The 56,995-nt window shown below is 46.9% G+C and overlaps 3 protein-coding genes across 4 annotated transcripts; 1 reads left to right on the top strand and 2 right to left on the bottom strand.

The window, feature by feature from the left end:
- Nucleotides 1–20,845: 20,845 nt before the first annotated feature.
- On the bottom strand, nt 20,846–35,911 carry SNX5 (sorting nexin 5). Its single transcript, XM_083857075.1, has 13 exons — nt 35,800–35,911; nt 28,809–28,913; nt 28,213–28,323; nt 27,537–27,658; nt 27,094–27,217; nt 26,383–26,478; nt 25,404–25,509; nt 25,249–25,324; nt 24,382–24,421; nt 24,184–24,270; nt 22,949–23,108; nt 22,123–22,208; nt 20,846–21,398 (listed from the first exon to the last, which is right to left on the bottom strand). Exons 1-13 carry the CDS (start codon nt 35,830–35,832, stop codon nt 21,351–21,353), a joined length of 1,194 nt encoding a protein of 397 aa, XP_083713201.1. The 5' UTR covers nt 35,833–35,911; the 3' UTR covers nt 20,846–21,350.
- Nucleotides 35,912–36,213: 302 nt separating this feature from the next.
- Nucleotides 36,214–43,580, top strand: MGME1 (mitochondrial genome maintenance exonuclease 1). 2 transcript variants are annotated; one of them, XM_083856164.1, is made up of 6 exons: nt 36,216–36,259; nt 38,504–38,572; nt 39,043–39,646; nt 40,321–40,543; nt 40,953–41,085; nt 42,251–43,580. In XM_083856164.1, the coding sequence occupies exons 3-6, from the start codon at nt 39,124–39,126 to the stop codon at nt 42,383–42,385; spliced, it is 1,014 nt and encodes a 337-aa protein (XP_083712290.1). In that variant the 5' UTR covers nt 36,216–36,259; nt 38,504–38,572; nt 39,043–39,123; the 3' UTR covers nt 42,386–43,580. The 2 variants fall into 2 exon arrangements, with proteins under 2 accessions (XP_083712289.1, XP_083712290.1); XM_083856163.1 differs by lacking the exon at nt 38,504–38,572 and having other exon boundaries at nt 36,214–36,259.
- A 1,058-nt stretch (nt 43,581–44,638) lies between these two features.
- OVOL2 (ovo like zinc finger 2) lies at nt 44,639–52,018 on the bottom strand. Its single transcript, XM_083857224.1, has 4 exons — nt 51,910–52,018; nt 51,062–51,252; nt 48,712–48,901; nt 44,639–46,142 (listed from the first exon to the last, which is right to left on the bottom strand). The coding sequence occupies exons 1-4, from the start codon at nt 52,007–52,009 to the stop codon at nt 45,832–45,834; spliced, it is 792 nt and encodes a 263-aa protein (XP_083713350.1). The 5' UTR covers nt 52,010–52,018; the 3' UTR covers nt 44,639–45,831.
- Between the last annotated feature and the right edge of the window lie 4,977 nt (nt 52,019–56,995).

The following is a 56,995-nucleotide window of genomic DNA, read 5'->3' on the forward strand; positions in this document are numbered from 1 at the left end:
TCCTGGGGTTTGTGTTTTCCACCACGAATCGCTCTCAAAGCTCTTTTTGACACAAGGAGAGACACAAAGGTTTCTACCTGTGTCCTTTTACAAGGCAAGAGAGGGAAAGTTGGAGATACTTTTCAGCTTGCAAGAGTCATGGCTCTTGTAGTGTGAGCTTCTTCTTCAAAGGCCAGAGCCAGGATTGCAAAAAATCTCAGATGTTATCTAAAGCAGCACAAGAGATACACAATCTTCTGCCCACAAAGGAAAAAAAAAATGTTAAAAGGTGGATCTCAGCACTCTTTCAAGTGCTTAAAGCATTTTCGTGAATGTCTCATTTTTATGACACTCTGAGGTGCTAGGAAGTCTCACATATCAGGGATTTCACTGGTGCCCAAGGAATCGAGGTGCTGGTTCTTTAGCTCTCTCACAAAGTAAAAATCACAAAGGTTCCTTAAGGGTAGATGGAGACTTCTGTAGAGGTGTGATGCCTATCATGAGCAGACAGGAAGCAGAGCTAGAGATACACACTGTGATTTAAATCTGCTGTTAGAAGTCACAGAAATACGAAAAATAAATAAAAGACAGGATAAAGCTGGGAAAAGGGTCCTGCTCAGGGCCAGCAATTTGAGGTGTGTTGGAGAAATGCACTCCTGACTCCTTTCCCCTCCCATGCCTGCAATTCAGGTACACGCCCCCTTAAAGGCCAGTTAGAAACAGCAGGAAAGTGCAGCAGCCAATTTAAATTGAGGGAAATAAGAGACTTGGAGAGAAAAAAATAAACTCCTTAAGCACCTCAGCTGTCCCCAGCTGTGCAAGCTCAGCAGCTGGGAGCCTTGGGCACTCGCTGTTGCAAAGGCTGAGTCACACTCCCAAGAAAGTTCAAACTGCCTGGTTTGACTGAGTAATTGCCTTTTCAGATCAAAGAATTGAAAGCAGGAGGTGAGAGGGGGGACAAGCAAAGCAGCTTAGAAGTCTGCAAGTTGAGAGAAAGTAACTTCAGCACAGCAAAAAGAGAGACTCAATGCTAGGCAGGAGATTCACCCTCTCCATTTATGTTTTGTCTTCCTGATTCTGCTTTTCCTCTGTCTTTCTCTTCCAAGTTATATAAGACCTGGAGAGCCTCTGCCAGCATCACGCTGATGTCCTTCTGAAAATCTAAAGGCAAGGCAAGCACGAAGGACCAGTTTATAAATTGGCATCAGTGCTGCATGAGCTGATGAAGGCTTCCCACACTCAGCCCTCCACTGCATCTAAATCCACAAAATTTCTGGGTTAAGAGATATCATAGGTGTCTCTGACAAAGAAATGGGGGGTTTGTCTGGTGCCATGATCCTGTCTGGACTAAAGCATAGGCCTTATTCTTCTCACAGGTATCACAGATTTCAGTGTGGTCTCAAGAGGTGGATCAGTCTTCACACACACACACACACACACACACACCCCCCTTCTTGTATTCTTAACTGGACTAAGTGATTTTTAACCAGTTTTGCAGGGACATGGGCTGGAATAGGACTCATCAACAAAGTTATTTTAAACCAGGCTTTCCTTTGCTTCCCAATGGTCAGCATTTCCCTGCTCCCAGGAGGATGCTCTGCCCACGCAGCCCACAATGCACTGGAGCACTGAGGGCACAGTGGGGAGGGAGAGCTGTGAAGCTGCTGGACCATCCAGGACTCCCAGCAGCTCTTAGCTCAGCTGCCCCTTCCCAGCCCCCAGCCCCACTCTCTGCTCAGAGCCCTGGGGATGCTGGCCCTGGCTAGGAATCTCAAGCTGCAGCCATGCAAACAAGTCTGCCTGAAGATCCCTTAGCCCTTCCATCACAGCCAGGAATAGTCTCCCCTGAAACATATCTGGCAAATCCAAACTGGATTGTTTCAGGCGGACCAAAGCTGGACTTGCCATTCAATGAGCTCCTTCAACAGCACTGCAAAGTGTTGCAGACAGTCAAGAGCAGAACGACAAGCTGAGTCACTCCCTGCCACCCTCAGTTTGCCAGAGGTCCAAATTAACCTTACTGCAGTCCTTCCCCCTCTGCAGCTTCTGGAAGTCACAGCATCCTGCTCCCTGAACCCTTGCATGCACCTCTGCCAGGGCTCTTCTCAAAGGGTATTTCCTTTCAAGAAAAGGCCCAGGTAAACCATATCCTCTCCCTTCTTTAAACACACTCCTGTTCAACTTCATAGCCTTGTAGGGGCTGGCTATCCTCCACAGAAAATCCATGTGGGTATTCCCACCTCTGGGCAATGCTTCACTCAACATGTGTGAGATTTTGTGGGGTGGTCTGCGCTACTTAGAGCCAGACACTCGGTAGGGAAAAGAGACAGACAGACAGAGACAGGGTGGTTTCTCAGTTGGTTCCAGCTTGCTGCAGGTCAGCACTTGGCCATCAAGTTTACATTAAAAGCTACTTGATTTTGGTGGCAATCCTTTCCTTTCCCCAGTCATAAAAAGTGAAGCCTACCCAGCTGCTCATGGCAGTAACTTTTAACACCTTTCCTTAGAAAAGAACTTGGATATGTATTCCATTCCAGGCACACAATAAACACACAAATCAGATGGTAACGTGCTCAGGGAACCTTCAGGTATTGATGTGCAGAAAGTCCTCACCTGGTTGAGCCCCTTTTTGAGGTCCTGACCCGTAGCCTTCATCCAGCACCTGCATGGAAACACTGCCAAGCATCAGTAACTACTCCTGACAGCCCTGCACAAGGTCCTCATCAGGGTGTCAGGACCAATTAGTGAACAGGCAGCAGCCAGGGCAGAGAGCACTCCCCACAGGGGTGGATGCAGTCTGCTCCTAAGGCACCTGCAAAGGGACCAAGGGACTGTGACCCTTGGGAGGGGCTCCAGTAGGATCCTTCAGCAAGAAGACCCAGCCCTGTCACACCTTCCTAAAAGCTGTACTTTACCAGCAGGTAGTGGGCAAGGACTTGCAGCTTGGCTCCCTACACACGACTGAGTTTTGCAGGGTAAGAGCCACCAACGGGCACAAAGTTTGGAGAAACTGCAAAATTTCTGTTGAGGCACTGCAGGAGAATGAGCTGCCCAAGCTTGGCTTTTGCAGAGGGCACTGAGGTGAAAAATTTAATCCTTACCCTATAAAGGCAGCTATCAGCCAGCGAGTAACACTGCTCCACCCCCCTGCCTCCCCAGTTTCTCTTCAGGAGACTTTCCTGAAACTCCTTCCCCAATATAAAGGTCCAAGCAAAGGCAGCCCTGACTTCAGGGCTGAAGAAACTTGGTCTTCTGCATCTCACTCACTCAGAAAGTCACAGAAAGTCTGCCCAAGGGAGATAAGAAACTGCCACCCAAAGTGGCTGAAGCATTCTTCCAGATCCTCTCCTCTGCCCCACATATCAATTGTTTTCTTTCTTCCCACACTTTATCCCCTAACCTTCACTTTTCCCATAGTCTCAACCATGCTCACTAGGGATGCTCTGGCTAACCACTCCCATGGGAGTGGAAAACTCCACCTCAAACAGGACTGAGATCTGAAAAGCAGCCACAAGCCCCCCACAGGGGTGTGGAGTCTGACGGAGCAAGAGTTCAATGTTTTTCAGTGCAGCTGGTATGTGCTGCCTGATGAGGTTCCTTGGCCTACAGAGACCTTCCTGCTCACCCCCTAGGATAACGAAATCCTCCTTGAAATCCTGCTTTTAGGCAATGAGCAGAGCAGAGCAGAGCACACCTCTCTCCAGCTCTGATCCAGTTGGGAGGGAGAAGCAGTGATCCACTCACCATGACAATGTGCCCCGTGCTGCTCTCATCTCTTGCTGGCTGGAGATAGGAAGGATCACAGTGTCTGCCTGCCAGAGATCCTTCCCCATCACACTGGCAATCACTGGCAATCATCTTTAGCCTCCCTTCCTCCTACTTACATTATTTTCCTTTAATTTTAAAGATTTTTCTCATCCCCACTGCCCCTCCTTGAGGCCCCTAATCGCCTCTGTGACTCATTCCTGGATGCAAGAGGTGGGTTTTTTCTGTGTGGAGGTAATTTTACACACCAGCCCTCACACATGTTTTGCAAGTGGTTGACAGCCACCAGCAAAGAGTGCAGTAAGTGCCTACAGTCCTGGCCCAGAGAGGACAGCACAGCCTGTTTGGCTGCAGAAGGATGACAGAATATATTGAAAGAGCTCATTAAACTCATTTTGGTCATGCTCCAAAGCATGTTGAAAGTCGGGAGAGAGTCCCCCATTGACATGAACAGGGTTTGGATCAGGGTTAATTCCATTAACCAGCCTGTTTGGTAGCTGCTGAGCCCAGCTGAGTCCTGGGGTTATTACTGTGCATGTAAGCTGTCCCTAATAAAATAAAAAAGACAAACTTGCCACCTGTGTTTAATAATCCGTGGTGACTTATGAATCATCTGTGTTTGTTAAGACCCATCTTATACACAGACTCATCTTTCTCTCGCTAGCACCCAGCTCATCCTTCCCAGTGGAAACCACAGCCAGCTTTCCTGCAGAAGGCAAATACCTTTCAGAGCTGCATTTAATCTGCTGCAAGCTATCCCTTTAAATACAGGTTTTTATATCCAGTTACTCCAGAGAATATGAGGAATGCCTCTGCTGGTTCTTCACTGAGCCTATTTAGCCTTTTTTGGACAGAAGGAAGCATCTGAAAGGGAGGGTGCATTTTTCCCTCTTTAAATCACAGAAGGAACACCACAGCTCATTCCTTGTGCGCAGAGTGCTTAACTCTTCCCATATCCTACAGTCCTCAGCTGCTGCTCTGATGGCACTTGAGTCCCTGGTTGTCCCTTGCCTCCTGGTCTGAAAGCCTGGCACACGGCTGAGGTATCCTGGGAAACAAAGGTGTGGGGTTTTCCATCCTTTCAGGTCTGTAGGCATGACAGCTGTCCTCAGCCTGATCCTGCCACACAAACCACAGCCTGAAATGCAGCCCTGCAGCTCCTTGCACAGCAGGGCCCCAAGCAAGGGAGATTCTTCTCTCTCTGAAACAAGGAAAGAGTGTTTTTCCCTTCCCACTCGTTTATGCACTGCCACAACAGCTGCTCTCCACGGGCTTACTGTAGAGCCCTCAGGCTTAGCTCGGTTTTCAAGAGCACTAAATTTGCATCCACACCACATGACCCAGGCTTTAAGCCTGCCCACATGGCTGGCAACGAGCTCCTGAGCGTAAGTTTGGCTGCAGGGACCGATTTTTAGATGACCATAGCATTACTAAGAGATTCCCTCACCCTCCTCTCCTCCTCATGCTCCCATGGGATGGTGTGCCATGCCAAATCTCTGGGCTGGAGAGCACAGGGAAGGGCAGAGCACCGGCTGTGGGGCTCCAATTTTATGTATACACAGAAAATGTCTGCATAATCTTTTTCCTAGTGTTTGAGTAGATGTTAAATTATCCATACAAGCAAAATTAAGGATGAAAATGAAGCAGATCACATCTCTCTGCCAGGGCCTGGAGAGTGACAAAAGCTGGTCATATTCTATAATCATAGATTCTGGGGGATTGTACACCATCCTTAAGTTAAAGCATTCTGCAAGATGACTTCAGGAAAGCTGACCCTGAGATGTACTTTTTAAACTGAGATGGTGATTGAGATGCTTGTTTGGTAAAAACCTTGCTCTTAATAAATAGAAAATTCCACATGACAAAGCACTGACAGCATGAAAATCTGACAGATGTGCCTGTTTGAAAGGCTGTGGAGCGAAATTGTATAGCAACAATTTTCCAGTGAAAGAAATAGTTGATTTCAGGTGCTGCAAGCTGCAAGGGACTTAAAGAATTCTCACATCTCAGCTGTGCCACATCAGCATCTGCACCTGCACCCCCAGCAGTGGGAAAGACCCAGGGATGGAGGAGCACTGCCTGCTGTGAGACACAGTCGCAACCAGTCTCCCATCCCAGCAGACTGTGCCAGGACTCAGGGAGAGTATCCAAGTGCCAGAGCTCAATGTCCACTATCAGGAACACAGCATCTGTGCACCAGTCCACTCAACAGCATACATTTCATCTCAGTTTTGCATAAGCAGAACATCTAATTTCTACCCAATTAGCCATGGTTGATGGAGTTCATGTTGTCTCTGTGCAGGAAAACAGGCAGTCCGTGGTCCAACATGCAGTCAGTGGGACATGGAGACAGGCAGCTCCTGATGTGGCACAGGGCCTTCCAGTCAGACAAAAATATTTAATGAATCTGAACCAGAAAAGTGAGTTTGCATGGGTCATTAGTACCTTGCATCACAGGGCTGGAGTATTTCCTGATGTGGTTCCCAGGAGCTTTGAAACCACAGCCTGCAGTCCCAGGAAGGAGCATGGCAAAGGACAGGAGGTGGCACAGGATTCACCAGGTGACAAAACAGCACTGCTGTCCCCACTTTGTTCTGGAGGGCAGAGCCTTGGAATACAGTTATTGGAGGACCACACAGATGAACAACTAAATTTCAGCTCCTCCAACGTGCTTCCAGAGAGCCTTAGGAACTTAAAACAGTAAAAAAACCAGCAGGAAAAAATACCTACAAGGTTAAAAATACCCAAGATGGCAGGATAGCAGCTGTGCAAAACGCTTCTAAGCTCACCAAACTTCTGCAGTTGTGATGCTCTCTGCAGGTGGCCAAAAGGACAAGAATAGTCTGTTTCCCTGAACAGCTTCATCATCCCAAGGCCAGGACTCCTCCTCTGAAGAGACACTGAAGTGTGATGTGCTGAGGGAAGGGGCTTTCCCAGCACTTTCCCTTCCAGGAATAAAACAGGTGCCCTATAAACACTGAACCAGTGATGTGAGATGCAAGTACCCAACAGATTTGTACCTCCCCAGTTGCCACCATTTTTCAAGGATGGGCACCCAGCAACCAAGGAGAACAAGAGGAGGAAATATAAACTCCCGCATACTCTGGAATCTGCTCTGGAAGAGGAAAACCTCCTAGAGAACAGCAACAGCATTTCCAGCTCTTCTCAGGATTTCCCACACTTCCTTAGGTTTCTAAATAAAGAGAGGCTGGAGACCAATCTCTACCTGAGGCAGAGATGTAGCTGTAGCTGCACCATGTTCCAGTAGGCAGGAATTGACCTGAGCCCCCCACTGTGCTGCTGTGGCCTTAATTACCCACTCCTCAAATCATCTCAAGGCTGCAGTCCTTCTTGCAAGCAGGTTTGATTGCCCTGGTGTGGGGTGGTCCTCACTCTGTGGCTGTCACATATGTGTCACTCCCCTGAGCAGCCTGCTGTGTGCCACCACCTCCAGCCACACCCCAGCTGTGGCTGGGAGAGCACTGTTGGGCTTCACTGGGCTACAAACCAGGCCACATAGGTGGCCAGGCTGGAGAAGGGCTGGCCTTACCTCATTTAGCAGGACATGCAGACCTGACCTTTCACCCACAGGCCAGGCTGTCCCTGCTCACACTCAGGAAAAGAAAACCAGTTCCTCACCGAGGTCATCCCAAGGTGAAGCCACAGGGAAGGTGACAAATGGGGAGAACTAAAAGAAAAAAACCCTAAAAAGTCTTCCTCCCAATGCCCTGAGACAGGCAAAATAATGGGCAGAGCATGGCTGGACTTGCTAAGATGAGGCCATCAGCTGTTCTGCACTGAGCAAAAAAAGGTGACAAGCCATTTCTGAAAGAGCAGCATCCCTCCTTTCAACCCAGAAAAGCCATTAATAAAGCGTCTACTACACTCAAAAGAATGAGCACTTCCTGAGGAAGTGGGAATACACTGTGTGAAAACATGCAAGTGGAGGAGGCAGAGACTATCAGTAAAAACACCAGCTGCCTCCTTGCCTCTCATAGGCCAATCTCTTCTGCTGCTGCCTTCCCCTTCATTAGGTCAAAATAGAGTTTTTGACTCTGTGACAGTGTTATACCCCTCTAACCAGGGCAAATATCTGCACAACAAGACAACAAAAAAATGGAACAATGTCAGACTTCATGTAGTGCATCATTCACACTCATTTTGGCCAATTCTGGGTGTAATTAAGAGTTTGGGACTTTTTTTGCCCTGAGATATGCTGTCACTACCTTCAAAAGCTGACATGCAAATAGACAGCTGCATATTTCTCGAAACTCTTCTTTGAGACCAAGTTTGTCAGGCAAAATATGCCTGTACCCAAAACCCTAGAGCAGTTCTTAGGAAGTCCACCTAATGTCTCTGACCATGGCACAATCTCTCAAGTGGAGTGAAACATAAACCATCAGTTTCACCAGGTTATTTTTAACCTGAATCATTTTCCTGTACTGTTTTATTCCTGGCCTCACAAACTGGTGTTATGGATAAAAAGTGAGGCAAAGAAGAAGGAGTTAAGATTGTGTTGCTGCAAAGGGAAACATTTGGCAAGTCTTTCCCAAAAAGCTTCTTTTGTTTGAGCAGGGAGAGGGTGGGTATTCCTGAACAGCACCAGGAAAAGGCTGGAAATTTCCAGGAAAAAGTCTGGAAATGAAATCTTGACCTCAGCAAAGGTGAGCCGTGCATTAACACCAAGGGATGCATCCCTTTCCTTCACCATGAGAGCAGCCATCCTGCTTGAGATGCCTGACATGTTCCAGGCTGCTGCAAGGGTGGCATTAGCAGTCCACACACCAATCCACAGACCAAAGGCTGCAATGGAAATGTGCCCTAAAGGTGCATGTTACACCCTCTACAGTGATTGCAGCAGTTTAGAGATGAAGAAATTAGGGTAATGATTTTCATTGTGCCCGGCTTGTCTCCTTATCCCTCTCCCTTCTTTCATCTCCACGTGGGATCAAGATACCATGACAGTTTGAAAACTATCAGACACTTTTTTGGCATGATGGAACAAGGTACGTCTGGGTTTTGTGAGGATGATGAAGGATCCATCAGGAGGGAAGAGGGGTTTAAACTGGAGCAGATCTCTGATCCAATCCACCATACAGCCACTGATGGGACAAGACTGGGCAGAAAATCACATGGGTGACAACCCTCATGCTGTGGATCCAAAGTAATGCTGATTTATCCATGCACATGGAAGGGAGGGCGGCATCCAGGCAGGAACTGCCAAGTGAGGTCCCCACAAAGTTAAGGCTGCTGAGCCTCAGATCAGAGCCCCACCATCTTCCTTTACTCCACATGGCAGCAGAATGCTGCCCATAGCACTGGGAATGTTGCTGATCCCAGAGGGGCTATGGCTCTGCAGGAATGCTGGCAAGGGCTGCCTGCCCACCTTATCCTGCCCCTGGGCAGCTGGGCTACCACATACCCATGGCAAGGCTTAGAAAAATAAACTGTAAATCTGTAACCACTGGGACTGGCTGACTCAGGAAAGCACCAGGAGATGAGAGATTAGACACGTCATTAGCAAGAGCCCTGTTCTTTACAGCTGCTGACAAACTCCCATACTTCAAGCCTAAAGCACCTCCTGTTTTGCAGGCAGGTGATAAGCTCAGTGCTCCATAAATCCTCGAAGGAACATTGCTGAGACCATGTCCCTTGGCAACATTACACAGCAGAAGGAATCATTGCTGCTCCCTCTGTTTTGTTATCCCACAGTCCCATCAAGAATCCTTCCTGCAAAGCTCCTGTGAACGGCTGCACAGAAAATAAATTCTTCAAATATCTGTTGCCTTCTCCCTGTGCAAATACCAGGCTGTTGATTGACCAGGGAAGGATACAAATATTTACAGACAAGGTGAGGGTGGGAGCTCTGCCACACATTGTGCTTGTGGCTGCAGCTAGACAGCAAATAGAGCTGCCAGGATACCTGTGACCTGTGCCTGCTGCACAGACAGACATGGCAAACCCCAAATTCAGCAACAAATATTCTTTTCTTGGACTGATTTTAGAGCATTTGGTTTAAAGCTAGGATGCTGATCTGAATATAGCTGAAGTGGGAAAACAATCCTATTAATATGTCAAACAATGACAGGCCCTAGTGATACATGAGGTTCTCCATCACACACCACACCACGACATCCCACATCAGGCATTGGGGCTACAAGGAACCTGCTGCCCAACAGGAAAGGCTGGTACCACTGCAAGAAGGATGAGCAGCCAAAGGAATCCCACCACTACCTCCCAACAAATGCCCCAAAAGACCCTCCTTTAGTTCAGTCTTTTTCTTGTCCAGGTAATCCTGGTGTTTGAATATTTCCCTGTCCTCACACAGATCAGCTGGGACAAACCAGCCTCCCACTGGATCAAAGTGAGGAGGAGGTGGATTCTGGATTGGCTGGGAGTTGGAACCATGACTGTTTGGATGGTCCCTGGTGTTGCTTCAGCCCATGCTAAGGTGCTTCGTTCTGCAGGTATCCGAGATTTGGGAGACAGCATGGGTCAGACAGCAATTCCAGTAGCAGCAGGGACATGGCTGGAGGTAATTTAATAACACACAGACTTGGCCAGACCTGACCACAAAACACCCTTACATACCTTTAACTTCTTTATAGCAGTGTAGTCCCCTGTACATTCCTCTCCCCATTTGGAGATCCAAGTAAAAGCACCCTGGGGTGGCTGGAATCTCTCTCATTCCAGTATTTGCAGAGACATTTATGGATTCCTCTTTGATCTGATCTTTGCAGCCATCCAAGGCCATTTTCCTGGTGTTTCTCCTTTTTCTGAGGCTGGAAAGCAAGTTGCATTTGCCAGGGAAGCACAGCCTGCCTTTGATGCTTAACAGGGAGAATTTCACTCAGCCTTGCCTCAGTGGAAGAGGATATTCCTCTCAAATTTACAGCAGGACTCTGTATATGGAAACACACACATTAAGAAACCCCCTTCTATCTGCTGTGGTGTCCTTGTCACAGTTCATCACACTCCACTTTCTGCTGTTCATTCCCCAGCCTAGTGCTACGCTACAAGAAACACCTCACTGAAACATGCCAAGTTACTTTTCCAATCCCTGTCCTTACTGGCTCCAGGTAATCAGCCATGATATTGCTCTCATGTATCAGATTTCTGGGCTCCATCATTCATGGCAAAAACAACCATATGGGAGGAACACATCCTGCACAGCCCAGCCAGGAGGCCTAATAGAGTGGCCAGGCAGGGATACAAGGAATAGTGGAGCCCATAGGGAGGTCCAGGGCAGAGCAAAGGTCTTCTTTACCCTCTCCTTGCACCAGGGAAGCAGCTTGTCCTCCATCTGGGAACCGAGCGGCTGGCACATGGGCACTCCTCATCAGCAAACACGACAGTCACGGATGTGAAGGGATACACCTCTTTGTGCTTGGATGAGAACACTGAAGACTCATTATCCCTGCAGCCAGGGGATCCTTGATTTATTCCAGCATTGTGCTTGATACTGTCTCTCCTCTCCATTTTTCCCCCTTCAATCTGTACTTGTTCACTGCAGCATTACAACTCTTCCCTTTAAGCATTCCTACAATTCCAGGCCAAGGGGATAGACCTATTTTCTTGAGTCCAGCTCTGCAGAGTAAAGAGCCCCAAAGATTCAGAGGGCTCAGGAAGCACCTGCTCTTGGGATGATCACATAGAGCTGGGATTGGGACTCCTGTACATAAGGTATTACACGAACACTACCAAAGGTCTACCTGTCTCGAGCAGCTTTGCAGCTAAGAGCACTGAGAAACATCTTTCTGTAAGGCCAGTATACTCATGATGTATCCATGCTCTGCAGTGCATCCAGGCTGACATTATAGGGACATAATGCCTCTTCCATAGAGCTCAGCAGGATCTGACCTGCTCCCAAACCCATTGTGTAGCCCAGGACATGGATTGACTTGCTGACCAATTCCCCATGGCATGCCCTGGGCAAAGCAGCTCCAATATGTGTCCAACACAGCATCTTCCTCATCTTCTTGGGAGAGCAAGGGAAACCATCTCTGAGCACTGTAAAGTCATAGGACTGTGCTGCTGGAAAGTGCTGGAGCTGCCAAGGAAGTACTGCCACACCTCTGGCCAAATTAGTGAGGAATCAGCACCCTACCATGCTGGCCTTCCCTTTGCAACCCCCTGGGGGACAGACACCTCCCCATCTCTCCCCTCTCCCTGCTTTGTCAGGCCTTTGCACAGTTGCAGGACAGCCACTTACACAAAGATTGTGTAATTTCAGCTCAGAGCTCAGTCACTCACCCAGAAAACAAGTCTCCTTCCAGGGCTGCCTTATCTTGTGGCTTTGATAGGCACAGGATATGCACACACTGGCATAGAGGAGCAGACAGGAGGTCCCATTTCCTTCTCTCTGTTGAGCTTTTAAGAGAAATGGTCCCTTTTTATAGTCCCTCCAGCAGTGTCCCCAGAAGTGCTCTACCTGTTCAGCCCACAGAAGACCCCAGATCCATTATTCCAGGAGCAAGGAATGGGTCTGGGGCTATCTGCTGAGCCTGCTCCCCAAGCCACACTTGCAGGCCCCTTCTTATCTGAACCACCCACTCTGGAGCAGGTTAGTGAGCACCAAGCAGGAGTATTCAACAGCACAATGCCAATGTGTGATTCCTATGATTCCAACATGACTCCTATATCCTTCCTGCTGTGGCTGAGAAAAGAGGGGGGCAGGAAGATGTCACCATGTCCATCTTTCCCCAGAGCAATCCATCTCTCACCAGCAGTGAGTCAGGGGTGTTCTCCCAGTGTCCTTGCTCCTTTTTTAGCTGCTCAGTAACCAAACAGAGCCAGGTGGTTTATTTGCAAAGATTTCTCCACTAAGACACAGGGATGTCTGTCTCCCACAGAGAACTCCCTGTTTGCATTGTACCTTCCCCTGCTTGTTGTGTGCACCAAGGAGAAGCTGTGGCAGTTTTAAGCCTTGTGTCCTTGCACACCACATGGTTTTTACAGCTAACCAGTTTCTGTAGACCAAATTATCCTGCCTGAGGAAAGCTTTTCAACCAAGCATCGTGTTTCTCCCTCCAGAGCATGTCCTCCAGCTTGCCATTTCACTCAAGCACACAAATACTATGTGCACAGTCCCAAGGAGAGCAAATAAATCTTTTGTTTTCCCCTCTTCTACTCGAGCGAAGGCTGAGCCATGCACAGCAACCAGGTGCCACATTATATTTTGCACTTGGTTTTTTGCAGCCCAAAGGATTTTCTAAGTCATTCTCTCCAGAGCCCCTTGAAATATCTGACATAAAGAGATGGTGTGTATATCCAAAATGCAAAGGATGGGCAGACACAAAACCACCCAGCATTGGGGCCATTAGCATTGCCTCCTGCCTTTCTCCTGCATGATACAGGTTAACACATGGCCAGAGTCTTATAAACCACATGCTAATGTATCAATCTCTGAGGGTTCAGCCTTTGCAGAGAAGTGGCTAAAATTAATTTCAGCGAGACTGCGCCTCAGAGGTGTTTTGTAATCCAAAAAGTTTAATAAAGAAAAATAACAAATCTTACAGAAAACAAAAGATAAGCTGCACACAGGTGTCTGAGAAACCTCTTGACGCCCTGCTAAAACACCCCAAAAAGCCCTTTTTTTTCCTTAGTGCTCCTTCCTAAATACTGAATGTTCTAGGAGGGACAATTTCGCTTGCAGCCAATAGAGAGAGATACAGGGTTTGAGGAATGGTGACAAGGTCCAATAGGTGCTTATCTCTTGGCCCTGAGCCAATTACTGCCAGGAGGGTATGGAAAAATCTAGGCAAACTTCCTAAAATGTCTAGAGGTAAACTAAAACCCTTTCCCCATTTGGAAACACTTGCTAGGGATGTGGGAAATGCATTCCTACACCTTCATGTCCTTTTTGCCAGTCCATGCCACAAAGGAAGAAGATTCTGTCACGAGGTCTAATGCAAGAGATTTGTTTACCCTCGAGCAAGTTCTTTAGCTCCTTCTTTTAACAAAAGGATGTCCTGGTCCTCTAGCAAATTAAAAGAACAGGCTCCATGCAACACACAGTTTCCAGACTGGTTGTCATTGACAACCAAATTGAAGATGAACAAGACCATCTCTGTCTTCATTTATTGCCTTTTATTCCTCCTTTTGCACACACCTAAGGGACAGGCAGGGGATTTCTTTTTCACATGGTCTTGTTGACATCGGTGAGTGATTTCTGTGTCACCTTGCACATTTTACAGGCCAAAGGACTAGAAACACTCTGAGAATCCAGTAGCCCTAAAGAAGCCCAGCCAGGCCCTACACCAATGGGCCAAATGGTGCCAGTCCAGCCCAGCCCCAGAATGCTGTGCCCAGGGGTAAGCAGGCATTCCGCAACAGATGAATGTGAAGCTTAAAAAGCCCAGCCTCACATCAGGGAAGAGGAACCCCATCCTAGCAAGGTGAAGACACCTAAGCCACAAAGGATTCCCAGCCAGTGATGGGGAAAAAAAAGCAGCACAGAGGGTAGGACTTGATTTGTGCAAATATACCTAGGGAGGGTTGGTGGTGGAAAGGAGGTGGTGGCGCTCTGTGGTCAGTCAAAAAAGGAAGACATGGATCAGGTGGCCTCCTGTTGACTCCAGACAGACGTCACAACCTGCCTTATTCAGGGCTGGGCAAACACAGCCAGGGAGCCCTGCTGGTGTAAATCAGTCTTGCGTTGACTCGAGTCAACACAGCCGTGTCAGGTGACGTCAAAAGACTCTCTCTCAATGTGAGAAGAAGCAGAGCAAGAGGGTCGTTTGAACATTCTGCACTGCATCAAAGCTGGGCTGTGGCAAGGCTGGGAACAGCTGCAAGGGAAATCCTGGAGCAGCTTCAGGAAGGATACAAGAGTTCTGGGATTTTGACACTGTTCCCATCACACTGGGTGCCAAAGGTACCTTAAATTCACCCACAACATCCCTATGAGCAATTCCAAGAGGGATCCTTAGAGACCTTGCTGCTGATTTAACACATCGTGTTGAAAGCAGTGACTGGTGTACAATGAGAAGCTGACGAGCACACCTCCCTTTCCTTTCCAGCCAGAACACCTCACAGAACACCACTACTTGCAGGAGCTAACAAGCACAATGCCAAGGCTCCTTTGGAGCCTTGAAACAAGTCCAGTTTCATGAGCATCAGCTCAAAAACTTGACCCAGAAAACACTGCCAAGCAAAAGCTAAAGCTCACCAAGTCAGACACAGCCTTCTCTTTTTCTGTTCCAAACACAACTTGGGGTTGCAACGGTGTGAACAGCAGTGGGACAGAATGAGACTTGAACTAAACAACTGACAAACCTGTCTCTGGAAGAAGGGAAATTCCTGATCCAGTGGTGATCAGTATCTATAGATGATCAATAATCACTGGTGTGCATCAGTGGCAACCTGCTTATCTGGCCTCTGAAGCACTCCATAGGCAAGAATGACAACCTTGGTGATAGGTGAGGTATTCATGGGTTGGCAGCAACCACGCAGCTTGGCCTTTACACAGATTGATGATGTCAATTAACAATGATGGCTTGACAAAGTTAGTTAACCCACCACAGGTTTGTCTGGTCTCAGCTCCTGAGGGAACTGGATCCTCCTGCAGAGCCTGCAGTGGAAAAGTGGCACCAACATGTCCTGAAAGATTTGCCTCGAGTCTCACCTCTTACCCACCTCATAATGACAGGCCAGCTCTAAACATCTGGGTATTTGCAGGAACAGATGGCCATCTGCTCGATCTGCACATGTGGCCCAAACTGCTGTTCCCACCTCCAGCAGCAGCAGCCAGGATATGTTAGAGATTCCAGGTAGAGAACACAGAGCCAGCACAGCACAGAGGCCTGCAACTCCAAGTGGTCTGAGGCAAGAAAAGGCAAAGAGGGAAGGCAGAGGGAAACAGGAATGAGAGGAGCTGCAGAGTTAAAGGGAGAGGCATACACTGAAAGTTTGCTAAGTATCTTACTTCCAAGTGAAAATCCCTCCTGCTTCTCACATTAATCAGGGCACTTAAAACTAGTCCTAACCAGCTGCTCCCACTTCCTTTGTCCAACTCTTCTTAAATGTACAAGCAGCCCACTAAGAAACAGAGCAAATATGTGCAAAGATTTGCAGACAAAAAGAGAGACCTTTGGAAAACACTCCATAGAAGCAAGCACCCCTCTCCCAGCACAGAGGCAGCTGTGCTTTACAGTAGGACAGTTTCCAATGTTTTCTTTCTCTGTGCAGACGAGGGATTTCCTGTCCTCCATGGCAACCGCTTTGCATTTACTGAAGGAGGCTGTGCCAATAATCTCCAGAGAAGAATGAAAAATTTTAAAGTGGCGCTGCCTCTTAGCTCCTAGCCTTAACTTGATGATGTTTTCCATACCCATGGTTCCAGTCTATTCTTGTACCCTCCATTAAAGTGGTGCCAGTGGGAGCAAATCTCCAGTGCTGCACTAGCCACACACAGGGAGATTCTCAAGCACTGGTGACACAAGTCTTTCTGAAGTCACCAGCCACCAGCACCTCCCAGCAAAGAGCTGTCTGTGCACCTTCCAAAGGACAAGGTTTTTGCTTTTTCCAAGGCACAGCTCCCAGTTTGAAGATAGTCCCCATCATGAAGACAGCCCTGGAAATTGATGGCCAGGTCTTCCTGTTACAGGTTTAGAAGTAATCTTGCCACTCTTTCCAGGAAGGGAAGCACTCACTGGGCAAGTGCTGGTCCAGCAGTTCCAAAACACAGCTGAGCCAAACTAAGCCTCTCCAGCAAGTGTCCTTCCCCATCCCCTCTTGCACAGGTCTGTGTGTATCTCAGCTCCAGGGACACAGATTCAGTACAGAGACTTGGCAAAAAGCCTTTGTTTTGTTTTGGCCCATCTCATGCCATTTTAGCGAGTTACATCAGCTTGGCCTGAGGCCACACGAACATCAGGACCAGCCCAAGGCATTCAATCAGAACAAAATAGGAGGGGAAGTGAGGCCATCCCCTTTCAGTGACAGTGAGCTCATGATGAAAATACCTCCATTGCTGTCTCAAGTTTTATTCTACTAGAACACCTCTCATTAACCTCTTACACTTACAGAGGTTTTGTTTAGCAAGGCCTTCAAGGATGAGCAGTTCAAGAAAGAACTGGAAGCTCCTGATTAAATTATACCAAGCCTGAGGTGTATTTTTAGGCTGAGCCACAGGTGCAATCTAAACCTGTGCTGTTTTCAGAGTTGAGCTTTCTTCTTGCTACTTTTTTTCTTTTAAAATCCTTTGGCAAGGGAGCAGAACAAACTTGATCCTAACTAAACCAGACATAATAAAGCAGGACATTGTTTTCAAAGCAGGCAGTAGACTAGCATTAAACAGGAACCCTAAAGTTCTTTTTTACTCCTTTTTTTATTTCAGTGAGTCAGACTCAGGGACCTTTTCCTCACATGGAATAGGAAAGTTTTTGAGTAACAACAAAGCAACATGAAACACAAGGAACCAAAAGGGAATGAGAATCCCTTAACTGATAGGGAAAACTTCTACAGTCTTACCTAAAAGAGGTTAAGGTGCTGCAAGCAGTAAGTGCGCACAGTCCACTGCTCTCTAGCTTTGAGTGCTCACAAGAAACAAAAGCACCAACACAGGAGCACTCACAGTGCATTTCTACCTGCCCAGGACCCCAGCAGCCTCTCTTGCAGAAAGTGACCTTGCAATTCTACTGCCAAGTAAAGCAGACCCACAGAAGAGAGCACTAAAAGTCACTTAAAATTGACTGAAACGTTTCACTGCATTGGAGTGGAGGCAGAACAGTCACATTGGCAGTTGCCACATCTGTAGAGAAGAGCAGCAAACCACAGCCAAGGGACAGCCAAACTCAAAACCACCAGCACTCATTTGACTGCTTCCAAGAGCAGCTGATCAGGACAGCAGGAGCCCTGGAGTGGAATTTCAGATTCAAGTTAATTTCCTGGATCTGACAAAAACTCCCCATGGAACCACAGGCAAGTCCCCTTTTCTGCACACCACCTGAATTCCCTGTCCTGTAAAACAAGCACCATTCCTGCTGTCTGTTTAAGTTACAAAGCACTCCTAGCAGGGATTATTTTTAGCATGCAAGCATGAAAACTCAACTGAGCTGGACTCTGATCTCAGCTGGGCCTTCTCATTGGCTTTGTAATATTAAAAGTAAACAAAAAGCAAAGCTGAGCCCACACCAGAGCTCAGCCACCAGGCAGTATTTAGATAGTAGACGAAACACAATTTTTGGTAAACAGTGAGCTGCAGATCCAAAGCTGTAGCCAGCCAACAATCTGAGGGATGACATGGATCACCAGTGTCTGTACTCATTCACCGGTGAACAGTGATTCACCAATGGACCAACTTCAAACTCACTTCAGATATTCCACTGTCACCAAGCAATGCTGCTGGTGTTTAGGAGGACAAACTAAAATCACTCTTAACTGTGCTCTCAACCATAGCAGCAAGTGCTGGGAGACCAGGGAAGAACTGAAAACCTCATCTAAAAACAGGAACTCTGCAGAGCTCTCTGCTTCACAGCACAAACAAGCAGCATTTGCCAATCTGTTGAAAGAGATGGCAAGTCAGAAACTTAATACCTGCTGAGAAAACCTGCCCAAGTCCATGTTTTGAGAAATTCACATTTGTTCTCGGAAGTGTAGCACAAGGCAGGGCCTCAGATCAGAGCCCCCCTACAGAGTGTGCAATCCAGAAGAAAGATGATGGAATGAAGAAAAGCAGAATAAATTGGGATAAAGAGCACAAAGAGCCCACGGCTCTTCCAGGCTTTATGTATCCCAAAGGCACACAAAATGTCCTCTGTTTTATTTACCAGCCCCAACATCAGTGATGTGTCTTCCTAGAATCGTGACTACTTGCATACATCAGGGCAAACCAGTTCCTTCCTGAAGAACATTTGATCCTTAATCATTCCCTTTCTATGGCTACAAACACATTTTATTGCAGCACCTGGAATCACAGCCTTGTACAAGAGGACACATTTTTGAGCCTCTCTTATGGGACCAGCTTGGTTCCCATCTGCAGTTTTCCTACAGCTGGATGTTTAACACCCTTTGTAAACTTGACCAAACAGTGGATTTTCCTCTGCCCTCATTCAAGTAGGGGGAAAATTGACATCTGCAGCATGTGGCTTTTCACAGCAGTTACCATCACAGTGGTAAGGCCTGTGCCTGTTCTCAAAAGCCAATTTTTAACTCATAAACTAGAGGAACAAGCTTGTAAAGTTAAACCTGCTTTACAGATGGGATCAGTAAATATACATTAGTCAATCTTTGTTTGGGACATGCATGAGACTCTGCTCTCATCCACCCCAACTAGCCTTTCAAATTAAGTCTCAGCAATATGTCTAAAAAACTTATTTTCATACTGATAAGAACCTGCTTTATCACACTGATTTACCCAAGCTGATCTTGATTCTGCTAAGGCTTTATTCAAGGCCAGGCTATAAGAAAAGTCAGGAATATTTGTCCTTCCTTATCAGCAGGCTGCTTACACACACAGCTAATTTCTCTTACATATCAACATCTGTCCAGCTACCAGGTAAGAAACTGGGGGATGCAGGAGCCTTTTCGGGACTTCACCTCAGCTCAGACTGAGGGGAAACATGGGAGCAGGTAACCAGTGGCTGTTGCAGCCTGCCACCCACTGGCCTCCAGCGGTGTGAGCTGTGCTGGGGCTTATTTTCCAAGTCACCACGCTGAAGTTGACTGCAATGCACTCTGCTGGCAGCAGCTGACACACAGCAGCTTCCTCCAGAGCAACACTGGCATTGGCAGAGACTGCATTACAGCTTTCTTGCAGTCACTGTAAATTAACTGTAACTAAAATAACTGCAATGTCAGTATAAAGCCATAATTACAGCCATCTGAAGTATTTAACATACTTTTAATCTGTTCACATATTTTGACTTGAATTAAGGTATGTTAAGAATTTAGAGTGCCAACCACGTAAGAACAAACATTTCATGGAAAAGCTCCAAAAAGGTATTTGAAACAGAAAAAGGGTCTCTCACTTTGCTTCAAACACTGCTGCTGGTAGTGCATGAAACCCACCATTGTCTGGGCCACTTCTGGAGTTGGGACATAAAGTGTTGCTTGCTATGGCAAACACAACTGCATTCTCTGGAGAAAATAAGAAAAGCTTTTGAGCCAGGTTGAGCTAGTTTAGGATAAACAGTATGCATTTTAAGAAAAAAGCAAAGCTTTGCCAGCATGAACAATCCAGTTTGGGACCACTAATGCCCCCAGGACAAGTGCTAGAAGCTTATGTGACGTCTATCATAGGAAGCATCAATGTCACCTACAGCTATATAGAGGCAACATATGAACAAACAATGTGCTTATGGCAAACAACCCCACGTTGAAACGATTCCTGCCCAACAAAGGAAAAAGGAGCTCGCACATTCTTCAGCTACTCTGCTGTGGGATGGTGTGGCTGGCACAAGCTGCTCAGTTTTCACAGAGTATCAAGAAGAAAAAGCAGTAAGTCACAGGAAAGTAAACCCTTAGTAACTCCATTGAGCAGCCCATTCTCAGAGCTTCTCTGGCTGACGCTGCTTCAGGCAGTCTGTCCAGAGCACAGCCACAGAGCCAACTTTGAGCATGATTAGAAGCTTAATCACATGAAATTAAGCAAGGCTGAGACATTCCTCTCAGCCAAAAGCTGGGGTGGCTTTAGGATGGTCTGACTCACTGACCTACATCCATATATGCCAACTTACTGTAAAGTGTCCAGTGATGGCCGTGGGGTTTATGGGCTGAGCCATATCAGCTATGGCAGAGTGAGCCCAGCTGTTTCAAGAGGTTTATACCTTACAGAAGATTGTCCTGGCCTATGCTTCCAGAAGCCCTGAAGATTTAAACACCCTCTTGCTGCTAGCAGGAGGTGTAAAATTACTTTACAATGCTGTGCCTGCAGCATAGTGGAAGAAAAATTTGCAGACAGCCACTCAAACAGCAATGTGACTTGAAGTCCACACATTTCATTTCAACACCCATTCCAAGAACAACCCTCAAAAGTCAAATATTTCTCTCTAGTGCTCTGAAGAGCTCCAGGTGATGAGTAATTTGTGATAGTTCTGGGTCTGATGCCTTTGTCACTTTACATCCCACACAAATTCTTGCCATACAACAGCTTGTTGTGTCAGACATCTTTATTTACTGTGTTGCCCAAGTGTACAAATAGTGAATGTAGTTATAGAAATTCAAAATATATTGTAGTAGAAATCTGTCTGGGAAGTGGAATGCTAAGATATTCACTTTATAAAATTATTACCCTTAAGTCACTCTCACTTGGCAAGTTTTAAATATATCAGGGCCATGAAGAGACAGATTATGATCCTGCAAAAAAGGAGTTCTCAGTAAACTTTTTCTGCTACATGAAATCAGTGAACAGCAAATTAATTTCTTACATTTGACTCATTTTGAGTTATCAGCTAACAGGATGTTAGCTACATCCAGACAATTCATACACAATTCAGCTCCCATTTATACCAATAAAGCCAATGTATCACTACCAACATACTTTAGTATTAGTGAAACAATCCCAGTGACAATATTTATTTTAAGCTAATGAAGTCAAGCCAATAAGTTGGCCCTGGCTATTGAGTGCAATTGATGCTTTTGTCACATTTTCAGAGTAAGACTTCTCAGTTCTTGAACAAGTCAATACAACTCTGCAGGAGAGACACATTGTTCTGCAAAGGAAGAGAATTAGTTTCAGATGAGGATGACTGATAATTCAAATCCTGCCTTTCACAGTGAAGTAGATTCCCAAATAGTGGGTCAATCAAGGATTTTGTAGCCTGTACCAATGCTAAAAATCTACAGCAAAAGGCAAGCATTCAAGCAGTAAAGAACCAAAACCAGATCACACATTCTGCAATCTGCCTCTTCCTGCAGGCCTGCAACCATGACTCCATTTGTGGTGAGGAGAGGGGCAAGAGCCAACAGGAAGCTTTTTGGGCCAAACTGAGCAGTGTTGTCAAGGCCTTTGTGTCACATTCCAGTTCAGCACAGAAGTAGCTGGCTGTGGTAAAGTCCAGTACTCTCAGGGAGCAGGACATTAGACTTTCCTTCTTCAAAGAAAGCTGAGGATGCACAGTTACTGCTTTGTTCTCTACACTAAGATAAGAGACCCTTCAAGCCTGCCTAGCAAAGCTTGGCAGAGGCTGCTGTAGAGTCATGTCCCATCCACTGACAAGCCAAGTGACAAGGATTGACAGCCTGACAAGCTGCAGGATGTGCTCCTGAACCAGTACTCAGGAGCACTGGAAGCAGCAGCTCCCTCTATACACAGTATGGGTCAAAGCCCACAGATGAGGCTGCCTGATGGGAAGTCAGATGACCCAGCAAAATCTCCCAGTTACACAATACTCACTTCTCTCAACCCGTGCCTGTTAAATTCCAAAGAGAACACACCTTTGCATGTTTTATTTCCAGTTCTGCCATTTCAATTAAGTTTTTGCGGAATGCTGCTATTCTCTTCTGTTTGAAGCTCATCAGTTCTGTAGAGAAGGAAAAAAAACAAAGGTAAGAGATACATGAAGTGTGACATGTTTCAGTAACGGCCCTTATGTTTCAAGAGTTCTGTTGTGCAGCTCAGATTACAGTATTTGATCAAAAAAAGTTCAACAGTTAGTTGTGCTTGTTTTAGACACAGATGCAGTCATCACATGGCACACAGACAGCTTAAGACAGAAAAGCTTTGTAGGAAGACAGCTGGAATAAACCAGAAGTAAGCCACACAAGCTCTGTGAGAGCACAGAACATTTAAAAGCCAGATACACTAAAGGAGCAGCATGTATACCATGAAAGCGTATTTCCTCTGCTTTATATTGTCCAAATATATGTATATATATACACACATACACTCTTCTACTAAGAACCTGTGTTTGAAACTCTGTATAATGCACTCAGCTGTACTGGAACAGAGCAAAAGCCTGTTTGCACAGTTCTGACTGAGATAATTAGTTACCTTCCACTAGTTACATTCACATGGAGGCTGAATTCAGCCCAGAAGGCAAATACTAGGGGCTTGTAAATAAGGTTGGTGTAGTACTGACACTGCTCTGCTACAGAGAATTGTTTTAAAAATTGTTTAGCTGCAGTAGTTTTACAGCATCTATCTCTACTGTCCTTGGGATGCCCAGACTATTTGTTCAGGAGCCTTCAGTAGTGAAGGTCAGATAGACCTTGACTGCATTAAGCTCTCCTTTAAGCGTAAGTACAGCAAAGCCTGTTTTACCTTGTTTAGCAGATTCTGAAATCTTTTCAAACTTCTGACAGCAATCCTGTTGATGTGCCTCAGCCAGCCTGACGTCCTTGCTCTTTAGTCTGGCTTTGTCTAGAGCTTTGTTTGAGTTCTCATAGTCAACAAGAGCCCTGGTTCGTCTGTACAGAAGATCCTGAATAGATAGAAACAGCACACTCGAGCGTCAGCAGGACTACTTCCCAAACTGAGGTTAAAATCACTTTAGCAGCAGGAGGTTTCACTTCTTTCGGCACCAGATCCTGCTTTTTCCAACAAGCTATTACAGCCTGCTCTTAGCAGCCTTTTACAGTGCAGGACTATATTTTCAGGACAGCCAGTTATGCCTTAGTGAAGGAAGTCTAAGGGCTACTATAGGCATTGTTTCTTCTCTTAAAGCAGTTTATCCTGCTCTAAGGAGGATCTCTCCACTAAGAACAAAAATCACTTTGTGAATTCCTTGAGTCTAGTTCCAGCAGACATTTAATTTGCTGGAGATTGGACAGTTTGACTGAAACACCACACTAACCTAGACAAGAGAAACAGTACAAGTCTCTGAGCCAACCTCTTCCTAGTGCAGCAGTATAGTTGTGATGTCTAAAGAACAGTACCCCCCCACTGAGGGAGGCTGCAGTGGATGTTCTGGAGTACCTGACATTACAGGTAAGACACTAGATGAAGAGGCCCAGTAGGTTGTACCTAGATACCTTTTTGCAGCATAGTCATCCTCAGTCAAATCAAGTTTTGATTAGAAAGGAGTTGCCAGTAAGGCTTTTGTAGTCACATCAATCTACCAAAGCCCTCTTGGAAGTCCAGACTCCAATAGCATTCACGAGTTACCACGTATTTATGCTAAGGTACTCTCAAAATTCTGAAGTCAATCCCAACTACCAATTAGTCATTATTGATTTTATTGGCAAGTCCATGAGTACTCAGGCAGGGGACAGGAAAGAAACTGCTGCAGACTTAAATTCAGTTTGCTCTAACTTACAGAAATTTAAAGAGTTCTTCCATTTTACATGCCAAAGAAAAATTGGTCCAAGGTCTTCTGTAAGTGGCTGAGCTCCAGCTAGCTAATGCATAGCTTCTATATTCTGCTGTGGTTTAAGAGTGTCAGGTTTCTTAGGCAAAACAAGAGTCCACTTTCCTGTCTTCTTAAAGCACAAAGAATACCACGAGTGAGTCATGCTGCCCATAACAAAACTAAGCTTCATAAAGTAAACTATTCTCACCTTCGCAGCTTCTATATTGAGCATGTAGTATCTCAACAGTTCAGAGAGCTTTAAGTCTTCATCAGATGAAACTCTACTCTCTACCTTCTGCAGAAGGGAAAAACAAATTCAGTTAGCTGGTGTGTAACAGAGAACAGCAACATCCAGAGTTAGAGATTCTTCTCCCACCACACCTGCCCCCAGCGAAGCTTCTCTTACCCTAAGTTTCTCAAAGAGTTCTGCAACTTTCAACAAGTACCTAGTGAGGGGGAAAAAAAATGCATAAGTATGTTTGAGATAATTCATAGTCTGATAAATGACAGGATCAATTGGCAGGAAACCAGAAAACTGAAGGCTGTAGTTTACTCCTGTATACAGATCCAAACAAGGCCTCAAAAACAACCTAATTTAGGCCAAGACCTGGACAAAAGGCTCAATGTGCTGATATTCCAGCCTACCAGAGTAGGACAGCTGAACAGCTCAACACCATTTAATATAACAATGCTGATCTCCAAAGGTCTTGTGGAGAATTTCCCTGCTGCTATCCAAGAGGGATGAGCTGATTTGTTTATTGAGTTATACACTCTCTTATAACAAGGTCTTGTTAAATTGATAGCAAAGTCGAAAGGTGGAAGTAGTAACCTCAAAAAAGGTAACTCGGTTCGCCCAAGAAATCCCCTTCTATTCTGGAAGTGCAAAGGTCCAGAAGATAGTACAGACCTAGTGTAAGCTGACCTAGTGCAGTCATATTTAACAGCACATTAGAACACACACCAACAAATCCCTTCTTCAGGGGTCTCTAGCAGTTTGTGACCTGAAGAGAATTAGGGAGATTTTTGTTTAGGAGCCTGATGACCAAGTAAACTCTTGGTCAGAACTGGCAAGCAATCAACTAGCTCAGAGTTAGGTGCAATTGATAACATTAGGTCTGCCACAGCAGGAGTGTCAGAAGAAGGGAAGTTTTAATGCCACTTGCTTGCAATTCAAGAAACTCAAACTACCTATGACTCAATCCTCTGGATATATCAGAGGAAGTCTGGTATTCCCACACTCAGGATATGTTTATGAACAGTTAGAATTGCTTACTTTTTGATAACTGTAGGCTCTTCTAATGCCAGGCTGTTCAAACAAGCTGAGGTATAAATATAATCATCTGCAACATCTGCAAGAACAAGACAAGGTTTTCAGGCTGAAATCAGCAAAACTGTATGATCTCTTGAAAGGGCTTTGAAAAGATTCACTTTTATGAGATCTTGTCATCTTATCTGCTTTTGCACATGCATCCTTGATTCTGTTGTAGTAGTTCACAAGAAAAGTCTTCTCTTGCTCAAAAAAATCTTCTACTTCCTGAAAAAGAATATGATCTGTTAAGCCAGTAACTGCAGAACACCAGCTCTCCCCTACTTTAGGAAAGGTGAAAGAAAGAACCAGAGCCTGGGCCTGAGCTTGAGGCTCATCAATCCCTATGGAAAAACTGTTTAAGACAAGATGTGAGCCAAGGATTTGACATCCCAAGCCACTTAGCAAACTTCTTCTTCACTATGCAGTGAAGATGAAGTTGTTCACTCAAATACTGATGCAGGTTGTCTGAAGCAGCCAATGAGTTGGCATGTGACAGCCCCCAGGACTCCCAACTGCTGGAATTTCATTTCCTAGGCCTGCTGAAACACTGTAGCTAAGGACTAAGCAATTTACTAGCTTATTTCTCATCCACACCAAACGTGATACATATTGTAATGTTTTGTGGCACTGTGCATAGGACAAGAAGCTTATTGGGAAGTGCTGCCATGGCAACACAACACAAAAGCTGGAGCAAGACCAGTTACAGCAGTCTTTGGTATTTGATCTTGTCTAGTATAAGCAAAAACCCATAAATCATGTCTGTTCAGAGTTCTAAAGTGGACAAGAGCCACAAGCACATTTCCTGAAGGTATAATTCCTTCCTCTCCACCACTATCAGGTACTAAGGTAGATCTTCTGCATCAAGAAACTTTAATTTTACACTGAAATTGAACAGCCTAATGCCACAATATCTTATTTCTATAGAAATCAGAATTAATAAAGGCTACTCCCCTCAACTGGGAGAGCAGTAACAAGGCAGATTAATGTCAGTAGCTGAGTCTCATGCACAGCAAGCCTGAAGCAGACAGGAGTAATTTCCCTGGAGCAGGAAGCAAGAAACAATCAAGGTTAAGGTAAGAGACAAAGCAATAACCTTACCTTGACTCCAGAGAAGAGGACCTCGTCAGCACTCTTTACTACACTTTTTAAAAAGCCACCGAACATCTCTTTGGTGTTTTTCCTCCGAACACTCAGCTGTAATAGAGAGGCCAAAGCAACTTTAAAGTTGTACCAGGGTGGGGGGAAAAGTGTTTTGACACTTGCAATGTAATAACATCTTTACACCCAGCATATGTCAGAGCAGGTTGATTTCCAAGCCCTCCATAATGTGCATATAAAAATGTAACATGTAACACAAGGCTTGGCTGTAAGTAGTTCAACTCTTCCCTGCCACAGATTTTTCCAATCCTCATAAACAGCTCGTTTTCTCCTTGCATATCTTGAATCAGCATCTATCACTCAGAAGTAGGTGTGACAAAACAGATGCAGGAATGACTTTAATATACCTCCATTCCAGGACCATGCAACACAGCATAAGTACACCTGAGTCATACATGTTCCCAAGATAAAGACAAGCAAAGATGACTTCCTAACCGACTTGGCAAGGATTTAGAAACACTGTGAGATTTATAACAGAGAAAGGGCTAAAGGTCAGGCTTTCATCCTTCAGTCATCTCACAGAAATACTTGCAGTATCTACTTGCTGATGCTGCACATAGATCCACACATTCTGACTGTGCCCAGCAAAAACAACAGCACTCCTAACAGTCTGTCTCACTTGGAAAGGGAAACAAGGAAAAAAAATCTCACATCTTGGTCATACTCCAGGAAAACGTGGAAATTGCGATCTTTGCTGAGCACAGGATGAGAAGCAATCCGCTGCAGGAAGATCTCATGTGATGAGACAGTCTTCTTGAAGACAGCGAGGTATTCACTACAAGGAAACAACAGACTGAGATCCTCTTTGTACTACCTTCTTCAATACACAAAGAATTGCTTTAAGTTTATCCCATGAAAATATTCAGCTGCAGACTTCTGAAATAGCCAGCTCGTGATAGTGAAGCTGCTTTCAATCTCTTTAGCTAGGAAGTTTTCTAGCTTGAAAGCTGGAAAAGCTGGGCAACTCCCTATCTCCAGGATTTTCAAGACACCCTTCAAAACAGTGACACTCAAAATCAGTTATCACCAAATGAGTTGCTCTCCTAGGAGGTTTCCCTAAATGCAGCTTTTGGCAGTAGACTCATTTTACTTACGCTTCCAGCTCTTGCTTCATTTTGGCAAACTCTTCTTTTGTCATGGACACTTCTCCTTCCCCCAACTTCTGCATCTTCTCTCTGGGACCATCAAAGTCAGGCTTTGAAGGTGCTGGAGGTATCTAGGCAGGGAATTGGTAGTCATGGATATTAGCAAATAACATTTTCCAAGATTACTCCTACCCTTCTCTACAAGGAGGCTCTTTTGCCTGGTCATAGGAAAGTGTAGTAAAGAGAGCATGATCCAGGAATTCTAGAGGCACCTTGACATGTAGGTCCCTGGTTTGTGTTATCCCTGCTGCAGGAGGGAAACCAACCCAGAGAAACAGCTTCTGTTCTATAATCCACCTATTGCCAGCCATCTCCTAAAGAATCATGATAGGAAGGAAAGCCCACATTTAATAGATTATTTCAGTGTGCCATCTTCAGGCAGATATTAATACCACCACAGAGTCAAGGACTCCCACATCTTTTGCTGCTCCAAGCTATATGGAAAGTTAACACCAATGCCATCCCACTCAAGTTGTTCATGAATTAAGACAACAGGAAGCATAGGGAACACCCAAGTCACAAAACACCAGTAACACTGGTTAAACATACTTCATGCCCTTATTAGTAGGCACTTTGGATTGCTACAGTTTTTCACTTAGAATCACATGCTTTAGGAAGTACTTACAATGAGTCCCGCATACTCCTCAGTTTCAGTGAGTGTATCATGTAACCACACAAAGTCTTCGTGCTGCCTTGTAACTGAAAACTCAGGGCTTTGAAAAGCTGGCAGTGTAGTCTGGAAGAGAATATATAGAAGCCCTACTGTTTTGTAAATCAGTGCTTTTAGAAACAGTTCTGTCCATTTCCAAAGGAAGCTATTCTGCTTACTAAGAGCCTTGCCCACTCCCTTTTAGCTGAGCTGGCACTTACTCAACAGCACCACTAAGGAGACTGTTAGAAAAAAAAAAAGTACTGTTGTAGAAGTGCATTAATGCAGTTTGTTTTGTGACATTTCTCAGTAGCTCACTTCCTACCCCCCAGCCTTCTGGTGCCTAGCTAGCATTCCTTAGCAAAGCCAACCTAACCATCAGCTAGTTGTTTAGAGAGTTCAAATCCTAGGAAATCTAAATTTTCTGCAGATATATACACATTCTCAGGCCACCTTTAAGTGGAAAATCTCCATCTAATTAGAATTTCTTCATTACCAAGCCCATCTTTGCAGGTGTGTGTGCTGCAAATACATTGGTAACTTGCACAGCCTCTTTCTGCCCATGGCCTTACCTTAGTGTGCACAGTGAACTTCACTCTGTCCTTTTCACTTAGAGCATCGGGGATATCAATTTGGAGAGAAGGATCAACATTCAGGTCAACAGATACAGATCTCAGCTGCAAGAGAATTCACAGAATAATCCTTGATCAAGCATCAAGTAGGTTTAGTAAAGTTGACTGATCAGTCATGAACAGGAACCACACTGCGCTATACCCCTGCCTTCAGGCACACACATATGACCAGAATTCCTTTCCCAGTGCTTCAAAGAGCCTTAAACTGAGCCAGCATCTTCCTCTGGGGGATCATCTCTTCATTTATTCCAACAGCCTAGACCCAAAACATTATTTCAAGCATATTTAAACTTTTAAAGAGCAGTGGAATAGCTTTCTCAGTAGGAGATCCTCCAGCTTACACATGAAGACTGTCTTCTAAGAGGGCCCTCCCTTGCTGCAGCCTAACAAATCAATGCTATTTTCTGCATTAGGGAGAAACCACCAGAGATCAAGGTCACAACACAGGAAGTTTGATGAAGAGCGACTGTCAGAGCCAGGAGGAATGCTGAGGTTATCCTTTGGAGATAATCCTGAAGGCCTTCTCAGAACAGCAGACCAGAGAATTGCACCAGGACTGCTATCTCACCACTCTGCAGCACAAGCCACACCAGCCAGAAGCCTCTGAACCACTGCTATGTACACGAAATTTCAGCACCAAGTCCACAGGAAAATGGTGCCAGGATCTGAGCAATCCTATCATATCACAGATAGCTAAGTGCTGCCTCAACCCTCTGTAAAGCTGCCCAAGAGCTGTCGATAGGCTGCCGGTTATAAGGTGAAGCTTTGCTTCCAAAAGGCTCTGGAACTGCCTCCCCCTAGGCTGGCCATCTGCAGCCCAGATCTGGTATGTGACAAGTGTCTCTGGCTGCCTGCAGAGGACACAGCTGCCAGGACAGGGAGCACCTGCCCCTGCCACTGCTCTCTCCTATGATGAGACTGCTCTGTATATGTGAGGGATACTCCAGCCACTGCACCCTCCAAAACACCCTCCAAAAACACTTCTAACCTGCTCCATCCTTGCTGTCAGCTAGAATTAAAAGGAGATGGGTAACAGATAGAACTTGGAATGACATTGCATGCAGCACATTAAGCTTCCCAGAAGATGGAAAGGACAGAACACCTTCAGCCCGCCCTGGGCACTGCCTTGTCAGCGAGCACACTTACAGAGCACAGTTCCCAGCACTCCCAGGCACTGTTCACATCCCACAGGACATGGTGGGACTCCAAACTCGACAGGAGCTCCAACAGTAATCACTTCCCTCCAGTCACTACGTAGGACAGACTATTATGTGCCCATACAGGCAGGCAATTCTGGTCCTTGCCAGGAAGACACAGGCCAAACAGAGGTGCATGGTTCAGAGGCCACTGACACAGGTTTGGGCAGAAACTGCCCCACTCAGGCACTGCAGGAAGGACAGGTAAAAGGCCACCAGTCAGGCAATAGTTTCACTGCAAGCACAGCTCACTGTCTGTTGCCAAATAAAAGGCAAGCTGGTTGGTGTTTCCCACTTCCCAGCCAGAGCAGCAAGATGCAGACCCCAGTGTTTTACATCCTGCTTACTTCTATTTGCTGTCCAAACAGGATCAGCAGTGCTAACAATACGAACTGCTGAGTCTGGAAAGTATGATAAGCCAAAGGAAACTATTTCCTCTCAGCTAAACTAAGGAAAGGATTACACAAATCAGACAGTCCTGAATTTGTGAGCTTTCTTACTAAGTCTTGTGGAGAAAGTAACCCATGATTAGATGCTGTCTAGGCCCCTCCATGCCTAGTAGTTGCCTGCACAGGAGACAGACAGACAAGCATGTACACGAGGTGGTCCTGCTTGGTCAGATTAAAGTGGTTTACATGCCACAAGCATGTGTCTGCTGGCACCCTGCACAAACTGCAATAGGACCTGGAGCTATATGAAACCAAGGACTGTAAGACCCCTTGGTCTGCTCTAGTCCTGTGAAGCTCCTGACTCCTGTGGGCTCCTAACTCCAGGCCAGAGACTTTTAGGATTACAGAATCATAGCTCAGACTACAAAGGGAACATTCACACTGACTGACTTCAGGAGGATGGAGTGCTTAGTTTCCTGACAAAAAGGGCTGGAGTAGCATTTGTCCCCTGAATAGGGGGAAGCAGGAAGCCCCACTCCTGTCAACACAGCTCTGTAAATGCACTGACTCAGTGAGCACCCATGGCAGATGTCTCACACTAACCTCTGACCCAACGAGCACCTGCTCTGCAGCACCAACAGCTCTGCACACAGGACCTTTCATGCCACCATCTCTCCTACATCCATCCTGCAAGCAGGAATGGGGACCAACCTCCTCATGATCACATGAAGGCTGTGCAGAGCAAAGGAATTAAATACCCACCTCCAGGCCCCAGGCTTGTCCTTTTACCACAGCAGGCATCCAACCCATTTCCCAGGTCACCACTCCATCTTAACTCTCTGGCAGCTCTTTCATATCCAGAAGGATTTCTCTCCTAGGACATCACTGCTTCTTCCCCAGGCTCCAAGCAGTGAGGCAAGAGAACTGAAGGTTCCCCATCCAGTTATCAGAAACCAGTCTGTCACTCCATACCCTCAAGGGATATAATCCAAGCTCAGCAGCTGGGAAGGGATTATTCCTTACTTGTAGCAGATGCCCAAATGGATACAGAGGACACACAAAATGGAAAGAGCTGCATTGAGCTGCAAACTGAAACACTCACCCAAAGCCATCACAATACTCTCACTTTCAGCTCTTATTTCTCTTTCCCAGAAGCAGCTTCTGGTTTGCAATGACTCCAGAAACTGTTACAGCTTCTCTGACACCTCCCACTTCTAGACTCGGGACTCAGAGACTTGTTTCAAGATTCCTGGGGTTTCTTGAGGATTCAAGCAAAATTACTCCCTGTTCAGTACAGACACCATCCAACTGGTAAATCAGAACAAAGCAGAGCCCTTCACAATAACACAGATATCATACTGGTTAGTATTTCTAGGTTTCAAGACCAAAATACTAAAAATAGTTATTATGGTACTAACTAGGACACCATGATAAACACCTGATCTAGAAGCCCCAGAAACAGCAGAGATCATTACTGTGTCCAATTCAGGTAGAATTTTAGAATATTTGCTTTTTCTATTTGCTAAGAGATGCCAGTAAAAAAAAAGTTGGATCAGTTAAATACAAGGCAGTGATGATCACCAGCTACCCAGATTTCTGCCTGACAACCATTACCCTTCTGATCAGGCCTCACCCAAATGCAAACACATCTTGATGTTTGCAGACACCCAGTAGGAGGAAATGCCCTTAGCCACTGAAGCTTCTTAGTTCTGGTGAGAGGCCTGAGCTGCTGCTTTTACAGTTCCCCCCTTTGCAGTTTTAGTATCAACTCTGGATGACTCGGTGTCACTTCTGCATTCTAACAAAAGAATCTGCCAGTGCAAGCAACTGTGCACAACTTCTGACTGCTAGTGAAATATGTATTTGTTCTCAAAGACAGATTAATCCAGGGGTTTTCCCCAGAGCCAGGCTCTTGGAAGATGCAAGGAGCCCTTCCACAAGGGCTCACATGGCAAAGTTTATTGTCAGCTAACTTCTAGAAACCTTCTTCCCTTACTGGTTACCTCCCTGCTGTCATTCAAGCAGCAGCCCACAAACAAGACTTCAGCAGTAATTACATCTGCCACTACCTGAAACCCATTCGTTTTTACAGAGCAGGCTTTCTAATTAAAGCTGTTTAGGGGCTCTCCAGAGAGCAGTAAAATACCACGATGCTTTCTGGCAGTTTATACAGAGCCCTCAGTCCCAGAGGGCCTTGTTTTGACATTCAGGAGTTAACCACCACAGGATCTGGGCAGCAGATAGCAGCAGCATTAGCTGCTGGAACTACATTTTAGTCAGATTCAGAAGAAGCAGCTTAATTTTCCTTTTAATTGGGACACTAAAAGTACATCTGAAAGTGCACTGCAGGCATGCAGCACAACAGAGAGCACATGTGAAGCTTGGATTTTGTAGCCTTTGTGGCAGGCTTGCTGTCACCACTCTGACACTGAGCTGAACAGTCCTGAGTCGTTCTGGTTACACACAACCAGGAAAATTGAACCAGTGCCCACTTAGGCAATGGAAAATGCTTCCCCAAATTTGTGACTTCAAACTGGGGAATTCCAGTGATACAAAGGTTTAATTATTTTGTTTAAAAGACCGATGAAGAGGGAATAACAGCCCAATGTAGTCACACTGAAATGGCATTCCTCAGCAAGTGCAGTGCTTGCCAAGGAAGCAGAAGGCCCAGAGCACCTGTTGCCTCTGGCTGTGCAATAAACCGGCCCTCTCCTGCCAGAGGGATCTCTGCATCGCTCTCAGCAGAAACATGCAGGTCACACATCTCCTGAGAGAGGGAAAGACTCTACAAACATTAAAGAATGCCACATTTTAAGAAAAGCCTTGCTGGCTTACCCTGTTCCACCAGCAGAAAGCAGGACACCTCCACCCAAGCCACAGCTTCCTCAGCTGGAAGGGTCAGGCAGGGCAGGCCCCCCATGTCTGCTGAGCACAGCCTGGGGCTGAGCGCTCCTGGCCCAGCTCAAATGGAAACTGTGCAACAGCAGCAAACCCCAAGGCACAGTCAGCATCCCTGAGAATGCTTTGCTGACCTCCTACAGTGAGGGCAGAGCTCGTGGCAGGGAGTCCCAGGAATACAGCAGCCTCGCCGTGCAGCTTCACCTTCCTTTAGCCCAAACTGCTGGGCCAGCTCCACGGAGGCTGCGTGTCCTTGACAGGGCATTATCCCCATCCAGGAGCTGTCACCTTGCTAGCAGCTCATGTCCCTGCTTGATTCCAGGCTCAGCAGCATGCAGGAGCAGGTTTTTTGCTAAGCACAGGCAAGATCCAGTATGGTCTCATTCCTTCCAGAACATGCAGCAGAATTTGTCCAGCAGAGTCACCATTTGTGAGTGATAACAGCAAGTCCCAGGCCATGAGATAACATCTTGTCTTCCATTGACTGCTTTGAGAAAGAGGGGCTACAATACCTCGGTATTTTGACCTAGAACATTTTAACTGCAGGCTGAAGCCTTAAAATACCATGAAGCCACTGACATTAAGAAATACCAAGGTATTTACTCAAGCTTAGCTTGGAAGTCTCATCCCTTACTTCAAATTCTGAAGTGCCTTTTCCTCCCCCATGACAGATTACACTTTATTTTCCACTGCACTTCCAATCACCCTTATCCTACCCTCCCTTCCTCTTCCTACATATCCTGATCCTCTCCTGCTTTGCCACCTCAGGGTCAGTTTTTAGTTTATACTTAACAGTGGCTCCTATTTAAGTTAATACCTAATGAAGTTACCTTTACAGGCATGAGTTTTATCTACTGGTCACACACCAGTTCCATGTTGCTATTTCTTTGCCTAAACAGGAACAGACAAGATAGGAGCATTTCTATCCTCCCCTGTGCTGCTGGAGTCCCAGGACAGCCCTACAACCTAAAACAAGCTAATCTTTGTCGATTGAGCATCAGAGTTTAAAGCTACTCCAGCCCCCACCAGGAGAACGCTTTCCCCTCCCCCCAATATTCCTGTCTGAGTTAGAAAGGCACATAAACACTCAAAAGTTACCAATTGCTGCAAGAGAGTTGATATTTGACCTTTCCCTCCAGTATTCTCCAAGGGCAGACACTCTAATACAAAGAGCTTCACATGCAGCAGAAAAATAATTAAAACACTGGCCAGCTCACAGCTCAAAGCAAGCGACTAGAAAATGCTTCCACAAACTCCTGCCTGTCTTACCGACTCATGGATTGCTTCAAAACAAGATTCATACGGAAAAGAAGCAGAGAAAAGGAAATTATCTGGAAGTCGATAAAGGCTGGTTATTTCTAGCCCTCAAGTTAGTTAATATAGGTGCTCCAAAAAGCTGGAGAAAACACAGACTGAAGAGACTTTCAGCACACCTATCAGCTTTAAGCAAAGTCATCTTCCTGCCAGTGAGGCTTAGTCACAATGCAAAACCACATGCAGATGTGACAATATGAAAGGCAAATGGGCAACTTGCTGACTCTTAAAAGGCTGCCTTACCTTCTTTTCAAGGTGTGTTGAGGGTAGTTATTAAACCAGGGAGTTTAGGTAGGTTAACCCAAGCAGCTCATCCAGTAGAAGAGATAATTCCAATCACTGTTTACACTACATAAACATTAATTCACAAAGTTCCTCTTTTAGCATTTCACTTGCATTTCCTCTGAGAAGTTGAAAGTCTCAGCATTAGAAAACACCCCGTGCTGCTTTAAAGGGGAGACACGAAGCTCCTCAGCACTTACAGCTTCAACACTTCTCCAGAGAAAGGAAAATCAAGCCAGTTGCTGATGTGACAACGAAGGGAAAGGGGCACCGCAGGTGAAGTGACAGCTGACAGCTTAATTAAGGCAGACACACCGCCAGGAAGGCCGGTCACAGCCACAGCAGGCGGCTGACCCGCTGGGGAAGAGCGACTTTAACCCCCTGCAGCACCATCGCCTGCAGCATTGTCCCGCAGTGCCGGGGACAGGTCCCGCTCCTGCATCACCCACCGGGCCCCGGCTGTCCCCCTGCCCCGGCACAGCGAGCAGCCCACACCGGCCCACGGCAGCTGCACAGCCTTTCCTCCTCCTCCTCCCCACTCCGGCTCTAATCCTCCCCACTCCCTTATCTCCCCCTGGCACATCTCCCCTCGGGGCTGCTCCCCGCACTCACCCGGGCACTCTGAGCCCCCGCCCTCAGCGCACCTCGGGCCGCCAAAGGCATGAGGAATACCGCGACTTATATTAAAAAAAAAAAAAAAAAATCCTAAACGAAGCAAAAAACCCAAAAGCCTGTCACTGTCCCAGGGCTGCCGGGGGCAGAGGGAGCAGGGGGAGCTCCCTCTCACGCTGCGGGGCCAGCTCGGCTGCGGCCTCACCTCCCGCCCCGCCAGACCCGGGCCGCCGCCCTCACCTTGTCCTGCGCGTCCTCACGGAGCAGAGCCATTACCTCCGGGCGCAGACAACCACCCCGCACCTTTCTCTTTCTCCTCCTCCCCGCCACCACCTCCTCATATAACCCGGGCGGAGCCGCCGCCGCCACACCCCCTGAGGGGCGCCCGCCATCTTTGGTGAGGGCAGGGCGCTGCTTGCCTTCAGCCAAGATGGCACCACAACGCTTAATTCTTCGGCTTGCACGTAAAGATTTGAGTTGTTTTTCCTACAAGCTTTTAAAGAATACTAAAAGAGCGCGAAATGGAGCAGACGCACCCCTCTCGCCACCTTTCGGGGCGCTCCAGCGAAGGGAAAGGGCTGGGGGTTGGCAGTGCGGGGAAACTACAAGTCCCATGAGGCAGCGGGCGGCGCATGCGCACTGCTGTGGCGGGGGCGGTGGGCGGGGCGTGCCCGCAGCGGTGGCGGGAAGCGCGGCCGAGGTAATGCGGGGCCGCGGGTCGTCAGGGCCGGGCGGGCCCGGGGGAGCGGGAGGGCCAAGGGAAGGGGAGAGAGGGGAGGGTGCTGGTGCTCCCCTGGCCCGCACTGCCCTGGATCCCTCAGCGAGCGGGCCCCGTGGCCGGGCATGCCCGCATCCGGCGGGGCCGCTTGTCCGGAGGGGTTTATCCCCCTCTGCACCAGGCGGGCTGTCCGGCACTGGGAGTTTCAGGCACCTGCTGCCCGTGCAGAAAGTTTCCTTGCCTGAGGGCACTTGGTGGTTACTGGTGTTGGCCCAGCTTTTTCACAGATCGCAAAAAACTGCTGACTTCGTGTTACAGCCCTATTCCACATTAATTCCATTCCCAGCGCTGATCTGGGAATGAAGCTTGAACTGGCAGCTGGAGCCTGTTGGAGCTACCCTTTGGTTCGGGGTTCCTCTGTGGGCTTGTGCTTTAAACGAGGTTGCTAATTTGTCTCTCTTTGTGCTCTAAACATCCCAAAAGAAGGAGGTGTATTTTTAACCTGGATAGGCTCAATAATGTATTTTGCAAACTGCAGGAAACTCAGTTAAACCTTCATCACTGGATTTGTTCTCCTCAAATCAGGGACAAGGGGCAACAGGTCTGTACGTGTGTTTAGGAGTGCTCTTTTTTGTTATCTCTTAAAAAAGCCAGTGCTTCTTTTTTTAGCTGGATAGGTGGCTGTAGAGAAAAAAGCCATCCTGGTTATTATCCAAAACCTACCTTGGAGGTAGGTTTTTATAGATGTGAACTTTTCCTCAAGTAATCCTTTCTATTTCCTTTAGTTAGGCCACTCATTCCTATACTGGGAAAAAAAAAAAAAAAAACAAAAAAAAAAAAAACAAAAACAAAAAAAAAAAAAACCCAAAAAAAACCACTTCCTCAGTTGTGTTAGCTCAGGTATTGTTCGAGCTGTGAAGTCAACTTGTTTGGGAAAGTTAAGTCCTCTTGGGATTTTTTTACCTCCAAGTTATTTTAATTTTTTTCAGTTCTCCAGTGTGGCTCATCATGCAACACTTGAAGCAATTCTGCCAGTCTTCAATCACAAACACTTTCAGAGGGAAGGGAGCCAGTTCCCCAGAGGGAAATCTCAATTAAATTCTGTTCTCTGTGTATAAGAGTAGATCCTGACCACTCCATTTCTTCCTTGTAAGTTATCTGCACAGAAATGCCACTGTGATTTATTGAAAAACACATGATTCTTTATTCAGCTGGCACAAGGGTTCCTTATTTCTTAGCAATCCTAGAACCTCTTTCCTTTTGTAAAACAGGACAGCAGCTGCAAATTCTTCCTTTCCTGGTAGTTATGTTCATACACTGCACAAACATTTCCACAGCTACTGGAAATTCCACAGGTATATTCCCCAGCACAGCATAGGCTGTTAAATCAAAATTCATACTAGTCACTGAAGCACTGTGTTGCACTAAATTTAATGCTGGAGCTTGTAATATTCTATATTTCAATAGCTCCATGATTCAAAACACTGATCTGGTATAAATTTATTCCTTGGAAAGTGTTGAGCTTACTACAAGTGAATTTATGCTGAATCAGGCATCCTCTTGCTTCCTGCAGTGGCATAAAGCCAGAATAAACTTTTTCTTTTGTGGTGTGGCTTTGTGTAACAAGGCCACAGCCACTGGCCAAGCATTTGCTCTGTTCTGATTAGTGCATGTCCACCATGACTGTTAATGAGCCTGTTAATAACCATCAAACAGCAGCCCGAGAATCCACAAGCTTGGATACTGTTACACAGGAATAAGAATATATTTTTCCTCTTTTATTTTAAATCCCAGCTCTGGCACCTCTGTTTAGAGGTAAGCCCCAAGAGAGAAGAGATTAATTTTTCTGCACCGATGAAGGACAATGTTTATGAATCCCTAGTCCAAGGTCTCAGCCTGCTGCTGCCAGGTGCCTTGTTCTAATCAGCTGCCCCATTTTTGGAAACTGTTGTGTGTGACAGATGCTCACCCCCACACTGTGGGCACTGCAGCTGTGGGATCTGTCCACAAAAGGTAACTCCCCTTGGTTTTGTCTCCTGTGGCACCCAGGGCTTGGCCAGTGTGGGAAGCGCTGCGTGAGGAACATGGGGAAGGAAGCAGCACAACTGTGTTTGAAACATGGTTTGGCAAAATGCATTTATATTTTATTCCTTTAAAAACTTTAAAAAGATTTCTTTGGATCGGAAAATATTTGCAGTGCATCTGGTTTCTCTTTGCCTTTTCTAGCTTCAAGTCTCACAATTGTATATATTACTGCTGGCTGTTTTCTCCTAGGGATACAAAAGAAAAATGTGGGTTTGTACCCTGTAAGATACCTTGTCCCCACCATCCCCTTAAGTTGGTCAGTCACTACAAACTTAAAAGTTTTCATACCTCACAGCAATGGATTTGCTTCAATGTCCTCTGTGTAGCTTTTATTTCCCCCTCCCCTTTTAGGGGGTTGTTGGTGGCGGATCTGGTTTTTGTGCCTTCTTCCATGGCAGTTCTGATACTGTTGCTGCAGAGATGTCCTGTAATGCAACTTTTGCTACTTGCAACAAATCTTCAAGTGTTTCAGATTTGGCAGGCCAGCAGTTATTCTTTTCAGGAGCATTTCCTCTTTTCCTTGCTCATTGGTTCTTTCCTTTATTTATCTGAAAAATAAAGGTGGTATAAAGGTGTCTGAAGACACTTTGGCCATAGCAATTCTTTGTTTGGCAAAGGGCACAAATAAGATGGTGCCAGAGTTTTATGACTCTGTAAATCACAAATTTCTTTTTCCACAGGAGGAAAAAATATGGTAACCCACAGACTGTTGCTGACAGAAGGAAGAAAACTCTAACTGCTCACAAACACTTCTCGTCAGGATGCAATTCCTTCAGATCCTGTCCAGGAAACTGGGGAGCCTGGAAGTGGTTTTTCAAATACCATTTTGCCAAAAGAAATTCCCATACACTTGTCTGTCTACCTCTGCATCTGTTTATAGCAAAAAGAAAAAAGGAAACAGTTATGAACAAGTTGACCAAGAAAAATACAAGAACTTGGTCTACTCTGTTACATCTTACAAAACCAGCGCCCAGACACCAGAGACAATACTTGAGGAAGACAATTTGTTATATGGGCCACCAGCTAAACCCAGACCTCCAATTAAAGCTGGGACAAAAACTCCCAGGAATTGGGTTCCTTTAATAAACCCCAGCAAGAGAATTCTTCCTGTCAGTAGTGATTCAAATGCCCCCATGAAAATTGGGTTACAAAGAACGAAGATGCCCAGTGTCACCCGCATCCTTCAACAAACCCTCTCCCCACAGCAAATCTTTTATCTGGAAAGATGGAAGCAGAAAATGATAGAGGAGCTTGGAAAAGAGGGATTTGCAGAGTATACCAAAAGTAAGTGGCCACGGTGTGATTGCAGAGTAGAAGCAGTAGTCTGGATTGCTGGCAGGTATGTTAGGCCAAGTAGTTTGGAAATCCTTGAAGTTGTTTCCATTTTATGAGAGCATGTTGTGACTGTACCTGTTACCAACGAGCTTAAACTCTGGTCTTTGTTCTAGGACCACTAAAATGGATTTAGAAATTTGTGGAAAATGAGAGTCGGACTATAGACATACTTTGCTCAATCTTGTCTGACTTTCCTTTAGTTCTCTATTTGCCAGTATATGTTTAGAAATAGGTATTTTCCAGATATGTTACTGTGCCTCTTTGCAGCTACAAAGCTTCTTTGTAACAAGATGGAAATAGGCATTTTAAACTCATATAATCCTGGGTGTTTAAAAACCAATGTGTCCTGCTGTTTATGGTGAGGCTTTTCAGTAACTGTTTGGTTTAACAAGTGTATGGATGAGTAATCAGTGAGACTAGAAAAGTAAAGTAAACATTAATATGAGGGATACCAATTTCACTATTGACAATTTATTTTCTGTTTCTTTCCCTTCTCCTCACACCCTCAAACTTTCAGTACAAAAACCAGGACTGGTTTAAGAGCTACATTGTGGAATATGTAGAATACAAATCTAAAGTAGTGTCTAAAATGTGAGGGGGTTTTCCCCTTTTTTTTTTTTTAGATCTTTTTCACCAAGGAGAACTCTTCCATTCAGCTTTGGAATCGATATTCCTGTCTGAAGATATGGCAGCTAGGGGCCAGGGTGAAGATGATGTCGTGGCTGGCTACTTATCCAGTGTGGAACATGTCTTGGAAGACATCAGTGAGGTGAAGGCTCTGGAAAGTGGAGTTCACCATGAGACCCTGCAGTACCTAGGCCTGGTTGACTGTGTGGCCAAGTATCGGTGAGGTGCCCTTCCCTAAAACTCCTGTAATGGGATGCCATAGAGGCCATGGTGTGATTGAGTGGCTGGGGGAAGCTGGACAGATCTCCAGGACTGGCACACTGGAGGAACTCCCCTGGATGATCCTCATGGCAGAAGTGCTGTTTTTCCTGGTGGGGAGTTCCTTATTGGAGAAGGGACAGGTTTAAGCAGTCATCAGCATTTTCCAGGAACTGTGGCAGGTTTTAGTGAGCTTTGGTTTTTGAGATCTAAACTGCCAATGTCAAAGAGATTTGTTTAGACATAATAATGAGCATTGGGGTGAAACAGGCTGAGAGTGAGAAGTCTGTATGTGCTGTCTCAGCCCTTGTTTCTTATTTGTGACTAAACTCAAGTTCAAAGCACTGTCCTGTCTTGTTCTCCTGTGCAGGGGGCAGCTGTGTGTGATCGACTGGAAAACTTCAGAGAAGCCAAAGCCACTTCTACAGAATACTTATGACAACCCATTACAGGTTGCAGCATATATTGGAGCCATAAATCATGATGCCAATTATGACTTCCAGGTCAGTAGGCCTGCTGCATGCCAAGACAAGTAGCAATGCCTGTGTTATCTTTATTTCTTCCTGCCTTTAGAACCTGCTGGCCATCGTGGAAGTGTTGGTAGGATTTGTAACAAAGGAGCCCAGTCTGAGATCAGGTTAAGATGTCATACTGTGAAATAATTCCACTACTCCTGCTAATTCTGCTGCCCCTGGCTTCCAGTAGTGAATGTTCAGTGATTTTAAGGAAGTGTTCAGTGAGACCAAGGGATGCTCAGATGAACTCCCAGGGACTTGGCATCTGGGCAGTCCCCTGTGCCCTGTCCTGTGTGGTTTTTGCTTGTGTCAAGAGTAGGAAGGGGCAGGAGAGGAAATAAGGCAAAAGAACCTGCAAACAAGAAAATGGTATGGGAGGGCCTTGCCTGCATCTTGTCTTGCTGTGTCCCACTAGTGAATGAGGGACTAGTGATGCACTTGGTGTCTGGAAGCTGTACTGTGTTTCCTTAGGGAAAAGCAGTGTGTTGTGAATCATTTTGTCAGAAGACTCTGGAATAATGCTTTTAAAGACTCCAAAAGCAATTCTAGCCTGCCTGCTTGGCCTGAAGGATTTTTTACCTCAATCTAGATATTGAAGGGGGAAAATATGAAGCAGAAGAGAGCAGGTTAATTCATATGCTGTGCAAAGGACTTTCTAGAATACTGCAGAGGTCAGTGAAACAGGCACTCCACAGACATGATCCTTACAGAGTGAAATATGGGCTAGAATTCTGCTAGTAGCTTCCTGCCACCTACTGCTAGTGGCTATTTAGGATTTGTCAGGAATGAAAGATATCGGAACATACCTAAGTAACCATTTCTATCTGGAGGATGGCATCAATCTGGTTGTATGGCCCCAGGCAAAAACTCCTCAGTCTCTGGCAATTTTCCTGGCATCATCTGCAGGGTTTAAATATTATTCATCCTCAGAGTTCATGTCCCCTGGTCACTGGAGTTACTCAGAGCTTTGACTACGGGGTTTTTGGAGCATTAGAATGTTAAGTCTCCAAGTATTTTATGGTAAGTTATTGCCCCTTTTTATTTCCCATTTGTTATGTGATATGTGTATGTTAGGAAGATGTTTTGCAGTGAGATTTAGCGCTTGGGGTTGCACACAAATGTTGGATTTGTGACAGCCCCGTTTGTGCTGCAGGTTCGCTGTGGGCTCATTGTGGTCGCTTACAAGGACGGATCTCCGGCACATCCGCATTTCATGGATCCTGACCTGTGCTCTCAGTACTGGAACAAGTGGCTTTTGCGCCTGGAGGAGTACGTGGACAAAAACTGACCACTAAAGCACAAGCAAGTGGTCTGAGCACAGAAACAAAGGAAGAACCTTTTCTTTAGAAGTACCACTTCCATGTTCTTTTTTGGGTAACTTTGGCTAATTTCTTACTAGCAGGGCTCCCCTCTCTCCCTTCCCAAACAGGCAAGTAAATTTCAAATGGAGAATATCTATTTGCTTATATTGTAAGTGACCTCAGTGGTCCAGGCAGAACAAAGACAACTTATTTAACCTCACTTTTTTATCCCACACAGTTTATACAGCCTGAGTGAGGTTGATAGAAAAGTTTCTACTGTCAAGTAAAACTGCTTGATCAAATCATCTTTCATTTGTGATTTTTGAGGGGAAAAAAATGTTGCAGAACCGAGTCTTTGAAAATTAAGTTGGTGAACTAAAGCAAAACAATATCTGAGAAAAATGCAAATGATAAAGAAATGGATATAGTACACTGAGTTTCAGTCAGTTCTTGCTCATATCATCAGGCTTGTTATTATTTGTGGTTTTCCTTACAGCTACAACTGGAAAACCTGTGCTGAGAGTTATAATGAAAGTCCTCATTAGTTCATATTTAGAATAGTATGTCAAAGTGGCCACTTAGCAGAAGTGGCTCAGCAAGAGAGGAGCAGAATTGGAACCAACACTCACAGAAATTTCCAGCAAGTGTTTTGAGAGCTGGAAATCTTGGCTGCTGCTAGTGGCTCCTCCTGCAGGTTTTTTAACACCCAGCCCACAGAAAAGCACTGTGATATGGGCTGTGTGCCTTGGCTTGGGAACTCTGTGCTGCCACTGCCTTGAGCTCTCCTGAGTCTGCTGTGGGTCTGAGCTAACAAGGAGCCCACCCCGTGAAACAATCGCCAGTGTCACATGAGTTTCTGTATCACATCAGGCCTGTGGCTGTGAAGCTGGGCCTTCTCAGGGGTGAAGAGCTGCTGGTTGGGTTGTGGGGGCTGTTTCTTATGGGTCTCTCTTTGGTTTTGTTTGTTTTTGGTTTTTTTTCAAATAAGTTTGTGAATAAATGTTTTGAAACAGAACGTTTACTTTTGAAGTATATAAATCAAGTCTGTAAAGCAGAGAATAGGCCTTGATCACGTCAGACAGTATTCCTCTGGAAAGCTTTTTTCCTCATTCTCTTTGTCTTCTATGAATTTTAGGTATGAGTTTTCACAATAACACTGCAGCTTACAAATAAAATTATGACCAACCCCTAAGCTTCAAGAAAGTCAGCCAGAACCTTGTGCCTGAGGAAGGCTGCCAGCAAAGCCAGTTTGTAAACCTAAGTCCTAGCTGAGTGTGTTCCTCAGAAAGCCAGGAGGAGGCAGACAGCACCGGTGAGTCACTCGTGTCTGGCACTTCTGAAAGCCTGGCTGCTGCCTTGGGCATCCCTGGCTGAGCTCTGGAGCATTTCTGGAACAGCACAAGCTGGTTTGTCCTGTAACAGGACTAGCAGGTGGCTGTCACCAGTGTCACACAAATGCAAACACACTTTGTGACCAGTTTCAATTAAGTTGCCAGACTATTAAAGACTGTGCCCAGAGCACTGCTACAGGTACTGTCTGTCCTCTGCAGAAAAACCTGCTGGACAGCCAGGGCAGTTACTTCAGCTCTGACATCCAGCTCCTCTAAGCTTTGCTCTCCATCCAGGGTGGGTTTTTCCCTGTGCCGTGCCATCTGCTCCCTTTCTCTTCTGTTTAGAATCCTTTCTGTGCCCACCTCACTGTGCCTGTGGTTCTGTCAGCAGGAATGTGCTGTGGCAGTGACACCAGAGGAGGAGCAAAAGCAACATGTGGTGCAGGAGGGATAAAAAACCAACCAATACACACAGGTACACACACACCCTTCCTCTCCTCTGGCTGGAGAGGAAGGGTTTCAGCCACAACTTTGCTGTGCCAGGGGAAGGGCTGAGGTTTCAGCAGAGCTGAGCACACAAATCCCATGTAGTCAGGTGAACATTAATCCCATTGCAGAGTGAGCAACCTTCCCTTTACACTGCTCAGTTATAAGACCTGGGGGCCAGTGCACAAGCTTTAGCTCTTTCTGCAAAGTCAGGATCTTCTAATTTATCTCAATGTTTTTTTTTCCTCAGCAACTTCCCATTTATTAAAGTATTCTACAAACTTTCCTGCTACATAGCATAAGTTTGTTCTTAACACAGTAGCATCACTTTATTATCCTTGTTTTCAAGGTCTCTAGCACCAACAGTTGTGCTGAATAAAGTATTAATATCCTTAGGAACTCCTAGAATCTTTTCCCCACAAAAAACCCAAGCAGCTGCCTGAACAAAACAGAAGCAAGTTGAAAAGATTTTTTTACAATTCTTGCAAAGTTGCTCAAAATATCTCATTTTAGCAGCAATGACTGTGGAAGTCGTGGCTAAGCCTGACTTTGTATTTTAGGTGGGAGGAGCCTTTAACACTGATAGTGGTCACAGAGGAGCAGCCAGATTGGTGTCTGCAGTTTTGCACTGATCTGAACCAGACACAGGCTCAGTCCCCTTTTCCACTGCATTGTTGTATGAACACGCACTTGATTATAAAAGAGAAAATAAACAAACAAACACACACACCATAAAATATGCACAAAATTGCATTTCACCATGACAGAAAATACTTATTTTAAAGTCATTACAGTGCTTTCTTTGGGTTTCTGGGTTGCTGTTGGTGTTTGTTAAGAGGATGTGGTAATAATCCTCAAAGTGAGTGTGGCAAGTCCAGAAATATCAGAGCTAGGATTTCACTCGTTTATCAAGTGAAAATGATAAAAGCTCATGGGTTCAAGTACTTAAGACACAACCAAAGGTCTGCCCTAGAATAATGTCATTTGCTAGTAGAGAAACTTTGGGAAGAAAACATTCTGCAACCTTTGGGAAGAGTTTCAGCTCACCTTGGATCACACTTCCATAAATTGTTAGCAGACTGCACAGGGGGCAGAACTAAGGGTATTTGCACATTTTGACTCATTTGCTGATACAATGCATTCCTGTTCTTAAGGCACTTTAATTAATGCTGCATAGAACCATGCAGCAGTAGCACTCTTCCCCAGCACTTTTCACCCAAATCACTCATAAGTAATTTGCATGGTAGGTATATTAACTTTACAAAATACACTGAGGAGAGGTGAACTCATTTGTCAGTGGTGTTCAGACCTGTGGTAGAGCTGAAATAGAAAACAGGTTGCCCAAATGTCAATTCAGTAAATACTCCACCTGAGAGGTGACAGCCTTTGCAAGCATTCCGTTTTTATTGGCCAGATAAAAAAAAAAAAAAGTCTGATGTTTCCATCACAAATGGGAATATTTTTGTCAAGCTGAGGTTTTACCAACATCAAGAGAATCCTGTTAACAAAAGCATCCCTTTAACTTCAGGTGTTTCTTTCAAAACAGTTCTTAAAAAAATAATATATATAGTCCTACATGTAAACTTCATTCCCGCCGAGCGCTGTGAGCCCCCGTGTCACTCGTCCTTGCCGTCCTCTTTGGAGTTCCTCTGCAGGACGGGGCTCAGTTTGGTTTGCAGCACAGCTGTGAGTTTTTTGGAGGTTTTCTTCAGGAAGGCGCTGCCGGGGTGGACGCTGCTGACGTGCAGGTACAGGTCCTCCTGCGTGGGGCCCGTGTAGCCACAGTCCTCGCACACGTACAGCTTGTCCCTCCTCTGCTTGTAGGCATACTGCTGCTGCACGCCGTGGATCTTCTTCAGGTGCGACTCCAGCGAGCAGCGCTGCGTGAAGGCCTTGTTGCAAACCTCACACTTGTAAGGACGAATGCCTGCAGCAGGGAAAGACAGAGGTTACCTGATATGTCATCTGTGTTCTGACTCTTCTTTCCTACAACCAGCCAAGGCACATCAGCTGCTAAGAATGTATCCAGCAGCCCCAAGGAGCTGCCTCTCTAAACAAAACATCTTACTTTCAGGCTAAGGTTTTCAGGAATGGGTTGATATATTTAGGCATGAAAAACCTAGGAACGTTTTGAGAAGGTGCAGGCAGACACTGGGGATGACTGATGCCCATCAGTGGTTTGGTCCTAAGGCAGCCATTATCAACTCCTGCAAAACTTAATTTAGATCCCTATTTGAAATCCTGTGCTTAGTTAAAACTATCAGTTTCAGCTTTTACAATGAATGAAAACTTCTGTCTTGGTAAGATTTTAATTTTTCTTTTTTGGTTTAATGAGGCTTCAGTGAACAGCAGTGAATGTCCAGCAATCTCAAGTGCTTTCATACAGTACAGATTTGATGACTGAGATTACAAATTTCTAGAAGTGCAGGAAGATGAAAGAAATAACTGTCTGTTTCCAGGGGTGGAAGAAGAAACTGACTTGTGATTTGAAAGCCCAGACAACCAACATCACAGAAATCAAGTTTACCACCAATCAACACTGATTGAACAACAACCCCCCCCACCTCCCCAGTGCTTAAAGAGCTGAGGATTTTGCAACACTTGAAAGAACTTAACCCAGCGTGAATTCTACTTACTAGACTAGATCAGTAAGTTCTCAAGCAAAGATTACCCTTAAAACTGATATAAGGAGTCACCTAATCCCCTCTTTTCCCCAGGGAAGGTGGAATGCCAGGGTCTGGAAGATCAGACCTATGGTGAGGCAGGCAGAAAAGGGTAAGCCAGATTGGTCTGTTCAGACAGTTACAACTTTCTGATTGTATTAAGTTACCAGTCAGGAGCTGATCTTTCTACCAGAAATCCAAGCTAATAAGAAGTTCCAATAAGCATAATTTCAACTGCATTTTTGTTTATTTACAAGGGATTATCCCAGTGCACCCAATTAAAACTATCAAGACAAAAGTTTACTAATGCCTGCTGCTGTGAAACAGCTTCATTTTCATTAAACTGCAGTTGGAGAGAAAGCCCAAATCTTCATTAGAATTCACACAGAAAAAGCAGTTTCATGCTCATTTGAAGGCAGTTGAAACCTCCACCATCCTTGGTGCCTGCTCCAGCACTCCACAGGCAGGAACACAAGCACAGAAAGGGTAGTGCCAGGGTGGCACAGCCCATCAACACTTTGGGAACTTCTTCATCACTTAAGAATCATTTTAAATCACTTAGGAATAATTTTAAATTATTCTGACCAGAGACTCTCTTGGATTTATTTTCTGATTCTCTGATGAGGGGACAGCTTGAAAAATCACTTCTTTTGGAAGTACTGACTCCACACTCCAGCCATACCCCAGTGGCAGCTCTCCTTCTTACATGAAAGCTTTCCAAACTAACACAAACAGCCCAAAGCATTGGCTCCTGGCCATGCATTCCCATCCAAACAGGTGTCATTGTTTTTTAGGGGCTCTACTACTAAGAAACAGCTCCTGCCTACCAACATCCTTGTGGCACTTCTAGCAGTTCACCTGGTTAATGGGGCTCTGCAGAGCAAGCCCAAATAATCTCCAGCTCCCATTGGGTGACCACACATCTGGAAAGATGGGATGTGCCTGTGAGATGTGGTGGATGCATCTTCTGGGTGCCCAACAGTGCAAAACCAAAGCCTGCTGAGCACAGCCAGCTCAGCCCACCAGGAAGCATCGCCCTGGATGAGGATGGGGTTGATGTTTATTTAAGCCATTGCTTCCACCAAGGAAAAAAAAAGCTAATCAAACTGGTAGCCTTCTCCCTGCTGCAGGCTGGCGTAAGAACTGGGAAAACTGAGCTGGATTTGAGACTACAGAAACAACCACTGTTATTTGGGATGGACTCAGGAACTGACCCCACTACAGAGTGGCCACAGACAGCACATCCTCCAGCCTGGGGGAGGCACAGCATGAACCACGTTCTGGTTCCTCCAGACATTTCTGAAATCAAGCCAGAATTCCCTTCCTGCACAGCAATCAGCTGGAAAGGCTCTCAACACCAACATCTCCAGGAAACTGCTGCTCGTTGCCTCTAGAGGGCAAAGCGTTTTCATCGAGCTGCTGCCTCCACTCATGGCTACACACGGATAACTGTGCAGTGAGTGATTCGCTATCCCGGGGTGGTTAGCCCAGGCAGGTTATCCAGGGATGGGGGGGCGGTTATCCCAGCCTCACTGCCTCTGGCATGGCAGCACAGGGCTGTGTCTACACGAGGTGTGGATGGCAGGTCCTGCACCCCCACTGCTCCACACGGATTGCAGTAGTTTTCCACAGATTTCATCATTCCCAGGACTTTTCTCTGTCCACACTCACGTCTTCCCCTTCTCTCTGCTGTGTCCCCACTATTTTTTGCAAATGTTGTTAACCATGTGTGTTATGATCTTGCCAGGTTACCTCCACCCTCTCCTTGTCCTTGTTCTATCCCACCCCTTCTCCCCAGAGCCTCCCACGGGTCCCCAGTGAATGAATGCTCACCAGTATGGGTCCGGACATGCCTTTTCAGATCAAAGGTGTCGTTGAAGCCTTTTCCACAGAACGTGCACAAGTGTCTCTTCACCTGGCTGTGGCACTTGATGTGACGGTTGAGCATCCTCTGCAGGCGAAAGCCTTTGCCACACAGTTCGCAGCTATGCAGGGTGGCATCATTGCAGGTGCCAGTGGTGAACTGAGGAGTGGGAGAGAACTGCGTGAGCATTGGGATGAACAACAGAGGACCAACAGAAACAAAACAAGCAGGGCTTATTGTGGCATTAAAAAAAAAAGGGGGAGGGGGAATATATTAAAAATGAAAAGTGAAAGCATTCAAGATTTTCCTGCTGGGTGAACCCTTCATGCTTTCCTTGCAATCAAGTGGGGAACTTAATGTGCACAGTTTGGGACTGAGGCATCTCTGGTCAGCTTGGATTCAGGGGTTAAAACAAATTCTGTGTAGTGGTTCCCTTCCAGGGGTAGCAACCCTTATCCGGCTACATCCGTGAGCACAAAGGCTTAGGCTATGAGCACCTTTCTGTGGGACCACACATGTGTTTGCTCCTGTGCTCAGCTGATATCCTGGATGGAGAAGGGGTGTCCTCTCTGGTGTGAGAGAGTTGTTTTATGTGCTGCCTTGTAGTCATGCCTCCAACTACTCCAGGTCCCTCAAAAACCAGCCAGCAGTGATAAAAAAGGTGGTTTTGGAGAGATAAACCCAAGGCACGTTGTGCTGACTCAGCAGAGACTGAAACAATGACCCTAATGTTCCCCCCCTTTGGTGTCCCCTGTTAATTAACAGCAAAGTCACATTAGAGGGTAATCTCATTCCTGCTCCTAGCACCAAAAGCATTCTGCCAACACCGTGACATAACTTGACTAAAGAAGACACTGATAATTCAGCTCCTGGGAAGATCATTCCTCAGAGGGAAGGCTTAATGCCTGGAAAATGTAAATACTGCACTGCTGCTTTAACAATTCCTGGTGGAATACACAGGACATGCCCCCTGTTAGACACCCGGGATGAGGGAAAAGCCAGCAGAGCAGACAGGACCACGGGCACACATCCATCGGTGGAAAAAACCCAGCTCTGCTGAAAGGAGGTTTTGCTGTGACAGTCACGAATAACACAGGTTAAATTATGCAAAGTAGGTTAAAGTCAAACAGCAGCGGGGCGGGCTTTTCACAAAGACAGGAATATGTCTGGGGTTTCTTTTTCCTGAAGAGCCAGTTATTTTTCCCTGTCCTCCTCTGCTTACTACTGAAGCAGCACTAGTCAAAATTGTAAAGAAAGATTAAAGTAAACGGCAGCTGTGAAACCACGAGGTGTGAAACTGGAGGGGGAGCCATCTGGGAAGAATCTGTTGGGCAACAGGGCTATGACTCCACCTCAAGCAGCTGCATATAACCGGGGTGAAACCTAATGACTGAAAAGCTGTCAGTCCAGCACAGACAATGGTCATTTTTACAGCTTCATCCACCAAAGCAGCAGCAGCCAGGGTTTAACGAAGTGTTAACTACCAGTGATAAACACACCTCTTTCTGCCTAGCTGGCCTGGCTCCACCTCTGCTGAGGGGACCCTGGATGCTTAGAGAGAGATGCAGCCTGTTTGAGAGCTCAGTGTTGAGTTCTCAGGTACCACGAGGACCTGAGGCACCGTAAGCAATTTGCTTTCTCAGCCCTGGGAGGGAAATCACTGTGCTGCTCTGCTGATTCTGCCCAGGGAACACCCACCCAGCCAGAGCTCCTGCCCATGCAGCAGAGAAGCTCTTCAGCAAAGTCAGTGGACAGATGATTGCTTCATTTCACCCAAGCCTGCAGGCCGACCTCAAGATGGCAATGGTCTTTCACAGCTATGGAGGAGAACCTTGAGCTGCTTTTTTGACAGGTCAAGGTGGGAGGGGGGCAGCAAGAAGAGTCACCCCAGCCCTTGTTGGTGAAGGGTTGAGTACAACCTAGAAGGCAGCTTTTAAGGAGGCCCCACGCTAAGGAACAAGATCCACCCACGCACCATGGGGCATGACTCCTCGCTGCCAGGGCTGGTCCTTCCTGGCTGGGTTCAGAGCTCCTTGTGGGACCTGAGCCAAGCAGGTCAGGGGCAGCACGTCCCAGGGAAGGATAAGAGAAGGCAAAGGGCACTGGAAGATTATGGCACACCGCTTATGAGGCTTTGCTGCTGCCATCCCATGGCCGCCTGCTCTCCCAGGCCTCCACCTCGGTGTGCAGGACAGGTGCTGTCACCACCAGCAAAGAGAGCCCAAGGTGTTGTCACCTGGTGTGCCTGGGCAGCAGCTGGGCCTTGACCTTGAACTGGGGTCGCCCCAGAGAAGAGATGGTTGGGGTGTGGCTGGTTACCTTGATTTTTGACCTGACCATGGGGTGCTTGATGGCCAGGTCCAGCAGCATCCCCCCGCCCGTGCCCAGCTCTCCGGGGGCAGGCTGGGGCGTCGGAGGGTCACTGGGCTCGGCGTCGCGGGTCCCGCTGCTGCCGCTGCTCTCCAGGCTGCAGCTGTCCTCATAGCCCAGCAGCACGCAGCCGATCCCGCCTGCGAGGGGGGGAGATGCGATAAGCGGGGGACCCCGGAGCCTCTGCGGGCAGGGCAGGGGACGGAGACGGCGGGGCCCGGTGTTTAACCTGCGGGCGGGCCGCTGGCGACGGGGGAGGATCCCCGGCTCACGCTACAATCGGAAACTCAAACACGAACGGTCCCAAAGTTCAAACAATCCACTCCGCCGCCTTCCCGTTATACACCGGGCAAGGGCAGGAGGAGCGGGAGGAGGAGGCGAGGGGGAGGCCAGGAGTACATCACCCCCCCCGCCCCCGCCCTGGGTCCTTCCCTCTCCTCCCCCAGCCACTTTTCTCATGCAAACGAGGTTTCCCACCTTCCTGGACGGACACACACACACACATTCCCCCCATCTCCCCGCCCCGCCATCCCCGGGGTGGCAGACGCTGCCGGGCGTGGGGGCAGCAGGCTCGGCGGGGCCGGCACCGCTGCCACTTGCCTCTGCCCGGGGAGCCTTGTCCGTGTTCCCTCCACCGCCTTTCTCCCAGTTCTCTCGAAGCCGCCGCCCGCCCCCTCGGGGCTGCCCCGGCCCGGCACAGCTCCCTCCCCAAATCGCCCCCTCCGGTGAACGCGGGGTCCCCGCTCCCTCCGCTCCTCCCGGCGGCGCGGGGCGCGGGGCGGCGGCCGGAGCCCTACCTGGGATGTAGGTGTCGGCTCTCTCCTCGTCGGGCAGCCCATCCCAGCTGCGCACCGCCGGCTGCGGGCTCCGACGCTTCACCAGGAAGGCTCTGGGCATGGCGAGGGCAGGGGGCACGGCCGGGCACGGAGCGGAGCCGCCGCTTCAGCCCCGCCGCCCGCTTGGCCGCCCGCTGCCCGACGGGGCGCGAAGGCTGCGCTGCCGTCCGGGGGAGCGGGACCGCACACACCGGGCACAGCCGCCGAGCCGCGGGGAGGGGAAGGGGAGGGGAGGAGAGGAGAGGGGAGAGGGGGGGGGGGAGGAAAGTTTCATAAGGTGGAATAGAAAAATGCACCAGGAAACTTGGGAAGGAGCATGCGTGCTGCAAACATAACGGTGTCAACAAGTCTGCTTACCTGTCCGACCGGTTGGAGCAGCTGAGCTTTGTTCCAGCCCTTCCTAAGGCATGAATGTTTGCGAAAGAATTTAACGTCTGAAAATTAAATAAAAAAAATAATAAAAAAAATACAACAACAACAACAAACCAAACCAAAAACCCAAAGGAGGACGGAGCCCCGTCGCTGCCGCCGGGGGATCCCCCTGGGCGGACCCGCTGCCCCTCTCTCCCTCTCTCCGCTGCCGCCCCGGGATGCCCCGCCGGGAATGGGGCCGGCGCTGCTCCTCGGTGGCGAGTGCGGGTCCCGCCGCCCGCCAGGGGCTGAGCGACATCCCCCCGGGACAGCCCGTCGAGGCGCCGGGAAAGAGGCCGAGCTGTCCTCGGGGCAGCAGCAGGAAAAGAAAGTTGTGACTATTTTTTTCTTAATGACTAGCCTTTCTTCTGTTCCGAAAAAAAAAAAAAAAAAGAAAAAAAAAAAAAGAGTATTTTTATTCTTTTTTAGTCATTGATTTAAAATTACAAACGTGTCACAGCCTTTTCTCTCCCCCCTCCTTTTTTTTTTTTTTTTTTTTTCTTTTCTTTTTTTTTTTTCTTTTTTTAAATTGCCTCTTGTCTTCCCCCTCTTCCCAAAGTGGAAATGAAACAAAGGCAAGAGGTTAGGGTATCGGGAAGGAAGCAAAAGAAACAGAAGAAAACCCACAAGAAGTCTGCGAGCAGAGCGCCTGGCGTGGCCTTGGGTGTTTAACAACATTAAGGGATTCCTTCTCCCGCCTCCCGTTCAATCTGCTGCTTTATTAAAAGCAGTGGAAACGCACTTGGTGCCTCCCTCCCCGGGCTCATCCCTGCGGCAAAGAAGGCACCGGGCTGGAGCAGTTGCGGGAATGAGCAGCAGGAGCTGTTTCCCCGCACGAAGGAAGAGGCCTTTCAAACGGAGTCACTCCTCGCCGAGGGTGCAGTTTCCTGCCATAGGACAGAGCACAGACCAGGGGAAATTGATGGGAGTTTCACTGTCGGTTTCATTGAGACCAAGATTTAACTTCAGGGGCTGGACCTGGAGCCTCTGAAAGGAACACGCCTTCAAATATCCCAGCCAAATGAAAGAGTTTGGCTTGATGCGTGTCCCCCTTAATGTTGTGGGGTGAGCTCTTGTGGGGTCTGAGACTGGGGTTGTGGGGCAGCCTGGAGCCCCAGGGGTAAAGCTCCAGCTCCGTATCAGGGGATGCACTGTTAGAGAGCTCCTCCAGCCATCTGTATTTCCAGCAGGGTATCCCAGCACCCACTTGCTCCCCCTACTCCTGTGGGGAGTTTACAGTTTCTACATGTACCAGGTGAGAAGCCACCTCAGCATGGCTTCGGGTAATACCTCAGCAAGACTGCACATAAAACTTTCCCTTTCTTTCTCTTTCAGGCTATGTAATTTCTCTGTTAGGTCTGAGGTTTTGCTCCAGGACAAAATACAGCTATGTGGGGCTTGATTGATTTTTTTTTTTTTTTTTTTTTTTTGGGCAGTGCTTTCAACTTGAGGTTTCTTTTATTTAACGACTCCTTGTCTTTTAAGCCAAAAGAGGTAGCAAATTACATTAATCAGAGCACTCCCAAGCCAAGAGCTTGCTGAGAGGACTTCACTGTCATCTGGGCTGTCTCAAATCCTGCTTTGAGGTTCTCATTTAATGAAGTTCTGGAGTACACACTTCACTTCCACTGGGTGCTCCAAGTCAGACGTGCAGTTACAAGCATGGCTGAATCAGGAATAACAACAACAACAACAATAATAATATCATCATCAGCTCTGGAACCTTTGACACCAGTGGTCAGGGCTGAGGTGTGCCCAGCACCACTGGAAACACAGAGTGGAGAGAAAGCCCTGCAGCCTCTGGCAAGGCAAGAGGAGCTGGGTGGAGAGGCACCAGCTGCATGAAGGAGAGCAGACTATTGACTGTTGGCGTTGCTTGGCCCATATGAAAATCATACTGTCTATCCAACAAATAACGTTCCTTGGTGCTTTCTAACCTGGAGGAGCCTGAGGAGTGTGCTCACAGAATGATCCCACCAACACCATTGCGGGGAGGAACATGCAGCACCATGAAGTGGGATCTTTGGGGATCCTTGTCTTCAGCAAGGAAGTCCACAGACATATTACTGGATGGCCATGTCCTCATATTCCCACTGGAGCAATGTTGCATGTACAGCTTCAGCACTGTAATTAAACCTGATAAATAATCATGCTAATGAGGTAATGGCACAAACATTTCTGTAGGATCATGTTTAGTTTCTGGCATTACTTGGGTGTGGGAGAAAATCTAGCATGTTAAATTAATATTTCGGGTGGAAACCAAATTAAATGTACAAAATTCCCCGTAGGGTCAAAGCGCAGTGGGACCCCACCCTTATGGATTTGACTACTAAAATGTGTTTCATTTCACCCAGATCATTTGGGAGTGAGGAGGGAGAGACGGGATCAAAGAAAGAACCAGCCGTGTGTCGCTGTCTCAATCACATCCCACCCCTTCCCAAACTAGCCCTGTGTGGGGTTGGATTGGTGGCCATGTGCAAGGGGCAGGGGGACTCATGCTCGTCATTCTGGAGGACCCCATGTCACTGCCAGCATCACCCTGTTGATGTGGCATCCAGAAAGGAGTGGGGAAAGTGTGCTTGGGGGCAAAGGACCTGGGTGTATGGGACAAGGGAAGGAGCTGGACTTGAGAACAGAGAAAAAGATACTCAGGAAAGGAGGTGTAAGGAAGGCACTGCTCAGGGGACAATGATTCAGTTTGATCTGTAAACAGGGAATATTTCAGCTGTGATCCCAGGAAGCCCTGCCCGTTCTTCTTGCCTGGGCTACTTTTCACCATGATCAGCATGATGATGATGATGCAAAGGGGCATGCCCGGGGCAGGGATGAGGGTTTGATTGCACAGCTGTCAGACCTGAACGCTTCTGAAAGGCACAGTCCCTCAGCAGTGCCAGGGCAATTCCTTTAGCAGGGAATACTGTGGCAGTGGGTTGACGAGTGCTAATGGTTATCCTTTGCTGATATGTTATGTGTTAATGTTGCATAGTTCATGCCTTGTTACCCCTTATTCTCCCTATTCTTAGGACCATAAAGCAGTTACCTGTCAATCTTGTTGTTTACATGGCACCTGGCCCTGCCATTCAATCTGAGACCTCTCCCAGTGTCTGGAAACTTCTGGGGAAGAGTCTCGGGTGATTGGTTGGAGCCAGGGTTTCCCCCTCCTACAAGTTACATTATGCACCCTGAGTCCTTGTCATTGGTCCCCATGCTCTGCTGTCCCACGTGTTCCTTCCCCCCTTTAAAAACTGTAACGCTCCGGTTTTCGAGGTCTCTCCAGCTCTCTCCCCGTTTCTCGGAGCCTCGGCCCTGAGGTGGAATAAACCTCAGTTGCTGTCTCAAAGGAGGGTCCCATCTCTCAATTCATCTGCGCCTTAGTAGTGACTCTGCTTCACTGACTCAAAGCCCCCTGTGTTGTGATGATGCCAGGGCTGGCTGAGCCAGCAACACCTGGGAGGAACCACTGTAGAATACAGCAAAGGAACCGTCCTGCTCAACTCCCAGTGGCATCTTGCCCCCAGCCACCATTCTTCTGGTATTGGGAATGGAGGGAGTCCAGCAGGTCCACCTGCAGGGGCTGAGGGTACTCTACCCACAAGGCTGAGACAGTCACCCAGGACCCCTTTTCTGGCCATTTCTCATGATTTTGAGCCAAGCCAAGCAAGACAGAGACTAGAACGTGGCTGGTACAGCAGCTTGGCCATGCAGCCTTTAGTTTCTGGCTCCCAGCAGAACTCAGGTGAGATTTATACAACTTTACTGACCATGCAGAAAAGGCCACAGCTTCATACCCTTGGGAAGTTGAACCTTCATCTTCAGGGTCTCTAGTGTTCTTGACACACCAGGGCTGGAACACCTGGGTCACTGCAAGTCAAAACCCATCTGACACCCCCTTGGCTGGTGAGCCCCCACACTGCTCCCAAGAGGCATTTTGGGAGAGATGGGGAGGAGTCTGGGTGTCAAAACATTGCTTAGTCCTTTGCAAGACACATCCTGGTGTGACATCCCTTGCTTGAAATGCTCCATGTGTCCCCATCTGTGGTGGGATGGTGAACACAAAGCCCAGTGCAGCACCCAGGAGTGGGCACCACCAGGCCACCAGGAGCCCTGGGGTCACATCCCAGACATGTCACAGAGAGAGGCTCATGGAAGGAAGATGCTCTCATTGCAATCAAGGCAGCTGTTTCCAACCTCCTGCCTCCTCGGATTATCCATTGGAGGTCAAGCATGCCATAGGGTCTTTCAGGCAGGATCATGAGGACTTCTGAGGACTGTACCTTGAAAGCCCACAGAAAAGCAACATTTCCCCCTGCTCTGGAAGAAACCTTCTCCTTGGACACATGCTGCTTCCAGCCCTGGCTTTCCTTCCACCTGTTTGTCTCTATGCTGCAGCTCAGCATCTGTCAGTGAAAAGCCAAGGTGCTCCTGGAGATGCTCTGGTCCTGCTCCATCACACGCCCGTGGCAGTGGGGTGACTCAGCCGGGTGTCGGCACTCACCTGCACGCACACACTGTGCCTCGCCCGGGGGGCTGCTCCTGTCTCCGAGGGCACCTTTCCTCCCAAAGCATGGAGTTTGGGTGAACACTGCCCACCGTTCTGTGGAGGTCAGGGGGATGTAAGCACTGCAAGGGCTGGCAG

The sequence above is a fragment of the Zosterops lateralis genome, assembly GCF_965231275.1.
Source record: "Zosterops lateralis genome assembly, chromosome: 3".
Taxonomy (NCBI): Eukaryota; Metazoa; Chordata; class Aves; order Passeriformes; family Zosteropidae; genus Zosterops; species Zosterops lateralis.

Bases quoted from the DNA above. Each gene is read 5' to 3' on its own strand.
- SNX5 (XM_083857075.1), bottom strand. From the start codon at position 35,832: ATGGCTCTGCTCCGTGAGGACGCGCAGGACAAG. The intron at 25,510-26,382 runs GTAAGGTTATTG...ATTCTTTTTCAG, and splicing joins TCCTCTTCTCTGGAGTCAAG to GAAGTAGAAGATTTTTTTGA. The intron at 22,209-22,948 runs GTAAAACAGGCT...CCTTCTCTACAG, and splicing joins TTCAGAATCTGCTAAACAAG to AACTGATGAGCTTCAAACAG.
- MGME1 (XM_083856163.1), top strand. From the start codon at position 39,124: ATGCAATTCCTTCAGATCCTGTCCAGGAAACTGGGGAGCCTGGAAGTG. The intron at 40,544-40,952 runs GTGAGGTGCCCT...TCTCCTGTGCAG, and splicing joins GACTGTGTGGCCAAGTATCG to GGGGCAGCTGTGTGTGATCG. The intron at 41,086-42,250 runs GTCAGTAGGCCT...TTTGTGCTGCAG, and splicing joins ATGCCAATTATGACTTCCAG to GTTCGCTGTGGGCTCATTGT.
- OVOL2 (XM_083857224.1), bottom strand. From the start codon at position 52,009: ATGCCCAGAGCCTTCCTGGTGAAGCGTCGGAGCCCGCAGCCGGCGGTG. The intron at 51,253-51,909 runs GTAGGGCTCCGG...CCCCCCTCGCAG, and splicing joins AGCCGACACCTACATCCCAG to GCGGGATCGGCTGCGTGCTG. The intron at 48,902-51,061 runs GTAACCAGCCAC...CCCACTCCTCAG, and splicing joins TGGTCAGGTCAAAAATCAAG to TTCACCACTGGCACCTGCAA.